Here is a 72,089-nt window from a genome sequence, read left to right on the forward strand (position 1 = left end):
TGAAAATAAACTCAAAGAGAGATCCAAACTTGACACTTAGAATGTGGACCCATAATGAACCTAAGTTACAGATCGCTATGATTTTGGCCAAAGTAATAAAAAAGGCCAAACCTAAAAAGGAGGTTTGAAGGGTTATAAGCTCCCCAACGAAGTCACCATTTTGTTTTACAGGCAATCCTTTCGGCAGACATAAATGATCCCTCTAGTCCTATGGGAGGAACTAGCAACAAATGAAGACAAACGTATGCAAACTTTCCTGGTTTACACCGGAAAACATGAAGGAGGATAGATGACCTACCTCACTCTAATGTTAACATTCCTTGGTGTCATACTTGATTATTTTGCTTCCAAGTTCAATCTCCTCTTTGTCATTATGGATGAATACTTGTAAGGAAGATCATATGGAGATATAAAATGCACACATAGAAAAAACCATTCCGATATAAACCATATAACATATCAACAAGTATTATACTAAATGAGCAATAATTGACACATTTATGAAAAGAAAACACATAATGTATTATTAATAGATGATAAAGGGAGCATTGCAATCACTTAAGCCTTGATGTTGGAAGTCTCCTTTAGGTGAGTTTCGAATTCCTAGCCTTAACCTTCAAGCACTCCTTTCTCCTTAGCAAAATGGGTAGCATTAGGGCATAGTTCAGCACTAGGAAGGAAACCAAGAAATAGCCAACCTATTGTGGATAGTAGGGATCTCATTTATATGGAAGGAGAGGGAGTTAACGATCCATAAAAGGAGGGAGAGGTTCCACATCACAAGGGAAATATCCATGAAAGTAGGATCGAGGATCAAGAATGGGAGGTCTCGCTCTAATCCTTATTCACCGGTAAGCAACTCGTTGTTTTCGAGACTTCTAGTAAGAAAATATTCTCATCCACTTTAGGAAAAATTGGTTGAAGAGGTTCGGTGTGGGTTTTCCTGGTAAAATCCATGTTGGTAGCACTAGGACAGCATAGTGCAACAAGGTACCAGCACGGGTCACTAGTGATGCAAAAATTGTTGATCCTGAAAACAAGATTTTTTGACAAGTTTCTTCATAATTCTTTCAAGGCAAGTTTTTATTCTTGTTTTTAGGGATGCTTCTAAACATGTTTCATGGTGAATACACTGAAAAATTTTGTCATTTGTCAGTTCAGGATATGAGGTGGGGAGTGTGACAAAACACTGTATAAAAAGATGTGACTTTGAATGAATAATTTGAACGAGAAAACTTAACTAATTTCATAAAGAAATATGATCCAGGTGGATATTGGTGGCCACCCTCCTATTCCACTTAGACCCCCACCATTTTTTTTAGCTTCCTTAATTGTACCATGGTTTACTATTTTTGGCAGTTTTTCAGGTCTTGAACTTCCAGAGCTGTTCTGAGGCCCTAAATGACATTTTTTTGGCAATGTTCCTCTAAGATATTTCATTAAAATCACATTTTGAGATGTAGTCCTCAGAGAATATTTCCAACAAGTTATCATGTGCATCAAACGGAGATAATATGGCCAAGTTACGAGCTCGGGAAGTTGGCTGCCCATCTAACCCCAACGGGGGCCCATAAACTCTTGGTGTTACACCTCCTCGGGTTAGGGTTTTCGTTGTTTAAGGTTTTCTCTTATTGTTCAATAATAAAAAGGCCCTTGATCCTCATTCTAATTCAGTTCATAGGCATGTCACCGCCACATCTCTTCTTAGAGATAAGATACCATCACCCGAGCTAGTCTCATTACCATTCTGTTTGTAAGCACATTTCATTATTTGATATTAATGAAAGGAAGTGTTATTTGTGCTGCATCTCTGTATTTATAGTTATATCTGTATTCTTTTGCATTCCTGTTTAAATTCGAATCAATGGTATCAGAGTGGTTTGCTACTTTTCTGTTTTCTTTGCATGTCCCCAACGAGGTTGGGATATAAGGAGTTAGGGATTGAACTGGTCGAATGTTTGCATAACCATCCTCGTAAATCATGATGGCCTCCAATGAGGGAAGAAAAGAAATATGAGGGAGCAGGAGATCGTATCAAAATATTTCTCAAGGAGGCCCGAGAAACAAAGGAACGCGATGATGGATAACTTTGCCCAGATCCTTTAACGGTTGCCCACCGATGGTGCATCCACATCCAATAGCCACTTTGGAGGTTCCACACCTTTTAAGGTACAAGTAAACTTTGACATTCCCATATTTGAGGGCCAAATAGATGCAGACGCCATAGATAAATGGTTGAATCTGCTATAAGGTTATTTTTCTGTTCACGATTTTTCCCGCCGAGAAAAGATTACTTTTTCTCTTCTCAAATTTTCCCCCCACATCAAGGATTGGTGGGAAACCTATTGTGTAGAAGGATGAAAGTACAACCTCATTTTTTTCAGCCGCTCCCACTTGGAGTTCATTTTGGGACACCATCAAGGAGTAGTACTACCCTGTCAGGAGCTATGAGGACAAATACATAAAGTGGACCACACTGCGGCAGGGAAGGGACCAAGATGTGCCAGAGTTTACCAATTTTTTTCTTACCCTTCACCCTTCACAAAAAGTTGGGTATCAAGGATTCTGAGAAAAATTTGGTACTTAAGTACTGTGACTGCCTACATAGATACATCCAAGACGAGATGGAGTTCCTGGACATCTCCTCCCTCAGCATGGCGCATAGATAGGCCGTTAAGATCGAGCAAAAGTTTAAACAGAAGAAGCGAGACTTTGTATCTATGAATATGAAGCAAGGGAAAGGTGCCCCCAAACCACAGAACAAAGGACAAAGCCAATGCGAGATCACCTAAGAAAACCCATCAAGGCCACAAGCAAAGGACAACACTACAAAGCTGAAGAAGGACATGGGAAAGTGGTGTGAGTTCGATAAGAGCTCCACCCACAACACAAGTGAGTGTCGGGCCAAGAAGTCATTGGTGGTCGAGCTGAAAGGCTCAAAATTAGATGCATGTTACGATTCTGAGTCAGAACCAAATAAGGGGAATGGTAAAGGGAAGCATATTATTGATGCGGAGCCCAACGCCACCATCACCACCACAAATATCTAGAAGGAGGAACCTGAAGATCCAGAGGAGGAGGAGCATCTCTTCCACTCCAAGATGTTGTTAAAGGGTTCCTCGTTACAGTTCATTGTCAACGGCGAGAGCCAAAAGAACCTCATTGCAGCAGAGGTCATGAAGCGGTTGGGATTACTGACCATAACACACCCACAACCGTACAACATCGGGTGGATTCACCAAGGATGGGATCTGCACATGAGCCAATAATGTCACCTTCCATATAGCATCAAGCCCTTCACGGATGAGGTATTACATGATGTTGCTCCCCTTGATGTTTGTGATGTATTATTAGGCAAGCCATACTTGTGGAAGTGACATGTTTTGTATGAGTCAAAGCCTTATGCTATTATTGTTACATTGGGAAATAAGTTGTACAGGATACAGAGGCAGCACAGCCTACCATCATCTCTCTAGTTACTACAAAACAATACAATAAGCTCATTTCAAATGTTGGGAAATTTGTTTTCCTGATGATACACCCTCAATGAAATAAGAAGACGGTGGCCACGACCTCCGAATAGGGCCCCTTTGAACAACAACAACAGACAGAAAATATCATGGAGGAGTACGAGGACATCTTCACCTCCCTCGCGGGGGTGCCTCTACACTATCAGGTCAAGCATTCCATTGATCTGACCCTAGGTGCGTCGTTACCTAATGGAACAATCTATTGGTGCTCCGTTCTGGAGAATGATGAAATCAAGAAGAAAATTCAGGAGCTACTGCAGAAAGGTCACAATTGGCTGAGTTCATCACCCTGTGGGAGCCTGATTGTGTTGGTACAGAAGAAGAATGGGACTTGGAGTCTCTGTATTGACTATCAGGCACTAAAAAAGATCACTGTCTGAAATAGGTACCCGATCCCACGGATTGATGACCTTCTGGACCAACTCAAGCAGGAAAAATATTTGAGCAAGATCAACTTGAAGTCTGGATATCACCAGGTACTAATCGAAATCTCTGATGTGTGGAATATTGCCTTCAAAGCCAAGGAGGGCCTTTTCGAATGGTTGGCTATGCCTTTTGAGTTGATGAATACTCCTGCAACCTTCATGAGGCTGATGGATGACATCTTGTGGCCATTCACCAACTCATTTGTACTGGTATACTTGGGTGACATCCTGATATTGAACCAAAGTTGGGAAGAGCACCTCCACCATATTCGATAGGTTCTCCAAACACTGCGGCAACACAGGTTGTGTGCCAATTTTGAGAAATTCACTTTTGGAATGACCCAGGTTCAGTATCTGGGATACCTTATTGATGAATGGGGGGTGCATGTGGATCCAGCCAAGATCCAAGTCATTCAAGAGTGGCCAACCCAAACCACTCTGATAGAGCTCCACATCTTTCTAGGTCTTGCTAAATTCTACCGCAAGTTCATGTTGGGTTTCTCTCATATCACTTGGCCCTTGAGTCAAGTCACCAAAGGAGGAACAAAAAAAAAAAATTGGTCTGAATCTCAAAGAAGGAATTCTCAGAGTTGAAACAACGCCTCTACTCTACACCAGTGCTCACATTACCAGACTTGCAACAACCATTTGAGATTGAGAAAGATGCCTCTGACTATGCTATTGGGGAAGTCCTTACTCAACAAGGGCATCAAGTGGCATATCACAGTGAGACAAATTCAGACACAGTCCAAAATTATCCCACTTATGAAAAATAGATGTATTCCATTGTGCAAGCCAGTCAACAATGGAAGCATTACATTTTGGGGAAGGAAACGGTCATCCACTCAGACCACTGACCCCTGCAATTAATATAGACGTAAGGGAAGTTACAAAATGATCACCATCATAAGTGGTCCACATACCTGCAACAATTCCATTTGAATATCAAGTACAAGAAGCACAACAAAAATAATGTTGAAGAATGCCTCAATCGACCACTGATCATGGAATTAACCACCGTGCTCAACTTCTTTAGGCACGAGACTTCTGATTGGCACTTCTCTACAAAAGCGACCCAGAATTCAGCCACACATACCATAATCTCTTGTAGGGTTAGAAAATTCCATATTTTAACCTCCAGGATGATATGATATGCCACCTGGGACACCTTTGTGTTCCTTCAAACGAGCGTGCAAAGATGATTTGGGAAGCACACTACAGTTAGGCCGTTGGACATTTCAGGGTCAAGAAAATGGTGGTAGTACTGCAAAAGTATTTCTATTGGTCGAATCTTCGATAGGATGTTGGGAAGTACATCAGATCCTGCACTGGTTGCGTCATTTCCAAACTAGCCATCAAGAATCAAGGTCTCTATACTCCACTGCCTACTCCTATTCAACCTTGGGAATTCATCTCCATGGAAGACATGATAGACCTTCCTTCCACTAAGCATGGAAATGACTTTTTTTTTGTGGTCATCGACAGATTCTTGAAGATGGCCATTATGGCAGCCTGCAAGAAGAGTATCATAGCAGAAGCCACTGCTAAAATCTTCTTTCAATGAGTGTGGGTACACTTTGGGATCCCACAGTCTATCATCTCATATTGGGACAACAGGTTCCTCAGTACATTTTGGTCTAGTCTCTGGTCGATACTAGACACCAAGCTCACTAGGTCCACAGCTTTCCATCCCAAAACTGATGGCTAGATAGAGATCGTCAACAGGATGATTGTACACATTTTGCGTATGTATAACTCAAAGAATCCACACACATGGGATTAGAGCCTCCCCTATGTACATCACAGCTACAACTGAGCTCTCCACAGCTCGAATGGCCACAACCCTTTTCAAGTGGGCTTGGGATTCCAACCACTATGTCCCATTGATGTGGCCATACCATTTGTAGCGACTCAGGCAGATTCGACTCATGTCCAGTCCAAAGCCAACAAGGAAAATAGATTCATTGAGCATATTCAACACATCAACCAACATGTCCATGACATATTGGACAAAGCCAATCCTAATTACAAGCAGTGGAATTATTGGCGTCAAGTGCCACACAAATTCTAGGTGGGTGAAAAAGTTTGGCTACATTTGTAGAAGGAGTGCCTCTTTGGGCCACACCACAAGATTCACCCGCTTCAATATGGTCCATACACCATTACCAATGTTGTGGGAGATAATGATTTTGAGCTCAACATTCCCCCATTCCTTGGCTTGCACCTAGTGTTCAATGTGGATCGCCTTTGGCCATACTTTCCACCATTACTGGACACATCTGACATTGTAGAACATATCAAACCAACAGAGTTAAATCCAAACTGCATGGAACAAGATGCAACTGATCGGATCATGGAAACACATAAAAGAACACTTGCTAGTAGAAGATCCAACTATATCGAGTTGTCAAAGTTGGCCAACTCCTCCACCAAGGAAAATGGCTCACTAGGGACCAAGTTCAACAGAATTTTCCTCATCTCATGGAGGAACTCAATGCAATGGAGACCATTTCTTCCTAAGGGGGAAGGAATTATCTGGGAGGATATTGGTTTCCACTCACCTATTCCACTTGGACCACCACCATTTTTTTTTAGTTTCCTTAATTGTGGCATAGTTAACTATTTTTGGCAGTTTTTTGGGTCCTGAACTTCTGGAGCTATTTGAGGCCCTAAACGACATTTTTTTGGCAATATTCCTCTAAGTGATTTCATTGAAATTGAATTTTCAATTGTATTCCTTGGAGAGATCTTTCCAACGAGGTATCACGCATGCCAAAGGGAGATAATATGGCCAAGTTACGACCCCGGGAAGTTGGCTGCCCAACTAACCCCAATGGGGCCCATAAAGTCTTGGTGTTACATCTCCTTGGGTTTGGGTTTTGTTTTTTTAGAGTTCTCTCTTATTGTTCAATAATAGAAAGGCCCTTGAGTCTCATTGGAACTCAATTAAAAGGCATGTAGTCATGACATCTCTTCTCAGAGATAACCTACGATTGCCCGAGCTAGTCTCATTTTAATTCTATTTGTAAGCATATTTCATTATTTGATATTAATTAAATCAAGTGTTATTTCTGCTACATCTCTATATTTATGGTTATATCTATAATTTTTTGCATTCCTGTTTAAATTTGGATCAAAATATATATTCAAGGAACAATTACATTCAAAACAATGAAAACATCTATAATGCACAACACCTGTGAATGGGATTCATTCAAGAATGCACAACACAACATATAAATTGGAATCAAACTACCTCCATATTCATTAATCTATAAGGGAGATACAACATTACACTTGTAGCAAAAAATTGAAAATCTCTAAACCCTTTTCATGTAGTTATATTGTAGTATAGCAGAAAGTGGGCATTGGTTTCTAGTAGAAAGGACACAATAACTCACATGAACATATGCAACATAAGAATAAAGGAAGAGACATAAATTAGCATAGAGCCAACAAAGCAATATATTATATTATGATCTCCTTAGAGGCCAATCAGAACCAATACATTGATACATCCATTATCATATATATACTCATTTGAGATGGTTACAATAGTTTAACTATCAAAACCGACTTAACCTATTCGACTTAGACTCTCGACTGACTAGAGAATTAATCAAATTTACAAGGTAGATTCCTAACTTGACAGGGATAGTCGACTGACTTTAAAATGTAGAGTCCTGACTCGACTGGGATAGCTGATTGGCTAGAGAATTAACCGAATTTACAATTCAGATTCCCGAATCAACTGGGATAGTCGACTAAGTTGACTGATACATCTCCCCCACCATAAATTCCTTTTTCATCCTGAAGAATGGGAAAATTTGGAGTCTTACAAATATTTATACAAAATAGAAGAAATAAATATTGAGAAATAAATTAAGCTCTTCAAGGTGGTTGGTTGGATGAACATCGGTCTATTCAAGATATCAACTGATGCTTATTTATACAAATTTGTTGTATCTGTTGTGTAAATTCCTCTTCTTTCCATTTATCTAGGTGACAAATTTTGACCTTGAATTTCAATTTCCTGGTTATCTGAATTTTGTTCTAAGGCCTAACAACATCTTAAAAAATTTGGCTCGAAATAACTAATTTTGGGCGATTGTGGAGATACTGGAGTAGACTGTGTTGCTGCAGGTGTTGGTGTTAAAGTTTCAGGGAATGTTGTTCAATAAATTATAGGTGCCACAATGAGAAGGTGTTGATGAAATATGTTCCATTACTATACAACTAGCATTTCTTGTGCATCCAATGCTTTTAGTTCTACTAAGTATTGTACATTATCGATTATGGAAGTCTAATTTGATAATCACTATTCAATTGATGTTTTTTATTCCAACTATTGCATTTGACTGAATATTCCATACAAATATTCATTGGAATTAGAGGCTTCTATTTGTTCTTTTTTTCCTTCTCTAAGCCAATGTCTCTCTTATTTCACCAACTGGGCATGAAATTTCTTCTCCTATGAGATCTGATTATCATGGGCCGACTTTGATCAAAGTTAAGTTACTTATGGGGAGCACAATTCTCTAATTAGCCCTTTCTGAGTCCTTATGCAACTACATATAAAAGCTAAGTATGTTGGCCAATTTCTAAGGATGGTGTTGAGTGTAGCCCCGTGATCCAAATTTCTTTCTCTCCCTTTTTTTGCTTGAACAAACTCTTGATGAATATTTTGAATCACACTATACAATTCTTACTTTCTTTGAGTTAATATATTGTTTTGTAATTCATCTACTCGAGCATTCATTTGCTTATTAGAATCCTTCAGTTGATGTAGAAGTTGTTGAACTACAACAAGTGGATCAGTAATTCCAGTAGGAGTGTCAATGCTGAGACTTTTTGTTGCCTGGCTCTTGCATTCCTCACAGATCTTCATTTCTTCTTGTTGTCTTTGTCGAATATTTTTATTATCCGGTTTCTTTATTTTGAATCTCTTCTTGACTTCTCTTACTGAATTTTCTAGGGAATTGAAGAATTATCTATCAGAATCCTGCCTCAAGTCAGTTATTTAAGAGGTTGGTTCTTGTTTTACCTCAGGAGAAGTATTGCCTAGTGTAGTCAGCTAGACTGATGGCTCTTGTTGATCAGTAGCTGGTGATGTTGAAGAATCCTGAGTTACTTGATTAGCTTCCTTTGCTATTTACTTTATTACATCATATGACCTTGTACGTTCTAACAAGACCTTTTATGTATCATCCTTGTTAGTTGGAGTATTATCTTGCTTCTCCCTTTCCTCCACGAATGTTGTCAGAGACACAAGAGGTGAATCCACGGTTAAGTCAATTTTGAGAATCTGATACTTTTGTTTGCTAGCCTCATCCTACTGACCTTACTCATGCATCAATGTTCAATTTCCATTTAAACTGTTTTTTCTTGAATCAATGGTCAAGTCAATGTTGGGATTCTTATCCTTTTGCTTACTAAATTCCACCGACTGACCTTGCTCTTGCATCAATACTGAATTTACATTTAAATTGATTTTGGTTGGGGTTAATTTTGGAAGCCCCTTTGTCTGTTGTTCTGGCATCATCTTCTTCTTAACAATTTCAATAAATATTTCTTTGGTATATCCCAAGGAATGAAAAATATTTGGTTCTATGGATGAAGCTTGGAATTGTTGCAAATTCCTAAGATTCTTGGATGACTTACCCTTTTCTTTTGTGCTCTTGAGAAATTGATTCTAGCTTATGTTGCTGATGGGGCCACCCAACCAAATGCCCACCAGAATGTCTTGCTAGTTTATAGAAGAATTTGATGTTTGAGTCGAAATAAGACTTTGTGTCTCTTTGAGTGGAGCCTTCTTAGAAGACTTTGTAACTGATACCAAGAGATCAATTTTAAATGGCCTAGTATATAGTTTTATTTCCATTTCCTCTTCATTCTCATACTCTAAGAGGGGCCAAAATATGTTCGATGGAGCTTCCCAAGCCCGAGGAAAAAATTTTAAAATTGTATTACCTTTTCAACTCAATTCTGTGAATATCTCTTTGACTGTGGGCTGATACAACTATTGGGGGTCTACATCCAAAGAATTGATATACCATACCTGGGAATTTTCAAGGTACAACTGAATGTGCGAAGAAGGAGGTAACATTCTTTGGATGTGTTGTAGTACCCTCCACCTATTAGACATTGTCCTACATTTCACAACCAATTTCAAAAAAAAAACTAGAGGGCTTAGTGACTTAAGTTTGATCAAATAACTATGAGAGAAAATTTTGAAATTGTCCATTAAAGGAACTGACCTATTGGTAAAGTATGTTTCCCCAACTTGTAACATTTATTTCATTTCTAACCAAATCAATAAGGAGGGAAATTGAATGGCCTTACCAGAATTATGGAATTCATAACAATTATTTTGTACCATGATAGAGATATTCTTTGCTTAGTTATATTAAAATTTACCCAACCTAATTGTTGGGTTGTGTTATATTCTTTCCATGGGTTAACTGGGGAGTTAGAAGGGTGGCGGAGCCCCCCCTTCATTGTGCCAATTATGTAGCAGGTGGGGCTCGCAGGGGATTTGAGGGGTTCAGGTAACTCCACTCTATGGGGTCCAGGGCAGTGCCCCAAAAAACTTTGTTTTTGGACCCTATATTAGGTTGGGCGGACCTACCTATGATTTTGTGCATGATTTTTCGCACATGGTTTTGGATGCGATGGTTTTCAGTCCATGGTATTGGATGCTTTGGCATGTATAAATATGTATTGTAACATTGAAAGGAACATAATGAAAAATCAATTTGGTAGTCCCGGTTTTGGGATCCAGGAGAAAATCTCTGTGTATATGTGTTTTATGTGTTATGCTCTTGCATTTTTTATTTTTTGTGTTTTAGAATTCGTATGCAGGTAATTTATGTACGGGGTTAAAGCCTACATTTGGTATCGGAGTTGTTTTGGCTTCAAGGGGACACCTTTGTTGCTGAGGGGTTTCGCTCAGGCCTGTGGTAGGCCTTGTTCAGTGGGAGATCTCCGAGATCGATTCTGGTGGTGAAAGAATATGGTGAGCAGTGGGAAGATAGAAATAGAGAAATTTAATGGTCAGAGTTTTGAGTTATGGAAACTCAAGATGGAGGATTTGTTGGTGGATAAAGATCAGTGCATTGCGGTAGATCTAGGTACTAAACCAACGAGAGTGTCCTATGAAGAATGGAATAAGTTGGATCAGAAGGCTAAGAGCATAATAAGATTATGTGTCTCAGATTCAGTATTGCTAAATGTATCAAGGGAAGCTATGGCGAAGGCTTGGTGGGACAAGTTAGGGACTTTGTACCAATTTAAGTCTTTGGTTAATAAACTATTCCCGCGGAAAAAGCTGTATAACCTGAGGATGAAAGAAGGAGACTCAGTGACAGAGCATCTGAATGCATTGAATACTGTGGTAATTCAGTTATTATCTGTTGATATTAAAATTTCAGATGAAGATAAGTGCATCAGTTTGTTGTGTTCTCTACCAGATTCGTGGGATAGTCTGGTTATTGCAATAGCTAGCAATGCAACTGCCTTGCAGTTTGATGAAATAGTCTCATCCTTGCTGATGGAGGAGATGAGATGGAAAAATATGGAGAGCCAAAATGGTGATGCATTTTCTGTACAAGGACGTCCCAGAACAGAAACAAAAATAAGTCATTGAGTGAGAGATCTAAATCTCCAGGAAAACCTATAAAGATGGTGTGACGGAAATGTGGAAAGGAAGGGAACTACAAAAGGGACTGTAAATCTAAAGCTCCTGACAAAAGAAAGGGATCTGATGATGCTCCTTCTGTAGAGGTGAAAGCCACCTCAGATGAATGTGGGGATGTGTACTTGGCTTATTCAAGTACACATGTAGATCATGAGGCATGGTTGATTGACTCAGGTGCATCCTTTCACTTCACTCCCCATAGAGAGTGGTTTTGTGAGTATGAGAGATATGATGGTGGTGATATCTTCTTGGGGGGATGATAGGAAGGCTATAATCATTGGTCGCGAAAAAATCAAGTTGAAGTTGCAAGGTGGAAAGGTTAGAACACTTCTGGGTGTTCTGCATATTCCTGCATTGACCAGAAATCTGATTTCCGTAAGCAAGTTGGATGATGCAGGTGTAAAAACAATGTTCGAGAAGGATACCTGCAAAATGGTTCAGGGAGAACTGGTATTGATGCGGGGAGTTCGGATTGGAACTCTATATAAGATGCAAGGTAGCACTATTATTGATGGGCGCAATAGTTCTGTGGTTCCTGAAAGTGGAGCAGAAAATCTAGTGGTGTCTGGAGAGAAGACCATTGTTGTGGCATCAAAGGCTTGGACATATTGGAGAGAAGGGCCTTCAAATACTTCATGGTAAAGGTATGGTAGAAGGTATGAGTAATAGCTCTCTGGATTTTGATTTTTGTGAAAATTGCGTATATGGGAAGTAGAATCGGGTGAGTTTCCCCTCTTGTGGTAAGAGGGCAAAACAGATATTAGAGCTTGTGCATAGTGATGTGTTTGGACCTATGAAGGTTCCATCACTGGGTAATTCTGTGTACTATTTATCATTTATGGATGACTTCTCAAGGAATATATGGATATATTTCCTTAAGAAGAAATCTAAAGTCTTTGACAGGCTTAAAGAATTTAAGGCTCTGGTGGAAAATCAGACAAAGAAGAAGATAAAGGTGCTGAGGATAGATAACGGTGGAGATTTTTGCAGTAAGGAATTTGAAGAATTCTGTAAGAAGTGTGTTATAGCACAGCAGAAGACTACTCCATATACATCTCAGCAAAATGGATTTGCAGAAAGAATGAACAAGATGTTGATGGAAAGGGCAAGAAGCATGCTCAGTGGTACCGGGTTAGGACAAGAATTCTAGGCAGAGGCATTGGAGACTACATGTTACCTAGTCAACAGATCACCTTCATCAGCATTGGAAGATAAGACTCCACAAGAGGTATCGACTGATAAGAAACCTTCTCTTTCACATCTGAGGGTATTTGGATGTGATGCATATGTACATGTTCCAAAGGAGAAAAGAACCAAGCTGGATAGTAAATCTGAAAAGTGCGTCTTTATTGGGTATAAGGATGGTTTAAAGGGTTATAAGATTTGGAACCCAGTAGCAAGGAAGGTTGTGTACAACCGAGATGTGGTGTTCAGAGACGTGAAAGATTTTATTGAGCATGAAGTCCAACCAAAGGAACCTGAGAAGATAGAGTTTGAGCTAAAGGAGGAAGAATCAGACTCTACAACAGAGGAGGAATCAGAATATGAAGAGCCACAAACATTGGGTGTGAGAAGATCAGTTCGAGAAAGAAGGCAGCCAGAAAGGTATGGTCCATCTGCTTTTTGTTCAAATGTTTCTTTATCTATTACTAATGATGATCCCAGAACTGTGAAGGAAGAAGTAGGTTGTGAGGATGGAAAACTCTAGAAAGAGGCCATGGTTGATGAAATGGCATCTTTGCACAAAAATGAGGCTTGGGATCTAGTGGAGTTACTGGCTGGAAGGAAGCCCATTGGAAGCAAATGGGTGTTCAAGAAGAAGATAAATGAAAAAGGAAAGGTGGAGAAATACAAAGCTCGGTTGGTAGCAAAAGGTTATTCCTAGGTGCTAGGAATTGATTTTGGTGATATTTTTTCTCCTGTTGCCAAGGTAGCTTCTATTAGATTACTTTTATCTGTTGCTGCTGCTTTTTATTTTGAGGTAGAACAAATGGATGTGAAGACAACATTTCTTCACGAGGATCTAGAAGAGGAGATCTACATGAAGCAACTTGAAGGTTTTGCGTTGAAGGGTAAGAAAGAACTGGTATGCAGGTTAAAGAAGTCTCTGTATGGGTTAAAATAGTCACCAAGGATGTGGTATCAGAAATTTGATACATTTATATGGGGACTTGGCTTCACCAGAAGCAAAGCAGATCACTGTGTGTATTTTAAATTAATTGGTGATCGTGTTATTTATCTGGCCTTGTATGTGGATGATATGTTGCTGGTTGGAAATGACAAAGAAATTATCTAGGATTTGAAGACCCATTTGTCCTCCGAATTCGACATGAAAGATCTTGGTGCTGCAAACTATATTTTGGGCATGGAAATTAAGAGAGATCAGACAAAGAGGAAGCTCTGGTTGAACCAGAGGAAGTATGTTAGGACCATATTGCAGAGGTTTAATACGTAGGATAGTAAACTGGTGAAGGTTCCTATTCCTGTAGGTGTAAAGTTATCTACTGAACAATGTCCCAAGGCATAAGAAGAGGAAGAGGACATGTTCCATGTTCCATATGAAAGTACAGTCGGTAGCCTAATGTATGCGATGTTTTGTACTAGACCAGACATTGCACATGCAGTGGGAGTATTGAGCATGTTTATGTCAAAACCAGGGAAGGAGCATTGGACAGTAGTGAAGCGGGTTTTCAGGTATTTGCGTGGCACTAGTGATTATGGTTTGTGCTACCAAGGAAGACCAGGATTGGACAGAGTGTTGGATATTCGTGGCTTTTTTGATGCAAACTGGGCTGGAGATCTGGATCAAAGAATATCTACAAGTGGGTATGTGTTTAATGTATTTGGAGGTGCAGTCTTTTTGATGAGTAAGAAATAATCTATAGTGGCACTATCAACTACAGAGACAGAAAACATGGAAGCCACTCATGCAAACAAGGAAGAATTTTGGTTGCAGATATTGTGTATCTATTAGGATGTCTTTCCAAACATTCAGCTTAGAATAAGTGTCCCATCAACCGTGGTTATTATTTTTCCTTTATTAACTTTTATTACATGGAATTTTGACGAGGGACGTTGTTACATATAATTGGTTTAATACATGATTTAATGGTTGTTTCATTATTACAGTGATTCAAATTTAGTTGTCAGTGGTTTGAGATCCGTACATAGATATGATACAGAGGAAGTGTGTATATACACAAGCCTTGTTTAGAGAAGTAATTGAAACTAGTCCAAATCGAATAGAGAACTGACTCAAGACATGACCAATATCTCAAATAAGTTTTGAAATAGTAAAGTTGCATCCAACATTGGTTTAAATTCTAGAAACAAAAATGATATTTTCCTCCAGGATATCCAAATCCAACGCAAATACCAAACACAATTGTTTCGCATCTTAAAACAAATCTGTAAAATAGGAAGCTTGAGGAAGTGTGGCCCATATCGGTAAAATGGTCATCACCCACATCGAGTGATTATAAAGCTCTTGAACAAAGTCTTAAAGGGAAAATCCTTAATTTTCTAATACATTTTGAGGTAAAAAGCATTCGAGAACTAAATAATAGCAACAATAACAATGGTCTCAACAATTCTCCTCGACAATGGGAAAATTCCATACATCATTCTTCTCACCTAAGTCACTGAGCCATAAAATATGTATTTTCCTCTTGATAGCTTCAAAATCTTTCATGAAAAGTGTCCTTGAGCCATTTTTATTGAGTGGTTTTATGACTGTAGAATTCATGGAGTTATAATTGATTTACTACATTATTGGTTGTTATGGATGTATTCTTAACTGATGTGATGCTTAGGGTGACTTGTGATAGGTTGTTGACTTATTCCAAGGTTTCCAATGATAGGTGGTAGATATTTGTCTTTTTATCCTGGTATGGATTTAGTTTTAGTTGGTGATCTGCCTAGGAAGACTTGCGATACGTGGTTTATTTGTTTTGAGAGATTCCAATGTTGAGAAGCTAATGTTTCTTACTTTTGATAGATGTAGGATCTTCTCCATATCATATATTTTCTAGGATGGATATGGTTTTTGTTGTTAGACAAAAGTAATACTAAGAGGTGGGGGGGTGAATCATTATTATTGAATTGTAAAAATTATTTGGAAATTTACTTTAGAAAGATATAACAAGATAATGCACATGAAAAAAACAAATAATCATCACATTTAGACACTTGGATTTTAAGCTGGAAAAAACGTTTTAAGCTGGAAAAAAAACCACCGAATTGTTTGTTGCTTCTTCTTATTATCTATTGCTTCAAAATATTCTCATTTATATTACATCATCTAGCCACCACTAGCATTGGAGCACCCACCCCTTGAATGAAATGAGAAACGTGGGCTACAACCAACTTGGAGCACCCACTCTTACAATAGACAATTAACATTCACTTAGCTTCAAGCCGCCACTCCAAGTACAAACAATTCTGCAATAAGAGAATGAAATTCAGAACTGAAAACATTGTTGAATAAACAAGACTAAATAAATAAGAACTATCATGCAACCACAAATCCACACTCTTAATGAGAGAACAAATCTCTATACACACTCTCTCAAAACTAATCTTCAATATTTGCACACAACTTTGAAACACTACTGAAGAATAATATCTGAATCACACTACAATTATGAAACTATGAACTCACTGCAAAACTCACTGGTTGTGCACTAGTAACTCATGCACACTCACTCACTCATACTGCTAGAGAACCAATGAAATGATGGGCTCAAATCCTATTCACATCCTTTAGATTTGATTGAGTTGGACTTTTTGACCAAATCAACCCACTCATTCCACTAGCCTTTTCATAATTTAAACTTTTATCACTTTCTGAAGGCCCCACAACTTGTCCTCACCTTTCTCTAGAAAATTCCGACAATAAGCTTCACTAAAAGAAATTTAATTCCAAATGAGTGCATGAAATCTAGATATTTTCTCGTGTTTTTCCTTGGTTGCTTACAAACACTGACCCAATCTGGTTGGTCACTCCCATAACACACCAAGCTAGTGACTGGACAATTTCAATTGCTCCTAGATGCCTTTATCCATGCGACCGGGGAAGAGCATAAGGTAAAACAAGATATATTTCCCTCAAAATTGCAACAAAGCATCAGGTGGTTGATTAGACCTGCAAACCATCTTTCCAATCCCAACTTTACATCAAGAAACTAGCTACATAACTCAACAAGACTCTACACGCATCATCAACTAGACCTATAGCACACATGTAGCTCAACATCAGATGAGACCTTAATACCTCATGACATCTCTTCTACAAACCTTATAAGACTTATGAAAGAATTTTACATTAGTATGATAGCCCTTAACAAGTGTACAACATAGTCACGATGATACATAGGGACTCATGAGTACATATATCAACATGTGACATCAATGGAAACACAAATAGGCCAAAAAACTCCCCCTTTGCCAATTATGTCAACATGTAGCTTCTGAAAAATAAAGTGGGTATGCACTTTAACCCACAACAGAATGGGGTGGCCAAGAGGAAGAAAAAAACTATTGTAGGGGCAGCACAGGCGATGCTTCATGACCAAGGCCTACCACTTCACTTGTGGGAAGAGGCATGAAACACATTGATATATTTTTAGAATAGGAGCTCGCATCGCATACTTGGGATGAAGACAATAGAGGAAGCTTTCTCTAGTAAGAGACCAGATGTGGGTCAATTTAGGATCTTTGGCTCATCGGTATATTGCCATGCGACAAAGGATGCACGGAAGAAGGTTGAGCCCACAACAGATTTTGGGATACTTGTGGGGTACACTGATACACCTCACAAATATCGAGTGTACTTGCCTACCAGTCGGAGGACAGTGGTTCGCAGAGATCTCAATTTTGATGAGTAGAAGGCCATGCGAGTTTCCCTTGAGAGGGAGCTCCAACTACAGGCTGTGGAGGAACTATTGGTTCCTAAGGAGGAGGAGCCTCAGACTGATGCAAAGCAGCTGCATGTAGAGGTTCCAGGAGTGGAGACATCCATTCAAGCAAAGTCTTCCAGAGATGGACGAAAGTGCACAAGAGCAGCTGATAGATTGTTGGAGGATGCGAGAGGGAATGTGGGAGCACCACTTTCTTAGCACAGATAGAGGAGGTCACCTGAGAGGTACACTAGATACATGGCATTTGCTGGGGAATGTCTTAAGACCGAGCCATCTTCCTTTGAGGAAGTAGTGCAGTAGCTGATTTGGGTTGATGCTATGGTGGAGGAGTATGACTCCATAATTCATAATAGTGTTTGGGATGTGGTTCTGAGACCGGAGAACAAGTCAGTTGTGAGTATAAGGCAAGATTTGTTGCCCGTGGCTTTTCACAGGTCGAGGGGATTGACTATGATGAGACTTTTGTTCTTGTCGTAAGGTACTCATCTATCATATCTATGTTGGCACTATCAGCATAGATAGGTTGGAAGATCCATGAAATGAATGTGCAGACTGCATTCCTTAATGGCCAGATTGAGGAAGAGGTGTACATATAGTAGCTGGAAGGTTTTGAGACCTTCGATCATGAGTCACATGTGTGTTGACTCAAGGTAGTGTTGTACGGGCTGAAGCAAGCACCTCATGCTTAGTACACCAGGATAGACAAGTACTTCACCGAGTTGGGCTTCACAAAGAGTGAAGCGGATGTGAACTTGTACCACATCATGGCGAAAGGTAAGTTGTTGATCATTGTACTTTATGTTGATGATCTCATATTGACAGGTGATGATCAGTTGATCATGTCTTGCAAGGAGGACCTTGCAAGAGAATTCGAGATGAAAGACATGGGTCTCATGCATTACTTCCTTAGCATGGAAGTGTGGCAAAAGGATGGGGAGTTGTTTGTGTGTTAGGGAAAGTATGCCAACGAGATACTCAGGAGATTCCACATGGAGAAGTGCAATCCCATGCAGACCCCTTTAGCAGGTAACTGGAGGAAGGAGGATGCTACTTCGGTGAAGTAGTGGAAGCTACTGTGTACAGGCAGCTTGTGGGTTCATTAATGTACTTAGTGAACACACAAGCAGATTTCTGCTATGCGGTGAACCAGCTGAGTCAAGCGATGGTTCAACCTACTAAGATGTTTGGAAGGCGACAAAGAATGTATTGAGATAACTCAGAGGCACATCTCAGTATGGATTATGGTATAGACAGATAGAGGGAGTGAAGCTATAGGGCTTCATTGATGCAGACTGGGCAGGGAGTCCATCAGATTGGAAGATCACATCAGGAGGGATTTTAAACCTTGGGTCAGTGGTAGTTTCTTGGTATAGTAGGAAACAGAGGTCAGTTGCACTCAGCTTGGTAGAGGAAAAATTTATGGCTGCAAGTCAGGAAACATGTGAGGCCATCTGGATGTGAAAAATCCTAGTTGATTTGCTTAATCAGAGGATGGATCCAACTGTGATCTATTGTGATAACCAGAGTTGTATCAAACTCTCTGAGAACCCAGTGTTTCATGATAGGTCCAAGCACATCGACATCCGGTATCATCATCTTAGAGACTGTGTAGTGAGGAGGATCATGTTGCTGCAATATATTTCAACAGAGGAACAAGATGCTGAAATTTTGACAAAGGCATTGTCAAAGTGTAAATTCGAGTTCCATAGAGACAGGATCGGGGTGGCAGATAAGCCCTTTCTTGTTGAGAGGGAGTGTTGAAATGTGGGAACAAGAATATTCCAATTTTAATTTGTCCTTGAATTAAAGTTGTGAACTAAAGTCGAATTTAGTCTCACCAGCTGCTTGGAAATAATTAAATAAATTCATTATGGATTAATTAGTTGGAGAAATTCAAGCCAGAAGTCTTTATGAAGTCATGCAAGAGTTATCCCTTAAATTAAGGAGATTATCGATTAATTAAGGAGATAAGGCTGAGTTATATTTGAGTTGTAATTAGTTAGCTCAATTTACTGAGTTAAGTCCAGTTAAATTAGTTCCAAACCATTTGAAGAACTAACCGTGAGTTATCAGTCAGTTGATGCATGCATGCATCCAACTAGTGTACTCCAGATAACTGAAGATTGCCTCATCAGAAACTCATGCATGTGTATTCTAATAAAGAGCCAGTTGAGATCAAAGTCAAGGACAATGTACTATCAGTTGCATGTTTTATCCTATAAAGAAAACTCACGCATGCAGAAGGACAGAGGTTCCTTGATGATTGCACAGTTTTGACAGTGTGTTAGAGTAGTGTGTGAGATCAGTGTTACACTTGGTAACAGGAGATCATCCACTAGGAACTGCACAAGGAAATAGGAGCTTTGAGGGCATAGGAAGGCTTGTGAGAAGCCAAGATTCACTGTGAGCATCTGTGAGGATTGTACTAAGAGCTAGCTAGCTGTCAGAGCTAAGGCTTTGTATAATTCTGATATATTTCCACCTTGTACGATAATACAGATAGTGGGGTTTTTAGCTAAGGCTTTCCCCAAAGTATTTTCATGTGTATTGTGCATTGATTCTTCTTCTTCTGGTTATATGTGTTCAGCTCAATCTTTAAGCTTTTGCAAAATTTGATAGTAGAAGTAGGTTATAGTATTCTGCTTTGATTTATATTTCATTATCGGGTTAACCTACAACAGATTTTCTATAGTGTAGTAGAGAGATAGATCTGCAGAGAAATTTCTACATGAACATAGATTTTACTGGTTGGTAATGATTATTCATGTCCCAGTCAAATCATTTTTTTTCACCATGTCATTTCTTATATGTATTTGCAAAGTTCCTTTGCTTGTTTGTTTGGAAATGTTTTTGTTATGAATATAAAATTGTATATATCTTTTTTAGTTCTCATATGATCCTACCTTCAATTGCAATAAATTTACCAACATTTACACTCTCCTATGAGCTCGAGCGAATATTAAATGTTTAGTAAAGAATAGTCCTCTGTACAAATATCAGCCTAGCTAGAGAGGGAGGGCGCATGCTGAGCACACACACTACCCTCCAGATCATCCATGATGACGATGATGTGATGCCAAGGGATATGAAGTCACCGTCCGTAGCATGATGGTCCTCGCATGGTTATAATCTTGAAGGGAAAAATTTCCCACGATTGAGAAATCAATTAAACATTCAATTATAATGAATTTCCCAACCTTATGACCCTCCTATGAGCTCGAATATTAAATTTTTAGCAAAGAACCATCCTTTGTACAAATATAAACTTGCCTAAAGAGGGAGTGTGCATGCAAAGCACACATACTGCCCTCCAGATTACCTTTGATGACAATGCTATGATGCCATGGGATATGAAGTCACCATTTGTAGCATGATTGGATGAGATTTCAAGCCATGAGGGTCCTTACATTGTCTATTTATTATGAACCATACTTAGCTGCTTGTATTTGATCACATATGATTTCAATTTTCAATAAGTTTGCAGGTCGATTATCATTTGGCCGGATTCAGAGGTTGCAGGTCTCCAAGTGCCAAAGGTATGACACTAAGAGAACCCATTTGGAAAAAATTTTGGTTTCAGTTTTTTTTTTTTTTTTAACTTTGCCTAAGTTGTTGTATCCAACAATTCAGGACTTTTGAAGCTATACAAACTCGTCATGATAACCATATTATTATATATCTCAATTGTGACTTAACTTGTTGAAGTGTGGAATGCATCTTTAAAAAAAGTTAGCTCGAGTCCAGGATTGAATGCAGAAAAATCGAGAGACTTATCAAGGTGAATAACATGCAAAGCACACTTGCCAGATTTGAGGAATATCGAGAAGCAATTAGGTGCAAGAGACTATTTATACATGGAGTGCAGGAAGCCACAGACCAAGGTTTATCCTTCTTCCAAATATTGGAGCAATTAATGACTCATATTAGTCAACGCCCAATAGTCATGCAAATCTATGGTATGCAGGACCCCTAGGCTTGTCGAAGTTTAATGTAGGGGGGGTTCTGCATTTATCTGGTTTGACAAATACTACAAGTACAAAAGATCAACAGTTGATATCAAAGGTGGAACCCCTCTGCCCCACATTTTCAAAACCACTACAAAGGGGTCACGCTTAGTTGTTTTTAGTTTTCATAAACCAATTTTGGTTTTTGTCGCTGCTGGACCCGCATGCCTTCCACCTATTTTCAAGCACATGTATTGTAAATTTTTGAAAGGGGGGTTTCACATTAAAAACACATGTATTGCAAATTTTTGAAAGGGGGTTTCACATTAAAAAAAAATATTATTATATATATGATATTAAATTGATTAAAATTTTGTAATTAAAAGAAAGTCATTATTGTTTTCAATTTCCTTTTTTTTTTAAAATTGGAAAATACGTTAGTCTTCTGATGTCGATTCCTATGGCACAGTTCATCACCACTACGATAATTTTTTCAAAATAAAAATAAGTTATCGGTGCTGTATTGACTTGAACTCTGGTTGGTCATTTGACAATACTATGTAGGTCTTGCAATGTTTTTTCTAGTCTCCCAAAAATGGTTAGGCCAACAAATAATGTAGAGTATGGAAAGATTGTTATATAAAAACACTTGATGTCTGTAAGCCGACTTGAATTTCCCTCGATCATCCAACGAAGATGTGTAAGTTCTTGTGATGATGGTCATTGGCCAGGTGTCATTAGACCAACACAATGTTTGTGGAATTTACGACAATTATGGAAATGGCTTTTGACAAAAATGTCTGGCTTCGATGACGAATGTTCCAATGATGGTTTACGTCGCAATTTTGATGAAAAGTTAGGATGTCCAAATTTTGATTGTGTCACTTGCGACGTTTATTGGAATCTAGAATTGTCGTAAGTTGCGATGACAAGGGGTCGAAAGAATGACCAAAAGCCATCAAAAATTGAGTGAATTTGTAGTAGTGCCCATATCTCCTCACCCATTTACAACCACACAACCTCTGTTGCATTAAGGGATCTTCCCTTAGCTCTGATACCAATTTTTATTTTTTTTAAAAAGGAGATAAATATTGAAATATAATAGGCACACATAATCATAAACCGTAACAAATACAAAGAAAACAAAATTTACATGGTTCACCCAATATGCACTACCTCCATTAAGAAATGGATAGGCATTACAACCTACATACTATTTTTTATCATCCTCACAATTGCCCAAAGGAAACCTACAATGGAGTCATCATGTGTTTAAATAGACTACATTATATCAAAATACCATGGGAAAAACCATGGGTCATAAAAAACTGAAGCCGTAAACTGCCAACAGTAAATTTGTGGCAATAAGTCTATTAATGATTATGTCAAAGTGAATCAATGAATAATTCAAGTTTACACTAACTACAATAAAAATTTATTGAGCATTGATTAGAATACATATTCTCTTTTGGATCAAATTTAATCAATACTAAAATAGAAACTTGTATATATTAATTTTCAATATAATACAAGCTTGTGTATAGATATTGTAAATATTAGAAATTATGTCTTTTGCACTTATGATCTTTGATGTCAACTGAAAATCTGATATTTGAAATAAATCGCTAGACAGTAGATGCAATTATTGCTCATATTATTATGGCATATGTGGGCTTGGAACACCACAGACAGTCTTTAGTGTTATGTAAGACTACATCAATAATGAAAATGTCCAAATCTTAAAAAAAATGAGAAACCTATAACCTTTATTTTTTTTTAATATATATATCGCTTTTTCTAGGGGTTATAATTTTTTTTTTTAATTAAGATTTGGACGTCTTGTAGTCCAACCAAGACTTTATATGGTGTTCCAAGCATATATAGCTTTATCATCTGCTTTTGCATTTCGTCAATGCACAAGCGTACCTCTAGCTGCTTTTCGTAATGCTTTACTGAAATTTGTCCATGATGGTTTTGAATTGAGAATAAAATTTCATTTTTCAATGCACATGACAAATCCTGCTCGTCAATATTGAAAAAGCCAAAATTCCGTTCAAATTTGATGGCTGACTCCTGCTTTATATACCATTAAAGAGACATCCACCGGGGAGGAATAGAAAGAAAATCATGAAGATGGAAATTGTAAGATAATTATGTTCAAATTTGATGGCTGACTCCTGCTTTATATACCACTAATTTTTTGTTTAAGACGGAGACATCCACCGGGGAGGAATAGAAAGAAATTCACGAAGAAGGAAAGTGTAAGATAATTATAGTGGGAATTTTATGGATGTGGTTTAATCTCCACAAATCTTGTGGTCCTGGGAGAACTATATACGGGAGAGTTGCTTCCAGACACTATCGAAATGATGGTTGACTTGACCTGAGTGGCAACTAATTTGTTCCAGCCTGCCTGCCTACGAGTGGATTGCTGTTATTTCCCGACGCTTTCCTTTCATCCCTGTGATCCTTATTTATATGAGAACCGCCCTCAACGCACAACTCACAGGCTCTGAAACACATTGCAGTGGAGGGCGAGAAATGGATATTCTTGCTGTGATAATGTTGCTTCTGTGCATGGCTGCCTCTCTGCCTGCAGCAATGTCTATCAATTCACATGCTCTTCATTATGAAGATCGCATGGCTGGTGGATTAACTTGGCCTCAACGTCAATATGACTCTGGTGAATTCATGTTATCATCAATGGACGCCCACGCCCACGCCCAGGAACAAAGGGACCTGGAAGCTCTCTTGTCGTTTAGAAAAGCCATAACATCAGATCTATCTGGAAAGTTCTCCAACTGGACGGCCGAGAACTCCGATAATGTATGTTCGTGGTATGGTGTTCGCTGTTGGAAACACACCAAACGAGTGGTGGGCATTGACCTTCATGGAGGCTACACCGGAATTTCCTGGTTGGAAGGTACCCTTTCAGAGTCTCTTGGCAATCTATCTTTATTGTCAACTCTCAATCTTTCTCATAATAGTTTCTATGGAAATATTCCACCCCAATTTGGGCAGCTTAAAGCGTTGCTAGTACTTGACCTCAGTTCTAATTTGCTAGTCGGTTCTATTCCAGTTCAGTTGGGGCTGCTGCAGAAACTAGAGTATCTGCTGTTAGACATTCTACAATTTTAACAATGATTCTGCATGCGGAATAAACTCAAAGAATCATTAAACCTTATTGCCCAGGGATACGAGTTACCTCCAGCCATCGGTGATGTATTGATGCAGGCCACAGTCCACAAGCTTCTCCTTCAGCACTCCAGCTTCTGTCTAAGCAAAAGAACACAAAATTCTGAAAGCACTTCCGAGCTCTGCTATCTCAGCTAGATGGTGTAGAACTGAAGGGGGTTGAGATAGGAGCTTGGGGGCCAAACAGATGAACCTATAGCTAAGCTTCCATCAAGCTTCTAAATGCTATGTGTTAGAAAAACCACAAATCAAGGTAGAGATGAGATCAAAGTAATGGACCACTTTAGTAGCTCCCAATTATTAATTTAGTAATTGCAGTTGATTTTCTTAACTTAAGGAAACTACTGCAGTTGGTTTCCATAAGTTAAGAAAAGTTGCAACTCCATAAATCAAGGTAGCTTTTGTGTTAAATTAATGGAGCTTAACATTCTCCCACTTGGTCTATACTTCCAAACTTAATGTCTCAAAAACCATTGACAATCTTTATTAAGTAATAGATACATGAATCATGGCGATAAGTCCTCTTATGACGAGTATTATCTTCCATGTATTACTATGCATTTATTCTTATTATAATTTATGTGGCAACAATTTCTTAATGAATAAACCTTATGTTTATTCTTGGTCCTTCTTAAATGAATTTTCTCAAATCAACTTAAAGTGCACATAAATATGAGAAAAAACATCACAATAATTAAGAATTTCATTAACATTGTCCATACAATGAAAATCTGCATAATGGAACCAAGTCCCATATTCAATACATGATCCTTGAAATTAACTGTGGCATGCCCTTAATCAAAGGATCATTGATCATTAACTCAGTGCTGACGTGCTCAATGACCACTTTATTTTCTTTAACACGTTCCCTTATAGCTAAAAACTTAATGTCGATGTGTTTATTTCGACTCCCACTTTTTTAGCCATAAAACCAGCAGCTGAATTATCACAATATATTCTCAATGGCTTAGATATAGAATCCATAATTCTAAGCCCAGAAATGAAATTCTTAAGCCATACACCATGTAAAGCAGCCTCAAACAGGATATACAAAAGCATGTAGTCTTTGGTCCCATGAAGGTACCTCATTACTTTCTTTGCAGCTCTCCAGTGGTCTAAACCTGGATCATTCTGACATCGTCCCAACATTCCCAATGGGAGCTACACTTCGTGAACAATCCTTCATCCTGAATCTCTCTAAAATTTTATTAATATAGGTTCCCTGTGACAGACCCAAGTTGCCTCGAAATCTGTCTCTATGGATCTTAATGCCAATGACATAAGATGCCTCACCCATATCATTCATATCAAAACTTTTAGAGAGGAATTGTCTCATCTCATGTAGCAAACCCTTATCATTGGTTGCTAGCAAAAGGTCATCCACATATAAAACAAGAAAACAAATTTTACTCCCACTAACCTTCAGGTATATACATTGATCCATAATGTTTTCTATAAAACCAAAAGAAAAAATTACACTATGGAATTTCAAATACCATTGGCGGGATGCTTGTTTTAAACCATACAATGACTTCTTGAGCTTGCAAACCAATTGCTCACCATGACTAGAGGGGAATCAATGAAGATGTGTTATTCATGAAGAAGTGTTATCAATCATTAATGAAGAAGTGTTATTAATCATCATCTTTTAGTGCCAATGTGAACATGCATTGAATCATATGTGACATTGTTTTGTAAATTAATGCAGTAAAGACCATTAGACAAAATACCATTCCCAACATAATCAGATTTATAGAATAGACTGAAAGATTCTTTACTGAAAAGTTTAAGGAATATCCAAAAGGTACAAGCCTTGAAACTGAAATCAAGTTTCTAGAAAAACTTGGAACATAAAAGGTCTTTTCTAACTCCAAAACAAAGTCACTACTTAAAGTTAAATAACATGTTCTTATAGCTTCCACATGCGAGCCCATCTTGTTTCCTGATAAGATGCTTTGCTCACCTCCCACTGGCTTCCTTAGGTTTTGCAAACCTTGCAAGGAATTCGAAATGTGAATTGTTGATCCAGAATCAATCCACCATGTGTTAATATTAACATTAACCATATCAGATTCGTAACAAACAAACAATATTACTTCCTCAAGTTCAGGAATGTCAGAACGAATTTCAGAGAAATTTGCAGGTTGTACTACTGCATCAAAATAAAGAATCACATGCTTATGTTGAGGCTTAATAAACTTTCATATTTTACCAATGTAAAACATGCTAAAAAGAATTGAATCAAATGACATGAAAATTGCCTGTGGGCTAAATTTTCAATTCAAGCAGATTCAATAAAACTTTATGAACTTTCATGTTTTACCAATGTAAAACATGCTAAAAAGAATTGAATCAAATGACATGAATTTTTTTTTTTTTTTTTTGTCATTAAAAGACTATCTAAGTTTCTATTATATGTACAAAATCAAATTACAGACAGTAATGCAGGAAATCCAAGGCCAGCAGATGCACCTTGGAAAGGATAGACTCTGAAACAAGAAGCTCCCTCGCAGGGGCAGCATCGACTGAACCAAAATTCTCCCTTAGGCAACTATTCAAGCTAACAGAGTATTTCCAAAAAACCATTGCTTCTGGAGGAACAGAAGCAGAGTAAAACAACAACCTACAACGTTTCATTGCTAAAAACACAACCATTTCTGCCCACGCAGGGGCTGTCGACCATGATTGACTGAACATAACAGTAATGAAAAGTAAAGCTGAACCCTTCATACATGGGCCAGATAGACAGACTCAAAAAATTCCAATTAGACCGACGCACAGATGATGCTGTGACCGACTTACCCGCAGGGGCCTTGGTCGTCGCTTCTGGTGGCGAGAGGAGGGACTGAGTGAATTTGGGGCTCGCTGCCGGGTTCCTCGCTAAGGCTTGGGTCCTCCTCCACGTAGCACCATCCCCTTCCTTCCGGGACACCTGCCCACATGGCCTTCCATCTTTCCTCGTCCATGCCTGGAGGTGCCGGCCCCAAGTTTGGTCCGGTGTTTTTGTCCTCCTCCTTTCCCAAACTTTCTTGCTCAACCGGCAGCAGCTCCTCCATGATACCCTTGCCCTTATCCTCTTTGCCCGAACTTTTTGGCAGGGTCTCCATTGCCTCCTTGCTCGCCCCCTCTGAAGATGTCTCCACCATGCCCTCTGGTGCGCCTGCCTCGCCACTTTCAGGAATTCTTGTAAACATAACAGAGATATGGACATTGACTCCTGTGGTATCCCGAGAGCCACCCAAGGTGAAAACCACAGAGCCAAACACAGGCAGCAGTGGCCCTCCCTCGCTCAAACTGCCCACTTCCAGAAATTGCCCATACGGGAGCTGCGTTGCTCTGGCTCTCCTGTGGCAGTAGCAACAGCAGCAATGATGATGTTCGTCTGCTGCAGGAGTTCGAGAGGAGGACCCCCTTCCTGGTCCTCGTCTACTTGGCTGCCTCTCCCGCAATTTAACCATGTTTGCTTCTTTGCCTCCCTCGTATGTGCATACCACTTTAATTGCCAAGCTTCCTCCCTCTGTGTGCAAATTACCCCTTCGAACCTCCCACTGAGCCAGAGAGCCTGAGAATTTCCACCACTGCAGTTTGCCACACCACCAGTTACAGCAGCATACCAAATTGTGCACAGCGGCGGAGTTTCTGGCTTGCCTCGGCTCCTTCTTCCTCGTCTCCCACATTCGCCTGGATTTATCTTGCCAAGGTTCCCACATTGTTCTCTGTAATCGAGTTCCGAGCTTCCCCTTCCCCAGAACATTAACTGCAATCCGTCTTGGCTCATTAACTGCCATGAATTCCGTCGCGTGTGTGCAGAATCACTATGGAATGACGGTCGAACCGTCTCCTTAAGAATAACCACGAGGCGGCACATGCAGGGCATGTGGCTCGTCCTCCCTCACCACGTCATCACCCGCATCCGGGGATTCAACATCCTTATGGAGTATGTTTTCACACTCCTTTTTCTGTTGCTTATTCAGGATGATGTCCAAATTTCCTTCTTGGAAGGCCTGGTTGCAATCTACGCCAATGTTTGCCAGGAGATCCGCGATCTTGTTACCTTCTCTTTTGGTGTGATTGAAGGAGAGGGCATTGTGTCTGCGCAATTCCTGGGCAAGGTTGCTCAACCTGGCTTCTAATCTCCAACTATCTGCCACCTTCCTGGCTTGGGAGCCATTCTGAATACGAGTAGCCATATTTATGAGGATTTGAGAATCTCCTTCCACGATAAGCGGTTGAAGGTTGAGTCGCTTTGCTGTCTGGATCCCCTGCCACATGCCTTCCAGCTCCGCCGAGTTGTTGGTGTCCCACCCCATGGTTCCGAAGTAGACCTGTATGAGTGAGCCTTCGTGATTTCTTATAATGCCTCCAAAACCTGCTGGCCCCGGGTTGCCTTTTGAGGCCCCGTCGAAATTAAGTTTATAAGTATTTATGGGAGGGGCCTTCCAACTCTGATTCTCCTTTCCTTTGCGTTTCACCGTTTGATGCATGGTTGACTCTTGTGGCAACTGCAGCATCCAGTTGTTTAGGATGTTTTGCTCTTTATCTGTTGTGGGAAGATCCTCTTTACTCCAAGTTTTCAGCAACATGGTTTCTTGTAGGTTGCTGTGTATGCTGTTCCAGATGCTGTCATTAGTTCTGCTTTGATTTTTGAATATGCGCCTGTTCCTCTCCTTCCATATATTCCATACTAGAATGCCTGGTATAAGATTCCACAAGTGGTTGAGAATCTCACACTCATAAGGTCTTTTGGGCCATTGGCGAATGGTGCTGATGATGCCTTCAGCTTCCCGTCCTTTCCTTTGGCATTTGAATTCTACTTTTTCCCAAAAGTGAGTGGCGGTTGAGCAGGTTTGGAGAAGATGCTGCAACGTTTCCTCATTTTGGGAGCAGTTATGGCATCTTGAAGGTCCATGAAAATTGCGTTTTCTTAACTTGTCCCAGGTAAGAATCTTCTTGTGCCCAACTAGCCAGAGGAAGTGAGAGATTTTTGGCCAGGTTCTGAAGCTCCATATTCTATCCCATAGGGGGTCTGGTTTTATGGGGGAGTTGCCCAACAGATTGTAGGCTTCTGAGGTGGTATATGTCCCTTTGGTTTGGTAACCCCATCTGAGGATGTCCTCATTGTTTTCCTGTCTGATTCTTCTTTTATTTAACTCGTTCTCTAATGCCAATATTTCCTGAGGATTTGTGCTATTGGTGATTCGATTGCCTGATTGCCATTTCCTGATCCCGTTTTCCACTTCCTGTGTCCAGAATTGGTGCACCGTGGCTTGCTGCTGCTCTTGGCTGTGAGGAATGATTGTAGCAGGGAGAACATTTGAAAGTTTAGGCATCTGGTTCCACGCATCATTCCAGAACCTAGCATTGTGTCCATTCCGTACTTCCCAGAAGCTGTGCTTTTGAATGAGCTGATGATGTTGTTTAGCTGCATTCCATATAAGAGACCCATTGATAGTAGGAGTGAATCTGATGAGCTCTGCTTGGGGCATGCTGTTGGTGTATTTGGCAGTCCATATTTTGGCCCATAATTTCTCTGGATTGGTCACCCACTGCCACCAAATTTTTGCTGTCATGATTGTGTTGCTGTGCTCAGGGTCCCGAAGCCCAATTCCTCCTTTGTTCTTGGGTTTGCAAGCAGTGTCCCATTTGACCAGTACCCATTTACGGTTGGTGGCAGTACTGCCCCACAGAAAGTCGCGCTGCATGTTTCTCAGTCGCTTAAGAACCCATTTGGGTGCGGCTAAAATAGAAAAAAGATAGAGCGGCATGGCCTGCAAAACCGCCTTGAGAAGCACTACCCGACTAGCCAGATTTAGGGATCGATTAGTCCAAAGACTGAGCTTGGCCTCAAGCTTTTCTAGAAGAGCTCTCCATGCCGGCTGCTTTATGGCCGAGGCTGTAAGGGGGGCTCCCAGATACGAGGAAGGAAGAGAGGCAGGCTGGAAACCCAGGATACGGGAGACGGCTCGTTTTACAGGCGGCGGGGTATGGAAGAAAAAGACTTGAGATTTGGAGTTATTGATCTGAGTTCCAGAGGCTTTAGAGAAGTCGTCGAGCAGGGACTTTAGATTAGAGGCTTCTTGAGCTGAGGGATAACCGTAGAGCATGGTGTCGTCTACGAATTGCTGATGAGAGGAGGCTGCGGTATTATGAATGGAGATGCCTTTAAGCTGATTGGAGAGCAGGGCTTGCTTGATGTGCCGGCCTAAACCTTCCGCCATTAAAACAAAGAGGAAAGGTGACAGGGGGTCTCCTTGCCTTATACCTCTAGAGGGTTTGAAGGGCCGGGAGGGTAACCCATTGACAAGGATAGAGAAATGGGAGGATGAGATGAGGCTCATGATCCATCTTATCCAAGAATCACAGAAACCAAAGGCTTTCAGCATATGCTTAATATAAGTCCAGCTGAGCTTGTCGAAAGCTTTGGACAGGTCAATTTTAAGAAGCATACCAGCTTGTTTGGATGACTGGAGAGAGTGAATGATTTCATGCGAGAGGATGATCCCATCCATGATCTGTCTACCTTCTACATATCCTGACTGCTCCGGGGATATGAGCATGGGTAGCAGAGGTTTGAGTCTGTTTGCTATGACTTTGGATATGACTTTGTAAAGGACATTGCAGAGGGCTATGGGTCGGAATTTATCAGGGGTTAAGGAGTTTTCCTCTTTGGGGATTAGAGCTATGAAGGTGGAGTTAAGGGAGGGGAGCATCCAGCGAAGGGCCCTGGACTCTTCAACTATTTGCCAGACCTCTATTTTAATTAAATCCCAGAAAGCATGAAAAAAAGTAGATGTAAAGCCATCAGGGCCAGGGGCTTTACCTTCTTTGAGCTGTGCCATTGCTTCATCCACTTCATGCATGAGAATTGGGCGCATCAGCAGTTCATTGTGCTCCTCTGTGACAAGCTTGGGAATGTTTTTTGTGATCTTTTCAATTGCCTGTTTCCTGTCCACCGTCGGCTCCTGATGTACCTGTTTGAAATGATTGATGAGGATTTCCTCAATCTTTTCATGTTCTTCTTCCTTGATCCCTTCTGGATTTTTGATGAAAGGTATTTTGTTGTGCATCCTTCTTTGCACCGTGGTGTTGTGAAAGAACTTAGTGTTGCGTTCCCCCTCTTTTAGCCATCTGATTCTTGATTTTTGTTTCCAATAAATTTCCTCTTGTTTCCTTCGTTCCTCGAGCTGATTGTAGATGTGTTGCTCCCTGCACATGGTTGCTTCCGTGTGCCCTGTGTTGATTATTGTCTGATGTAGATCCTTGAGCTCCTGATTTAGATCTTGTTGTGCTTCAAAAATATTCCCAAAGGTTTCCCGATTCCATCGTTTGAGGTGGCTTTTTAGGAAGCGCATTTTTTGCTGTAGCTGGTACATCCTTGAGCCCTCAGGTGGGACGAAGGAGGTCCATATGGTTCTGACAAAGTCCTGGAATGCTGGATGCGTCAACCAGAAGCCCTCAAAACGAAACGGTTTTTTGGTGCTATTCCCTGGTCTTTGCCATCGTAAAGCAATTGGCCAGTGATCCGATCCCGAGTGAGCAAGAATCTCCGCCGTGAAGTCACCACCTAAATGGATCGCATTGTCTGAGATCAGGAAGCGATCTAATTTAGACGCGATCTGATTCTTTCCACCTCGGTGATTACTCCATGTGTATGTCCCATTGCAATAAGGCATGTCGATGAGCGAGGCATTGCGGATGAAGTCCTTGAAGTGTTCTGCTTCGGGCTCCAATCTGGATCGTCCTCCTGTTTTGTCCTCTATTTTTGTAATCATATTGAAGTCGCCTGCAACTATCCAAAGTGGATATTGCCTGTTGGCATTCAGCGCTTCTATGGTATCAAGAAGGACTTTTTTGCTTCCTCCCTCCTGAGGAAAGTAGACATTGGAAAGGTTACCATGAACCTTGGTGCCTAAGATATGAAATGCAGCTTGAATAAGATGATGAGAGGCATGAAAGTCAGTGAGCTCGATTGCCTGAGTGTTCCAGGCAATCGCGAGCCCCCCCGAGGCTCCTGTTGCATCTACGGCTACTGAGCGGCAGCCGGGCCAGGCTTTTGAAAGTATTCGTCCCAGCGTTTGACTGTTGCATTTGGTTTCTTGGAAGAAACACATTTGCGGTTTTTCCATCTTGATCATGTTTTTTAACATTCTTGATTTATTCGGGCTATTGAGCCCGCGTAAATTCCAAGAGATCAGCTTCATGGGTAACTGGTTTGGGTAGGGCTGAAGTACTTCGTGAGCTTTGCATATCTCCCTGAGTCCACCAGGAGTTTGCCCACCTCCATTGTTCTCTGAAGATCTGTTTTTCTCCCTCTTTTTTTGGAGTCCGACGGACGCTGGTTGCTATCCCATTCACTTCCAGGTTGAATGCCCAATTGCTGTTGGTGGAAGGCTCTGGAGAGTACTTCTTCCAGCTTTTCTATCTCAGTGTCTGCAATAGAGTGATACGCCTCTTTTCTACAAGCTATCTCTAGCCCAATAATGTCCAGTCCATGGAGATCAATGCTTTCAGGCTCGACTTCCATAATATGAGGTTGATTCGTGTCTTCTTGAGTTCCTTCGGAGATTATAATGGTAGCCAATGTCTCATTCTTCTCCGTTTCCATCGGAGTTTTCTCTGGTTCTGTCTGGCGCTTGCTGAGGATGGTCGGGATTTGTATGGGAGTCTTTGAGTTGGGAGGGGAGGTGGAGGGGAAGGGGTGGGAGGAGGAAGATGGGCTGGTGGGGTTGATATTATCAGGTATGACTATGTTTTCAGGGAGATCTCTAAGGGATTCAAAGCTGTTCTTAGAACCAGGGTTATGGGATTTGGGCTGCTGCGGCTTAGAGGCATTTTGGGGCTTTTTCTGAGTGCGCTTTCTGTAGGAGACTTGGGTAAAGCCATCATGTGAAGGAGGGTCCGATGTTTCCTGCGGGCTTGCCTTAGCAATGAGGGGACAGTCCCTGAACAAGTGCCCTATTGCATGACATCTTCGACATCGGAACGGCACATGTTCATAGTCTAGGGCCTGCGTCCATTCCTCATCGCGGTGCGCTAGGGTTATAGAGTCAGGAAGAGCTTCATTAAGACGAATAAAGACACAGATTCTTGCATAGGATATATACTTACGGTTTTTTGTGTCCTCTGATGCTCTGATATATTGTCCTATTCCATCTCCTATGCGCTTCAGGTTGTCCTCTTCCCAGTATTCGTCGGGGAGCGAATATAACCTGATCCAGACCGGAGCCCATGTGAGATCCTCCTTATCAGGGTTGAATCGGGGTTTCCAGTTTGTGATATAGAGACCAGCTGAGTTGAAGAAATACGGACCCCCTCCCAAGATCCTGAACTTGTCTTCTAGACAGTAAAAGATAGCAGTGAAGAAGCCCTTCGGCCCCAACTGAAGGGAGACATCTCCCTTTGGCTTCCATTTAGCCGCGATCCAACCATTTAGGGCTCGTTCTGTTGGCCAGAACCCTATGAATTTGCCGATGACTGCATGATCTGTCATGAATTGGATCCGACTTTCAATCTTTTCGCCGGATAGTTCTATGCGCGGTCTGATCTTGGCCACCGGTCGGCAGGTGGAGGAGGTGACTGGCGGTTCAGTCGCCTGGGTCTCCTGTTCTTCAGGTTTGTCACTGTCACTCTGAGTTTGCTTCTTTCCTTTGCTCAGAATATTCGGATCCAGCGTTCCAAATGTCACTTCAGGTTCCTTGCTGTGTTGTGAGGGGGAGGGCTTTGTCGCCCCCCCGGGGGTTGAGCCATCGCTGTGCGCTGTACACCTGCAGCTCTGTCACTCTGCAGCTGCAGAAGTTGGACAGAGTCTGGGCCTGATCCTTCGTGCAGAGTACTCCGTTGCAGAGTATCGCTCTGCAAACCCTAGCCGACTCCGTTCCAAATGCACATCAATCTATCTCCCTTCTCGTGTTCCCAAATGACATGAAAATTGCCTGTGGGCTAAATTTTCAATTCAAACAGATTCAATAAAACTTTATGAACTTTCATGGTTTACCAATATAAAACATGCAAAAAAGAATTGAATCAAATGACATGAAAATTTCCTGTGGGCTAAATTTTCAATTCAAACAGATTCAATAAAACTTTATGAACTTTCATGTTTTACCAATGTAAAACATGCTAAAAAGAATTGAATCAAATGACATGAAAATTGCCTGTGGGCTAAATTTTCAATTCAAACAGATTCAATAAAACTTTATGATAAAACTTATTAATTCATAACTCCTGTGGGTAGGTTATGAAATTTTATCCTATTTAATCACATAAATATAATAAAAATTCCTGTGGGATAAAAGTTATTATATTCAGTGTAATTAATTACAATTTAATGTCTAAATAATCTTTATGTGATCTTGCCAATCAATATATAATTTTATTTAATTAAAGATGCTGTGGCTATTCTCTAATTAATTAAAATCATATGGATCACTAGACATTATTTTGTTGCATAAACAAAACTTAACCAGAGAGAAAAATAATGTTTACTGAAAGGAGTAAGACATTTTAATAAACTCCATATAACTGTAATAATTCTCCAGCAAAATCAAAAGCAGTCAGCATTACCGAAAATGACTACAAATTGATTGTTCAATTTATAAACTTAACCCGGAGATTGACTGAATCAGCTTTGATCTACTTTGCATTTGCATAGCAAATGCAGTTCGAAGACTAGCTGGCTTGACTTGAGGCTCCGTCCTTAAGTTCAGCGTAAATTTTACAATGAATATGTAATCAATTATAAAATTTACAGAGTGCCATTATTCGATAATGATGGGATCAGGAGACGCAGCTAACGAATTCAAGAACCATCATATAAACATATATTGAATAGCATGGCACACGCTAACACACAAATTGTGCAAGTCTTTAAGGCTGCTAACTGCACGAAGCCTTGCTACATAAAGACATCCATTTGAAAATACTCTTCCATAAAAATAATTATCAAATAATAAAAATGCTCTATCACCTTAAAAAGTTAAGGAGCACTGGCTCTTACCACTTCATATAATTAAAAAAAACTTCATATAGCACTTTTAAAGATCTCGTGTTTATTTTTATCAAAAGGAAACCTCTTAGGCTATAATCCCAATAAGCGTCCACAATTATAGCTGTACCATAAATCTTACATGAAAGAGCACGTATGCCAAAGCCTCCACGCTCATTGCGTATGGGCTTGCAAAGTTTTGCATTGAACAAAAAAATTCATATAAATTCTTGATCCAGTAAAAAATAACTGGGATGTTATCTCCCCTTATGAAATGCTCGCGTTAACCTATCAACAAAATTTAATTCTAATGATCCTATATATGCAATAATTTATTAAGAATTGGAATTATAGCAAATGATTTTGGACGGCAACATCAATATCAACACATGGATGAAAGAGCGGAGCAGTATATAACCCAATAGTTTACTCTCGTCCAGTGGTTCTCAACATATTTTGACCGGGTTTTTCTTTAACATCTCACAAATTGAGTGTGTCAACATAGGTTGGTCTAGGCTCTACTTCACTATCCAGGTCTCAGTGGCATTGCTGGTAAGACCAATTTGAAATATCAAAGCCAATGTTCCCCGTGTCAAGCAATCATGTTAACTTCGGAACTTGGAATCAAAGGCAAATAATTCCCCACGTAGATTACCCGTCAAACCGAGATTAGCGGTCCTTCCGGCAATCCATTAACACGGGTATCCAGATCAAATGATCCTACATATAATAGCGGTATAAACTTCTTTCATATATTCTTTATACCCCACATTCTATGTTAATTGTTTCGGTACAAATAATCCCGCATATAGATTAGCGGTCCAGGGTATGCTAGCAGAGTTATGTTAACTCGGAAACTCGATCATTTACCTTAAGACCCTGGGTATTAATGTAATACCAAAAAATTAATAAGCCAAGCTATACCCATGTATAGCTCATACAAGAAATTACCATAAAGGGACTTCTGTAGGCTAGACCATAATTCCTTATTGTATTAGGCAACAAAACAATAATGGATTATTTGTAAACTCTCTTTCAGGTATTCTGCTAATCACATTGCAGGACATTTTCAATATTTAATAAAACCAAGTTCCATAAATCGAATCAAGCAAGAAATCACCCTCAAATTTTCTATTTGTTATCAATTTATTTATTTTTAAACTTTAAATTGCTTTATATCAAAACCCTCGAGCACATTTCAATCACCACAATTCATGTTGAAAGTTTGACAAAATTCCTATTAAAAAATTTGCGAGAAAGTAAGCGATTTATATAAAACCAATGATTCGAATATAAATAGCATGCAACTGATCTGGAACAAAATAGAAGAAGAGTAATTTTGTGATTATAAAAAACGATCGCCTTGCAAACCTCAGAAAACCCCAGAGGGTTCGAATGAAAACTAGCCCAGCATGGAGACGACCATGTGATATTGGCTGGAAACCAATAGAAGCGGAGATAAATCTAGATTACTAACCAAATCGGTGGCAGGAACGGGAAACTGCAGTAAGGCGAGCAAGATCCATAGGCTCATCCAGGTAACTGAATATTTGGCCTGCCAAGCCCGAGTCCAGACGGTCTAACAGACATGGGGTATCTTCTTCTGTGGATGAAGCATAATTCTCTACAATCTCCATGGCCACGAACAAACAGACTCGGAAAACAACCCTTATAACCCCATGGACAATAACGATACGAAAACCACCAATAAATTCCGACATTGATTATCCAGAGAAGGGGACAAAACCAAAATTATATGAAAAACCCATCCATATAATACACTAATGGCCACCGCCAATAAAATCGAGAAAATGAAAATATAGCAAGCCCTGTCGAAATTTCGATCTAGAAACGAAATTACGAACCGAAAAATGTGAAGCAAAACAGGGTACTCTTGAAGCCATTATTTATAAGTAAATCTCACACCAAGACAGAGGTAAAACTTTGCTCTGATACCAACTGTTAGACATTCTACAATTTTAACAATGATTCTGCATGCGGAATAAACTCAAAGAATCATTAAACCTTATTGCCCAGGGATACGAGTTACCTCCAGCCATCGGTGATGTATTGATGCAGGCCACAGTCCACAAGCTTCTCCTTCAGCACTCCAGCTTCTGTCCAAGCAAAAGAACACAAAATTCTGAAGGCACTTCCGAGCTCTGCTATCTCAGCTAGATGGTGTAGAACTGAAGGGGGTTGAGATAGGAGCTTGGGGACCAAACAGATGAACATATAGCTAAGCTTCCATCAAGCTTCTAAATGCTATGTGTTAGAAAAACCACAAATCAAGGTAGAGATGAGATCAAAGTAATGGACCACTTTAGTAGCTCCCAATTATTAATTTAGTAATTGCAGTTGATTTTCTTAACTTAAGGAAACTACTGCAGTTGGTTTCCATAAGTTAAGAAAAGCTACAACTCCATAAATCAAGGTAGCTTTTGTGTTAAATTAATGGAGCTTAACATCTGCATCTAGACAGCAATGGATTCTCAGGTATTATACCACGTCAGTTGGGTAATTTGACCCAACTAACACAGCTCTCCATTTCTGGCCTTAATATTAGGGGTTCTATTCCTTCTGAAATTTTTCGTCTCCCCCTTACCTACCTATCTCTTAGCCTTAATCTCACAGGCACCATACCTAAAGCCATTGGCAATTTGACTAGGCTAACTTACTTGAGTTTTTATGGAATGGGAGTGAATAAAATACCTGAAGAAATTGCCAATTTGAACAAATTGAAATATTTAGATTTGTCTAAGAATAAACTCACCAACAACGTATTTAAAGTAATTTCTAATTTGAGAAATTTGACTACACTATATCTTCCTATAAATAGATTAACTGGTAGCATCCCTGCAATTCTTTTCAATATGATTCAACTTACTGCATTATCTCTGGCTTCAAATGAATTTACCGGTAATATTCCTATAAATTTTTCCAATTTAAGTCAATTGACTACTTTATATCTGGATAACAATACCTTCACAGGTAACATACCTGAAGTCATAGGAAAACTTCATTCATTGAAGTATTTGGATTTGCATTCAAACAAATTATCGGGACTAATCCCACAAAGCATAAGTCAATTAAGCTCTCTCATTGCACTAAATATATATAATAATAGTTTTGTTGGGAGTATTCCTAATAGCATTAATAAGTTGGTTTCACTTCAATTGTTAGATCTATCAAAGAACCACTTTGAGGGACTAATTCCTGATGCCATAGGCCATTGCATTTCCATGAGATTTTTCTCTCTACATTCCAATAAATTATATGGGGCACTACCTGCATCTTTGGCTAATTGGACACAACTTCAACTATTGGATCTAAGTAAAAATGGATTCACAGGCACACTTCCTCAGTACTTTACATCATTTCGTCACTTGAGAGCTTTAAACGTTGGTCATAATAAGCTACATGGTTGCATTCCTCAAGGTATCACAAATCTCACCATGTTGCACTTGTTGGATTTATCCAACAATAAATTTAGTGGAATGGTACCAACACATCTTGAGAGACTCTTAGGATTTGCAGATGTCTCTACTGATACTATAAGATTACTTTTTGAAATGGAAATTGTAATGAACGGAAGTGATTATATTCTACCATATCTATGGTGTACAAACACTATATTTGATCTGTCCTTCAATAGCCTTACAGGAAAAATCCCTTCAAGTATAGGAAGCATGAGTAGCTTGCGGCTGTTGAATTTATCTGGAAATCAATTGGAAGAAAAAATACCAACATCTCTTGGTGAGATATCTACTTTAGAGCAGTTGGACTTGGCGAAAAATGATTTGGAGGGACAAATCCCTAAAGAGCTCTCTAAGTTACATGGATTGGCATTTTTGAATGTTTCATCAAACCATCTTTGTGGGCAAATTCCAAGAGGGACTCAATTGTCTACTTTCAATGTATCTTCATTTGAAAATAATAAGTGTTTATGGGGTTGTCCTTTATATCCATGCAATGAAAATGAAAGGCAAGCTGAGAAAAGTGATAATATCAGTAACAACAGTGATGTAAGAGTGGGATGGCTACATCATGTAGAAAAATATATTTCATTGATAGCATTAGGGATAGGAATAGGTATTGGATTTGGGGGAGTGGTTGTTATATTTATGTTATGGGAGAAAGCTAAACATTGGATGTTATGCCCAAACATACCACAACCCTATTATGGGCAATACAAATTTCCTGCATGATCAAGAATTTTCTATTACTATCAATTATAACAAAAAAAATGCATAATTACATAGTGATAATAAATGTTGATATATTTACTATTATTTTTTTATCATAAAATTTATAATACATTTATGAAGTGGTATTGGTCTCATTATTCTAAATCTATTTATTTTTTGTATATATATATATATATATAATATTTGGTATAAATATAATACTATATAAATTCATCACCCATGTATTTGGCCAAATAATCCTTAAATTCTTAAAACAATTATTATAAATCTATGTATATTGTTTTTATAAATCTATAGATATTTTTTTTACATATAACATTTATCTAAGTATACAGGTTACCTTAAATTCAATATATTCTATATATATACTAATTTTTCTTTCCCTAAAAAGGTAAAAATTTATTTTAATTGTTTTTAAATAAATAAATGATATGCATTGTTACCAAGTTGTGCTTATTAACATTTTTAATATATTTTAAAATATGGATCTACTTTATGCAACTTATTTCTTCACATTTAAGGTTATTGAAATCTTGGTCATATTTTGATTAAGTAACATGTGGATGAACAAATAGAATTTCCTAAGTTTTATTAAACTAATATATTTAACAAATTCACACATTAAAAAGAAATCCATGACAAAAATTTGTAACTAGTGTATGGTAAAATTGTGTTATTGTATAGTGGGAGGTGTTAACACTTTGTAAATCACTTTAGGTTGAGAAAAGGGCTACAGAGGAAACCACAAACCTCTTTGGGCTAAAAATTGGTCCTTTCTAACCGGAGGGGGTTCCTTCACTAAAAGTCTAGAGATAGAGAAATGTTGAAGCTCACTGATTTGCAGAGACTAGGTCTAAAAAATGATACTTGAAAGTTAATGAAAATTGCTGGGAAATTCTAGGAAAAAGAAAAGCCATTGGGGTATGAAACCATAAACATAGTTAAAATTGTTAACTCAACACATCAGTGCATATAATAGCTAGCTATAGAATCAGAGATGTGATAGGTACACCTTTGAAGTTGATATTGATTTTAGTATGGTGAAAAGAAAAATGAAAAAATACATAACTAAATTCAGTTGAATGCAACAGAGCACATTAGAATTTTGTTACAGAATTTCCTAACTGAATATGTAGAAGAAGTGATGATAGAGCAATAAAGAGTTCCATCATACATGAAAAAAAATCCACAATCATCTGGAGCATCTAGGATGAATTCTAGAAAATTATTTCAGTATACATTTAAAACAAGGCCGAAGTAAGATATTTAAGATAATTGCACAGGAGAAAAACAATAGCTTGAAAGAAAATGCCACAAGAATTTCTAAAACTGATGACAAAACCTTTCATTGAGTTTTTTATTATTCCAAAAAAATCACATACACTGGGTCTAGTTCGATTCCCAACCAACTTTTTCTTCATGGTTTCTGATGCAGGAGCATCCAGCTAAGGGCACCATGACCAGGTGTTGGTCTCTGCCAAAGTGGAAAGTTTTATCAGTGATTGGTTTATTTATGTTTAAATAGTCAAAGTAGAATGTAGGAATTTGTTTCTTTTAATTTCAGTATCAGTTAAGGAGCAATCTAGTTAGTTAGGGTCACTGTCATGTTTGTCTTTAGTAAACAATAGTTTTATAATAGTTTCGTTCATTTTAGAAAAAAAAAAGACAAACATGTCAAATGTAAAATCTTGCAATGCAAGAAGAACCGAATGCATAAACAATTGTATAACTAATAGAATAGAAACTGAAAAGTAACTACGCACAATTCAGATAACTGTGGACAAAAAGTACAAATGGAAGATTGTAAATCATTTTGAAGGTTCAGCGTACAAGCATAAGTAATAAAAAGCAAAGCAAACAATTTTTATTCATTCGAATCTATCTGTAACAGCCATTATAATATTTCTTTATTGTTTTTCCTAATCATTGAACAACCAGAATAGCAGACACAGTGCATGCAGACTATTTCATTTATTTTCTTTTCTAAAAGAACAACACGCAGACAACAAAGATTGCACGCGAGTTTCCAGAACGAAGGTTGGTAGTCCACGAAGAGAGACCACGACCGAAATAGACAAGTGAAATTCCAAATAGTTCGAGCAAAGGTGAGAATGTGAACACTGGTAATAAAACCCCTGGACAGGGGTAACAGACATAAACCAAAACATTGTGATTTATTTTCATTCCAGAACAATATATATATATATATATATATATATATATATATATATATATATATATATATATATATATATATATATATATATATATATATATATATATATATATATATATATATATATCTGACATAAGGTTTAGAGATAGCCAACGAATAGCTGAAGAGCCGAGTTAGCCATTAGAACCCTATACAAGGGTTTTGGTTCCAGAAAGACATACATAAACATATATAATTGTATGCAAAAAACAACTATCAATCCAAACTAACCATTGGAACCCTAGAAGAGAGTTGCAAACAGCCTTCAGGCAGTCTTCCAAAATCATTGTAACTTTACAAAATTTTGCAGAGTCAAACGAGGGTTTGTGCCAACAACCCAGGATGCATAGCGATGACAGAGGCATATTAACAAAGAAATACCGAGACTCAATCCCATTAAACTGACACAAACTAAGTACCAGAAAATAAGTCGAGATAGTGGCAGAGCCTACCGGAACAAGGACCGTGGTGTTCATACCAAGCACGCCTGAGGACCAAACCCCGACCTGCACAATCGAAACAGGGCAAGACTGTTAGCCAATTGTCAACTGGAAGAAATAAATGAAGGGCAAAGAATTGTTAGTACATTGCGGAAAGAAATTACCTGGAGTTTTGGCCGCGCAAGAAGAAAGCAAAACCAGAAGTCACAAGCCACAGTGACAACCTGAGATGGAGGAGCCAAGATCGTTAGAACCAGCGTAAGACGAGGAGAAAAAAAAATCATGGAGAGTTAAGTTACCTGAGTGAAATCGTGAACAGGAGGAGGCCACTGTAGACGTTACCTATAGCATGCACAACATGAATCAACTCTAATTAGCAACTCTAATCAGTCGGATAACCATTAAAGAACAATAACAGTGGAGCGAGAACAAGCCAAGCAACTAAATAGGACATACTGTGACTATTTCTCTCTGTAAATGAGCAGAGTCATCAACCTATGCTCAAGGAGCCGAGCCCACAAGTCACCCAGATAAACGCAGGTGCCACACTCACAGGCAAAGTAGTCCATGACTGGTGTGCAGAGAGTTGCAGCTTAATATCATACATTTGCGGCATAAAAAAAAAAAAACTTCCAGACCAAACCCTCAGCACAGTAGAAACACAGAACAAAAATGACGGATGAACAATAGGAGGAAGGATTTTGGTAAAGACCGAGGAGTGGGAAACACAAACCAAGGTAAGTACCACCAGCACAATGATATTAAAGACTGTCATAAATTCCACCTTAACAAAATCCAGAATCATCCGAAGATTAAACGTTAACCATAGCTGTTAAGTCCACAAGAAAATCATTATTTAATCAGTGATTAATGTAATATTGTATTATTTAAAATCTTTGTTGTGCGGAACCGTGCAGAACTTTGGGGTGGTCCCATCATAGTGGTATTAGAGCAGGATTTAGAATTGGCTTGAGAAATGGAGGTAGGAAGACGAGGTCATTGAAGAGGTGCTCGGAGGATAGTAGAGGAAGGATTGAGAGAGGAGATCAGTATTCTTACTTCTCGTTTGGAGGCAGTTGAAGCAGGGAGAATAAGGGATCCAGTGGTAGGTGATGACAACAAAGAGGAAGCTATAGTGGCAACAGATGGATCGGATGAAGAAGGGCCGAAAATGAGATTATTGAGGTCAGTCCTATTGGCGAGTAGTAAGCCTAAACCAAAAATCCCAAATTATGACGACAACTTGTCCACAGAAGTTTTGTTGGACTGGATCAGTGACCTGGACAAGTATTTTGAGTGTGAAGAGGTCAGTGAAGACTAAAGGGTCAAGTTCACTGCGACAAAGTTGAAGGGACACGCAACCCTGTGGTGGGACAGTGTCCACACAGAGAGAAGGAGGTTGAACAAGTTGCCGATCAAGAAATGGTCAAGGATGGTGGCCAAGTTGAAGGGCAGATTTTGCCTAAGGATTACCAGATTGCACTACATCGGCAAGTGCAGAATCTGAAGCAGAAAGGGATGACAGTAAGGGAGTACACTGAAGAATTTTAACGAGTGAATTTAAGGGCCTGTATTACAGAGGACACCCCAGAGAAAACAACTAGATATGTAAATGGTTTAAGGTTGGAAATATTAGATGAAATTAGCATTCTTTCCCCAAAAAACATTGAAGAAGAATATCAGAGTGCTATGAAAGCAGAGGAGAAGATCGCTAGAAAAAAAAATGCCAGGAGAGGATGGGGAACCGACAGAGGAAGATGATAGTCTTATGGAAGAGGGTGAACTACTAGCCGTAATGAAGAAGTCTGCAGTTCCAAAGCTTCCAGAACAGCAGAAAAAGTTGACAGCACGAGAGGTGGTAGGCCATATCAGCAAGGCAAGGGAAATGGTCAAGGCAGAGGAGCTGGTTATCAATTTTACAGGTGTCACAAGTGGGGACACAAATCTTTTGAGTGTCCCGAGGTGGAACAAGCTGGATAGAGGGGTGCGTATGTTACACATCCAGAAGAAGTAGAGGCACTTCCCCAAGAAGTAGAAAATGTGCCAGAAATAGGGGAATCCCTAGTTTTGAACAAGGTGTTGCTGAAACAAGACAAGGAAACAGCTGAACAAACTCAACAGAAAGCTTTGTTTCGGACAATTTGTAAGTCAAACAGTAAGTGCTGTAAGCTGATTATTGATAGTGGGAGTACATATAATTTGGTTGCCATGGAGATGGTGGAAAAGTTGGGTTTGAAGCATTTGAAACACCCCACTCCTTACAAGGTATCATGGCTACAAAAAGGCCATCAGTTTCTGGTAGATGAGCAATGCGAAGTGGAGTTTCATATCGACATATATAAGGATAAAGTCATTTGTGACATAATGCCGACGGATGTATGTCACATACTGCTAAGCAAGCCATGGCAGTATGATAGGAAGGTGGTTCATGACGGGAAGACAAATTGTTACAAGTTTGTCAAAGATGGGATCAAGCACACTCTTGTGCCCATCAAGGAGGAAGAGACAACGGGAACAAGTGAGACGAGAGTGTTGTTAATGGGCAGAAAGCAGTTTTTGAAACAAGTTGAAGATAGAGCAATAAAGAGTTCCATCATACATGAAAAAAAATCCACAATCATCTGGAGCATCTAGGATGAATTCTAGAAAATTATTTCAGTATACATTTAAAAGAAGGCCGAAGTAAGATATTTAAGATAATTGCACAGGAGAAAAACAATAGCTTGAAAGAAAATGCCACAAGAATCTCTAAAACTGATGACAAAACCTTTCATTGAGTTTTTTATTATTCCAAAAAAATCACATACACTGGGTCTAGTTCGATTCCCAACCAACTTTTTCTTCATGGTTTCTGATGCAGGAGCATCCAGCTAAGGGCACCATGACCAGGTGTTGGTCTCTGCCAAGGTGGAAAGTTTTATCAGTGATTGGTTTATTTATGTTTAAATAGTCAAAGTAGAATGTAGGAATTTGTTTCTTTTAATTTCAGTATCAGTTAAGGAACAGTCTAGTTAGTTAGGGTCACTGTCATGTTTGTCTTTAGTAAACAATAGTTTTATAATAGTTTCGTTCATTTTAGAAAAAAAAAAGACAAACATGTCAAATGTAAAATCTTGCAATGCAAGAAGAACCGAATGCATAAACAGTTGTATAACTAATAGAATAGAAACTGAAAAGTAACTACGCACAGTTCAGATAACTGTGGACAAAAAGTACAAATGGAAGATTGTAAATCATTTTGAAGGTTCAGCGTACGAGCATAAGTAATAAAAAGCAGAGCAAACAATTTTTATTCATTCGAATCCATCTGTAACAGCCATTATAATATTTCTTTATTGTTTTTCCTAATCATTGAACAACCAGAATAGCAGACATGGTGCATGCAGACTATTTCATTTATTTTCTTTTCTAAAAGAACAACACGCAGACAACAAGGATTGCACGCGAGTTTCCAGAACGAAGGTTGGTAGTCCACGAAGAGAGACCACGACCGAAATAGACAAGTGAAATTCCAAATAGTTCGAGCAAAGGCGAGCATGTGAACACTGGTAATAAAACCCCAGGACAGAGGTAACAGACATAAACCAAAACATTGTGATTTCTTTTCGTTCCAGAACAATATATATATATATATATATATATATATATATATATATATATATATATATATATATATATATATATATATATATATATATATATATATATATATATCTGACATAAGGTTTAGAGATAGCCAACGAATAGCTGAAGAGCCGAGTTAGCCATTAGAACCCTATACAAGGGTTTTGGTTCCAGAAAGACATACATAAACATATATAATTGTATGCAAAAAACAACTATCAATCCAAACTAACCATTGGAACCCTAGAAGAGAGTTGCAAACAATCTTCAGGCAGTCTTCCAAAATCATTATAACTTTACAAAATTTTGCAGAGTCAAACGAGGGTTTGTGCCAACAACCCAGGACGCATAGCGATGACAGAGGCATATTAACAAAGAAATACCGAGACTCAATCCCATTAAACTGACACAAACTAAGTACCAGAAAATAAGTCGAGATAGTGGCAGAGCCTAGCGGAACAAGGACCGTGGTGTTCATACCAAGCACGCCTGAGGACCAAACCCCGACCTGCACAATCGAAACAGGGCAAGACTGTTAGCCAATTGTCAACTGGAAGAAATAAATGAAGGGAAAAGAATTGTTAGTACATTGAGGAAAGAAATTACCTGGAGTTTTGGTCGCGTAAGAAGAAAGCAAAACCAGAAGTCACAAGCCACAGTGACGACCTGAGATGGAGGAGCCAAGATCGTTATAACCAGCGTAAGACGAGGAGAAAAAAAAAATCATGGAGAGTTAAGTTACCTGAGTGAAATCGTGAACAGGAGGAGGCCACTGTAGACGTGACCTATAGCATGCACAACATGAATCAACTCTAATCAGTCGGATAACCATTAAAGAACAATAACAGTGGAGCGAGAACAAGCCAAGAAACTAAATAGGACATATTGTGACTATTTCTCTCTATAAATGAGCAGAGTCATCACCCTATGCTCAAGGAGCCGAGCCCACAAGTCACCCAGATAAACGCAGGTGCCACACTCACAAGCAGAGTAGTCCATGAGTGGCGCGCAGAGAGTTGCAGCTTAATATCATACATTTGCGGCATAAAAAAAAACTTCTAGACCAAACCCTCAGCACAGTAGAAACACAGAACAAAAATGACGGATGAACAATAGGAGGAAGGATTTTGGTAAAGACCGAGGAGTGGGAAACGCAAACCAAGGTAAGTACCACCAGCACAATGATATTAAAGACTGTCATAAATTCCACCTTAACAAAGTCCAGAATCATCCGAAGATTAAACGTTAACCATAGCTGTTAAGTCCACAAGAAAATCATTATTTAATCATTTAATCAGTGATTAATGTAATATTGTATTATTTAAAATCTTTGTTGTGCGGAACCGCGCAGAACTTTGGGCTGGTCCCATCATAGTGGTATTAGAGCAGGATTTAGAATTGGCTTGAGAAATGGAGGTAGGAAGACGAGGTCATTGAAGAGGTGCTCGGAGGATAGTAGAGGAAGGATTGAGAGAGGAGATCAGGATTCTTACTTCTCGTTTGGAGGCAGTTGAAGCAGGGAGAATAAGGGATCCAGTGGTAGGTGATGACAACAAAGAGGAAGCTATAGTGGCAACAGATGGATCGGATGAACAAGGGCCGAAAATGAGATTATTGAGGTCAGTCCTATTGGCGAGCAGTAAGCCTAAACCAAAAATCCCAAATTATGACGACAACTTGTCCACAGAAGTTTTGTTGGGCTGGATCAGTGACCTGGACAAGTATTTTGAGTGTGAAGAGGTCAGTGAAGACCAAAGGGTCAAGTTCGCTGCGACAAAGTTGAAGGGACACGCAACCCTGTGGTGAGACAGTGTCCACACAGAGAGAAGGAGGTTGAACAAGTTGCCGATCAAGAAATGGTCAAGGATGGTGGCCAAGTTGAAGGACAGATTTTGCCTAAGGATTACCAGATTGCACTACATCGGCAAGTGCAGAATCTGAAGCAGAAAGAGATGACAGTAAGGGAGTACACTGAAGAATTTTAACGAGTGAATTTAAGGGCCTGTATTACAGAGGACACCCCAGAGAAAACAACTAGATATGTAAATGGTTTAAGGTTGGAAATATTAGATGAAATTAGCATTCTTTCCCCAAAAAACATTGAAGAAGAATATCAGAGTGCTATGAAAGCAGAGGAGAAGATCGCTAGAAAAAAAAATGCCAGGAGAGGATGGGGAACCGACAGAGGAAGATGATAGTCTTATGGAAGAGGGTGAACTACTAGCCGTAATGAAGAAGTCTGCAGTTCCAAAGCTTCCAGAACAGCAGAAAACGTTGACAGCACGAGAGGTGGTAGGCCATATCAGCGAGGCAAGGGAAATGGTCAAGGCAGAGGAGTTGGTTATCAATTTTACAGGTGTCACAAGTGGGGACACAAATATTTTGAGTGTCCCGAGGTGGAACAAGCTGGATAGAGGGGTGCGTATGTTTCACATCCAGAAGAAGTAGAGGCACTTCCCCAAGAAGTAGAAAATGTGTCAGAAATAGGGGAATCCCTAGTTTTGAACAAGGTGTTGCTGAAACAAGCCAAGGAAACAGCTGAACAAACTCAACAGAAAGCTTTGTTTCGGACAATTTGTAAGTCACACAGTAAGTGCTGTAAGATGATTATTGATAGTGGGAGTACATATAATTTGGTTGCCACGGAGATGGTGGAAAAGTTGGGGTTGAAGCATTTGAAACACCCCACTCCTTACAAGGTATCATGGCTGCAAAAAGGCCATCAGTTTCTGGTAGATGAGCAATGCGAAGTGGAGTTTCATATTGACATATATAAGGATAAAGTCATTTGTGACATAATGCCGACGGATGTATGTCACATACTGCTAAGCAAGCCATGGCAGTATGATAGGAAGGTGGTTCATGACGGGAAGACAAATTGTTACAAGTTTGTCAAAGATGGGATCAAGCACACTCTTGTGCCCATCAAGGAGGAAGAGACAATGGGAACAAGTGAGACGAGAGTGTTGTTAATGGGCAGAAAGCAGTTTTTGAAACAAGTTGAAGATAGCGAAGTGAGCTATGCTGTTTTTAGAAGAGAAAAGACGGTGTTGCTACACACAGAGTGTCAGATTTTCCCACAGAAATCCAGCAGATGTTGCAAGAGTTTAGTGATATAGTGGTGGATGACTTGCTAGATAAATTTCCCCTTAAAAGAAGCATAAGTCATCATAGTGACTTTATACCTGGAGCAAGTTTGCCGAATAAGGCAACATTTCAGATGAGCCCCAAAGACAATGAGGAGATTAGAAAATAGGTGTAGGAATTATTAGATAAAGGGCTGATAAGGGAGAGTTTGAGCCCTTGTGCAGTTCCAACAGTTCTCACTCCCAAGAAAGGAGGAGAATGGTGGATATTCATAGACTCGAGGGGCATCAACAAGATCACCATCCTGTACAGATTTCCACTGCCATGGATGGACGACATGATGGATTACCTGAGCCGGGTAGCATATTTTTCGAAGATTGATTTAAAGAGTGGGTATCATAAGATTCGAATTCGGGAGGGGGATGAGTGGAAGACAACCTTCAAGACTAACGAGTGACTTGATGAGTGGCTGGTAATGCTATTCAGACTGAGCAATGCACCTAGTACCTTTATGCGGTTAATGAATGAAATGTTGAAAGAATACATTGGGAAGTTTGTAATAGTGTACCTGGACGACATATTAATTTTTAGCAAGACGAGGGAGGAACACTTTCGACATGTTCGAAAAGTGCTGGAAAAATTGCAGCAGAATAAGCTGCTGATAAATCTGAAAAAGTGTACTTTTTTGCAAAAAGAATTAGTTTATTTGGGCTTCATCATAGCAGAAAATGAGCTGGAGATGGATCCAGAGAAGATTGTAGCGATAGTCAATTGGCCATCCCCAAAAAGCTTATTTGAGGTACGTAGTTTTCATGGGCTGGCAAGTTTTTACCGAAAATTTATAAGAAATTTTAGTGAAATCTGCGCACCTATGTTGGACACTATCAAAAAGGCAAGTCAACCTTTTCATTGGACCGAGACAGCAGAGAGGAGTTTTCAGCTATTAAAGAAGAAGATCACAGAAAAACCGATCCTGATATTTCCATATTTTAAAAAGCTTTTTCAAGTTCACTGTGATGCAAGTATTACGGCTATTGGAACTGTACTTAGCGAGGAGGATAAACCTGTTGCATTTTTCAGCGATAAGTTGAATGAAAGCAGGTAGAAGTACTCATCCTACAACAGGGAATTCTATGCTGTCGTCCAAGCGCTAAAGCATTGGAGACATTATTTTATAGGGATTCTCGGATAATTCTGCACTGCAATATGTGATGCAACAACACAAGCTGAATCACAAACATGCTAAATGGGTTGAATATTTGCCGAGCTTCACCTTTGTGTTGAAACACATCAGCGGGCAGGTCAACAAGGTGGCAGATGCGTTGAGTAGGAGGGCCTTACTCTTGCAGGAGAGTACTATACAAGTGCTGGGCTTTGAGCACTTGAAAGATTTGTATCAGACTGACATAGATTTTAAGGAGGCTTACGAAGCATGTCAGAATCCTTTGGTGAGGGACAATAGTCCATGGTTCGACTATAATTTGTAGGAGAAGTTGTTGTTTAAGGGAGGACATTTATGCATTCCTCACTGCTTGATGAGAGAGAATATCATTCGGGAGAAGCAGAGTGGAGGTCTAGCCGGACATTTCGGCATAGACAAGAGATTAGAGTAGCTAAGCCATTTTTACTTTTGGCCAAAAAAATGAAGGGATGTAGAAAGATTTGTGACTAGATGTAAAGTGTGTCAGTTGGCAAAAGGGCACAGTCAAAACATAGGACTTTACACACCATTGCTCATTCCAAGTAGACCGTGGGACTCAGTCAGCTTGCACTTCGTCTTGGGTCTACCAAGGACACAACGGGGTTATGATTCGGTGATGGTAGTAGTGGACCGATTTTTGAAGATGGCGCATTTCATCCCTTGCAGAAAAGCCAGTGATGCCACTCACGTGGCCCACTTGTTCTTTACAGAGATTGTCAGGCTACATGGTTCGCCTAAGTCTATTCTTTTTGATAGGGACGTGAAGTTTATAGGCCACTTTTGGTGCACCCTGTGGAAGAAGATGGAAACGCAGTTGAGTTACAACTCTGCTTATCACCCGCAGACCAACGGGAAAATCGAGGTAGTAAACAAGAGTCTAGGGAACCTGCTACGAAGCTTGATTGGTGAAAATTTGCAGATGTGGGATCGAGTACTTTCCCAGGCAGAGTTCTCTTATAATGACTTGCCCAATCGCAGCACGAGTTGCAGTCCTTTTCAGATCTTGTATGGAATGTATCCTCGCGGAGCGCATGAGTTGCGAGATCTAGGACAGCAGGAAAGGTGAAGTTCTAATGGGGAAGATTTTTCTAACACGATGAAAGATTTACATGAGCAGGTGAAGATTAAATTGCAAGACAATAGTCAAAAATACAAGCAGCAAGTAGATTTGAAATGGAGAGAAGTGCAGTTAAGTGTAGGGGATGAATTCCTCACGCATCTGCACAAGGAACGTCTCCCTAGAGGTGCATACAATAAGCTGAAGTACAAGAAGATAGGTCCCTGCAAAATTGTCTAGAAATTTTCAGCGAATGCCTACGAAATACAACTGCCACTAGGAATAGGCATTTCACCCATCTTTAATGTGGCAGACCTGTTTCCCTACACTGTTGATCCAGAAGAAGAAGACAGAACCACACGGCCTACACGGGACACCCAATATGGAAGTGAAACTTGGATGAGACAAATGCCTTACATTCAGCCTCCCAAGATTGAGAGAATCCTTGACACTCAGGTGGCCAAATGAACTTAGCGGAAGGAGTATCTGCAATATATGGTCAAGTGGAAAAACCATCCTATCGAGGACAGTTCGTGGCTTGATGCCAGACAGATAGAGCAGGTGGGTTCTTTAGTTGAGAAGCTCATGGACCGGAGTCATGATTTCTTTTTACCCTGAGAGCCTAATGCAGGAGCATCCAGCTAAGGGCACCATGACCGGGTGTTGGTCTCCGCCAATGTGGAAAGTTTTATCAGTGATTGGTTCTTTATGTTTAAAGAGTCAAAGTAGAATGTAGGAATTTGTTTCTTTTTAATTTTAGTACCAGTTAGGGAACAATCTAGTCAGTTAGGGTCACTATCTTGTTTGTCTTTAACAAACAATAGTTTTATAACTATTTCGTTCATTTTAGAAAAAAAAGACAAACATGTCAAATGTAAAATCTTGCAATGCAAGCAGAACCGAATGCATAAACAGTTGTATAACTAATAGAATAGAAACTGAAAAGTAATTACGCACAATTCAGATAACTGTGGTCAAAAAGTACAAATGGAAGATTGTAAATCATTCTGAAGGTTCAGTGTATGAGCATAAGTAATAAAAAGTAGAGTAAACAATTTTTATTCATTCGAATCCATTTGTAATAGCCACTTTAATATTTCTTTATTGTTTTTCCTAATCATTGAACAACCAGAATAACAGACATGATGCATGCAGACTATTTCATTTATTTTCTTTTCTAAAAGAACAACACACAGACAACAAGGATTGCACGCGAGTTTCTAGAACGAAGGTTGATAGTCCATGAAGAGAGACCATGACCGAAACAGACAAGTGAAATTCCAAATAGTTCGAGCAAAGGCGAGCATGTGAACGTTGATAATAAAACCCCAGGAAAGAGGTAACAGACATAAACCAAAACATTGTGATTTCTTTTCATTTCAGAAACATATATATATATATATATATATATATATATATATATATATATATATATATATATATATATATATATATATATATATATATATATATATATATATTCGCATACATATGACAGAAGGTCCAAAGATAGTTAACGAACAACTAAAGAGCCGAGTTAGCCGTTAGAACCCTAGACGAGGGTTTCGGTTCCAGAAAGACATACATAAACATATATAATTGTATGCAACGAACATATCAATCCAAACTAACCAGTGGAACCCTAGAAGAGAGTTGCGAACAACCTTTAGGCAGTCTTCCAAAATCATTGTAACTTTACAAAATTTCGTAGAGTCAAACAAGGGTTTGTGCCAACAACCCAGGATGCATAGTGACGACAGAGGCATATTAACAAATAAATATCGGGACTCAATCCCATTAAACCAACACAAACTAAGCACTGGAAAATAAGTTAAGGCAGTGGTAGAGCCTATCGGAACAAGGACCGTGGCGTTCATACCAAGCACACTCGAGGACCAAACCCTAACCTGTACAACCGAAACAGGGCAAGACTGTTAGCCAATTGTCAACTTGAAGAAATAAATGAAGGGCAGAGAATTGTTAATACATTGCGGAAAGAAATTACCTGGAGTTTGGTCGTGCAAGAAGAAAACAAAACCAAAAATCAAAAGCCACAGTGACAACCTGAGACAGAGGAGCCAAGATGGTTAGAACTAGAATAAGATGAGGAGAAAAAAAATCATGGAGAGTTAAGTTACCTGAGTGAAATCGTGAACGGGAGGAGGCCACTATAGATGTGACCTATAGCATGCAAAACATGAATCAACTCTAATCAGTCAGATAACCATTAAAGAACAATAACAGTGAAGCGAGAACAAGCCAAGCAACTGAATAGGACATACTATGACTATTTCTCTATGCAAACAAGCAGAGTCATCACCTTGTGCTCAAGGAGTCGAGCCCACAAGTCACCCAGATAAACGTAGGTGACACACTCATAGGCAGAGTAGTCCATGACTGGTGCGCACAGAGTCGCAGCTTAATATCATACATTTGCAGCATAAAAAAAAACTTCCAGACCAAACCCTTAGCACAGTAGAAACGCAGAACAAAAATGACGGATGAACAATAGGAGGAAGGATTTTGGAAAAGACTGAGGAGCGGGAAACACAAACCAAGGTAAGTACCGCCAGCATAGTGATAATAAATACTGTCATAAATGCCACCTTAACAAATTCTAGAATCATCCGAAGATTAAACGTTAACCACAACTGTTAAGTCCACAAGAAAATCATTATTTAATCATTTAATCAGTGATTAATGTAATATTGTATTATTTAAAATCTTTGTTGTGCGGAACCGTGCGAAACTTTGGGCTGGTCCCATCAATTTCTCATGTACTTAAATACATTTACAACATAATAATATCACATGACCAGATACAATGTATGATTCATCCATTCAACGGATCGAAAAAACCAAGATCATCAACATACTATTTTTGAAACAAAAGTAAATAAAGCTAGGCATAAAAAATTGCAACAATTTTCCTTTTAGAAAAAGTATAAGGCACTATATTCTATCCAAATGAATCTATATAGATAATGACCCTATCTAGATAATATCCTTATCCACTAAGATCCTTCTAGATTTTAGATGAATTAGAAATAACAAAGAGCTTGTGTTGTGTAGTAGTTGTGCAACATAATTTTGAATCTGTGGTTGCACCATGTCTTCCCACCCCAAACCAAACAAAATAGTGAGATTCCAATAATATAGGTTTCTGTGATATACCAGCAACATCCAAAACTGCAAGAATGTATGCATAATTCTCCTCATTCACAAACCGAATTCCAAAAATTGTAGAATTCTGTCAGCAGAAATTGCGAAAAAAGGTCTCCAGTCGACACTTATATCTCCCAAATGGTAACATCTGTGTAAACACTAAGATAGGTTTTTGTATGTGAACTTGTCTTGGAGTGAAACCTCTCTCAATTTCTTCAAATTATTCCTCATATCTTCGGAAACAGTTCCCCAAAATCATGACTAAAACAGGAAATTACACAATCCAAAAAATATGCCTTAAAGATGCATTTTTATATCCCGATATATGACACCTGTAAAAAAACTTAATGAGGCTATTGTTCATTGTTTGGTTCTTGAGAAAAACCTCTTTCCATTTTTTGAAACTTAGCTCCATGTGGTTGGAAACAACATTTCAAAATGATGACTAAAACAAGGTATTTTGCACAATGATTAAGCAGCGAGTTCAAGTAGCCCTCCATGCTCTGTATGGTTGCACACCTCCTCTAGAAAAATGGATCAAATGGGTAGGATTTGAAATTTCTATGTGATGGTGTAGAAATATTTAAGTAGGTTCTCTAAAATTTCAAACCTCCTAAATGGTTGATACCCACTTGCACAACTATTGCGTAGCAACCAGGTTGGGTAGTACTTGTGTGCAACATATTTTCCACAATGAGGACGAACTCAATTTATCATCAACTGCCAACTAGTAATCTATCTGTGGTCTCCTATAGGGATTCTATGTGCTTAGATTAGGCATAGTTTACATGAGTGTACAGTGGCATGAGAATAAGGTGACATAAAAATTTGAATTACCCCTTGTCCTTTGTCTTGTAGCAGAACATTTGAATTGATTACTTCTAGCGCTCTTGACTTGATATGAGTATAAAGGTATGGGGAATCATTAAAGTTTTAGGGGTATGATGTTTCTTAGGTATGGGGGTTATGTATTATGTATGAGGGTTGTACATGTGATGAGTATAGGGAAGTGGTAGTGGTGTTATGGGGATAGGTTTAGAGTGAAGGGGGGGCAAGGAAACGTGATGTGAATAAGATGTAAATGATATGTGAAAATGGGATAGGATGTAGATGATATATGAAGGTATGTATAAAGGGAAATGACGAAATAATGTAGGAAATAGGGAAACATGGGGTAGATAAGAATAAGGGATAAGAATTTAAAACATATGTAATGACTAGAACTCATGACCATCAGAACTTTAGACTGACACAACTTTATTTCAGATGGTTCTGATCGACAAATGGCTAACACATAATCCCTTTTAACTTTATTGTATAAACATGTGTGACCTCATGAATCCCACTGACTTGAAACTCTTTTGTGCTTTGGATGAAATCTATATGGAATAACTTCAAGGATGTCGGACTATGATTTTGAGACTATGACAACAATAGTAGTCATAGCCTCAACTACTTCAAAAACTAAAAATCAATGGACAAGGAAAACACATTTCACGTCAAAAAACCTAAGACCCTAACATTGGTTCCAATGGGGATGATAGCCTCCTAGCGAGGTACCAAGAATAGAAACCGCAGACTAGTAGCCTATTATTACCATTGGGAAATGTAGTCAAACATAAAAAGGCTAAAAATTGACTCACTAACTGATTACAAAGCCCAAAACTTTAAAATAAATCAGAAATTTGAAAATACATCACCAAAGTCTTAGGGCCTTCTCCTCGGGCTTCGAACATTGATAATGGTTGTCTACACCTACTGAAAACATATATACACTCATGTGAAATGATCCCTCCAGTGTAGACAATCAATCAAATGACTGTCTTACTTATGCTTGTATTTAGGTTCACCAAACATAAATAAAAGTCCAGAAAATGGCGGCTCAAACTTTCCACTGAACCTCTGCTCATTATCCATAAATTCTTCAACTTGTTTTTTCTCAATGACCATGATAGACTAGCCATTGGTAATTCAAAAACATGAGAAGTCCCCTCTTTTGATGACTGCAGCAAATCAACAAACTAGCCTTCAATAATCTGAATCATTACCCCATCTTGAAAGCCAACAAAAAGACAAGTCCTCCCTTTGTTTTCAGCCGATAGCTGTTCTACATTGTCTAATGCAAGGTATTTGTTAGAATGAAAGAAAACAATATGTTCATCAAGCTTATCATTTGCATTAGGAAAAAGAATAACGTGTTCTTGAAAATCTGCAATCGAGGTAGCCACCTTATCAAAAGCAAAAATGTCCACATCCACAGGGTCTAAAACAACCTGCTCTTCTTCATTAGTTTCTTGCAATGCTAGGTAGCTATCACCGTGAATGTTTTTGCTGCCTAAAATATTTATGCGTGTAGTTTCATGGATCTATTTTTCATGATTTTCTTCATTGGTTGTAAACTGAGACAAGGAAGGGCATGAAGAATAAATTTCTTCCTCCACCTAAACATTATATCAACTATCCTCTACCATTTCCTCCTACTATTAGAAAGGATTATCATTCCCTTGATCATGAAAAGACAGACAATACTGCTACAAATTATCATCAAACTCAGAGGTTGGAACATGACTATCATTGTCAAAATCCTGTTGGGTTTTATTTTCATCCAAGAGAGAGCTACCATTTCTTCTTGGCGATGAAAAGGGTTCTCGTACAAAGCCTCCAAGATCTCTTCATGCATGAACTGTTCATCGCCATAATAATTTTCCATATTTTGAATGAAATCCTCAAAATGATTACAACAATTCTCAACCAAATACAAAGAAGGATGAGACTCTTTGTATTCTTCAAAAAATGTTGAGTGAAAATATTTAAGAGAATAAATACTAGTGGATGGAAAACCTTCATACCAAGATCTTTCTTTTCCTTCCAGAGTAGCCATGAACATCTTCATGAGCCAATCTTCAGGAAATTGAACCCTCAACTTTCATGCATGCATGTGAAATTTGATAAGATTCAAATAAAGATCATCACCATTCTCATATTTGAACTTTGGCAAATATGATTACCAATCTATAGAAGGAATACAATTTGGAAAGTCAGATATATGATCTCGACTCATAGGGGCATACCTGGTAGATCTAAGGTCCATCTCGAGCAAATAGAGTTAATAGTAAACCCGAATTTCTGAATCTTGGTTTCAATGGAGTCTTTTGATTGGATTTAAATATGATATGGAGTTGCCAGGTGAATGGTTTAGCCTTCCTATGTCTGACTGCTATCGACCATCAGCAGCCAAATCTGAAACTTTGAAGATATTTCCCAGAGAAGTTAAAGCATTTCGTTCCCTGGAAATGACACCACTATGTTAGCACTCCATAAATCCCTTTAGGCTAAGAAAAGGGATATAGAGGTAAACACAAAACATCTTTGGACTAGAAAGTCATCCTTTGTAACTGTAGGGGGATCCCTCACTAAAATTCTAGAGATAAAGAAACATTGAAGATCACTCACTTGCAGAAACCAGGTCTGAAAAAGGATACTTGAAATTTAATGAAAATTTCTAGGAAATTCTAGGAAAAGGAAAAACCATTAGCTAGATATATAATCAGAGGCATGAAAGGTACACATTTCAAGTCGATATTGATTTTAGTATAGTGAAAAGAAATTGAATAAACACATAAATAAATTCAGTTGAATGCAACAAAGAACATTAGAATTATGTTACAGAATTTCCTAATGGAGTATTTAGAAGAAGTGGTGACAAAGCAATAAAGAGTTCCATCATACATGAAAACAAATCCACAATCATCTAGAGCATCCAGGATGAATGATAGAAAATTGTTTCAATACACATTCAAAACAACTTGGATGAAGTAAGATATTTAAGCTAATTGCACAGGAGAAAAACAATATCTTCAAAGAAAATACCACAAGAATCTCTAAAACTGATGACAAAACCTTGCACTAAGTTTTTTATTATTCCAAAAAAATTGCATACACCAGGCCTAGTTCGATTCACAACCAACATTCTCTTCATGGTTTCTCATGTACTTAGATACATTTACAACATAATAATATCCTGTGACCAGATACAATGTATGATTCATCCATTCAGTGGATCAAAAAAACCAAGATCATGAACATATTGTTTTTGAAACAAAAGTAAATAAATCTAGGCATAAAAAACTACAACATTTTTCCTTTTAGAAAAAGTATAAAGCACTATATTCTATACAAATGACTCTATATAGATAATATCCATATCTAGATAATATCTTTATCCACTAAGATCCTTCTCGATCATGATAATGTAGTTCCAAATTCCAGATAAAAGTAGAAACAACAAAGAGCTTGTGTTGTGCAATGGTTGTGCAACAAACTTTTGAATCTATGGTTGCACCATGTCTTCCTGTCCCAAACCAAACAAAATAGTGTTATCCAATCATATAAGGTTTTGTGATATACCAACAACATCGAAAAATGCAAGAATGTATGCATAATTCTCTTCATTCACAAACCAAATTCAAAAAATTGCAGAACTTTGTCAGCAGAAATTGCGAAAAAAAGGTCTCCAAGAAACACCTATAGTTCCCAAAATATAACACCTGTGTAAAAACAGAGATAGGTTTCCGTATATGAAATTGGATTGGAGATAAACCTCTCTCATTTTCTTCAAATTCTTGCTTAGATCCTCGGAAACAGTTCCCCAAAACCATGTCTAAAACAAGAAATCACAGAGTCTGAAAAATAGGCCTTAAATATGGATTCGAATATCTCGATATATGACACCTATTCAAAAACGGAAGGAGGGTAGTTTTCATTGGTCTATTCTTAAGAAAATAATCTTTTATTTTATTTTTTAAATTCGGCTCCATGTGGTCGAAAACAACATTTAAAAATTATGGCTAAAATAGGGTATTTTGCGTAGCAGTTGCGCAACGAGTCCATGTAGCCCTCCATGCTCGTTATGTTTTCACACCTCCTCTAGAAAAATGGATCAAATGGGTAGGCTTGAAATTTCTATGTGATATTGTAGAAATATTTAAGTAGGATCTCCAAGTCTTGCAAACCTCCTAAATGGTTGATACCCACTTGCGCAGCTGTTGCGCAATGACCTGTTTAGGTAGCACTTGTGCGCAACATATTTTCCACTATGAGCACGAACTCAATTTCTCATCAACTACCAGCTAGGAATCGATGTTTGGTCTCCTGTAGGGATTATATTTGATCGTATTAGGCATATTTTGGATGAGTGTATAGTGGAATGAGAATAAGGTGGCATACAAATTTGAATTGCCCCTTGTATTTTGTCTTGTAGCACAGTATTTGAATTGATTACTTTTAGTGCTCTTGACTTGATATGAGTATAAAGGTATGGGGAATCATTAAATTTTTAGGGGTATGATGTTTCTTAGGTATGTGGGTTGTGTATTATGTACGAGAGTTGTACATGTGATGAGTACAAGGAAGTGGTAGTGATGTTATGGGGATAGGTTTAGAACGAGGGGGGGGTGCGGAGAGGAAATGTAATGTGAATAAGATGTAAATGATATGTGAAAAGGGGATAGGATCTAGATGATATATGAGGGTATGTATAAAGGGAAATGGGGAAATAGGGAAACATGGGGTAGATATGATAGGGGATAAGAATTTAAAATATATTTAATGCCCAGTTCTCATGACCATTAAAAATTTAGACGGACACAACTTCATTTAGGATGGTTCTGATCGACGAACTACTGACACATAACCCATTTTGACTTGACTGTATAAACATGTGTGACCTCATGAATCCCACCGACTTGACACTCTTTCGTGCTTTGGATGAACTCTCTATGGAAAAAATTCAAGGATATCAGACAATGATTTGAATACTATGACAACAGTAGTATTCATAGGCTCAACTGCTTCAAAAAATGAAAATCAATGGACAAGGAAAATACATTTGACATCAAAAAACCTAAGACCCTAACATGAGGAAGAATTTTATAAAATAAATTATATAAAAATATTTAATGTTTCAAACTAACCTTTAAGTTTTATGTATTTCTCTTAAAAATATGAAGATGAGAGTAAGGTCTTATCTTCACCATGAAATGTTAAAGCATCCATCTTGTTTTATTGTAAAGTCGTACAAAGATGTTGAATTCATAATGTTTTTGCTATTTTATATAGTTTGTAGTTAAAATCCTCTTTTTCAATCCAAAAATGGTATGATTCTATCTTGCTTCGTCATCCATACCTAATATTGAAATAATCTCATTATGGATACACTTTAGGATTCATCATTTCCCAAATCTTAAATTCATTCGTTTTGAGTGATCAATAAGCTAGCAAGGTGAGAGTGGAGTTAAAATTTGCAATGAAGCCATAGGTTTCACCTTCATCTTTAACATGTACTAAATTTTTTCGTAAAATATAGGGTATGGATATTCTATAGGTGTGTTACAATCAACACATATTTCAATAAATTTGTAAAAAATCTAGTACAATGGTCATTTGTAAACTATCATGCATACTCCATTGCAATAATTCATTACAACAAATCTTGTAATATTATGAAAAAAATTAGATTATGCAAGCATATTTCCTTATATCTTAGATTTGTTATCTCTAGGTTATGGTTTGAAGTTAAGAAATACTTGAAATATATAAATGAAATAACAAGCATAAAATATACACCATCCACACAAATGAACAAAATATTTATTATAGGAACCCAATACAAGAGAAAACCAAAAAATAAGGTGAGGCCTATGCTATCATTACTTCAACTATAGAATGCATATACAAAGGAATGAGAACTCACTATGGAGTTACCTTTTAACATTGTGGCCTGAACAATTGCTATAGAATCCTCCTCTGTTATTCTCACAAAATACCACTTAGATGTTTTGCTCAATGATGGAATAAGATACAATGCTCAAGAATGGAACATCATTTCCTCCTAGTGACCTACTATTCAACATATCCAAATATCCATTTAGGGGTAGGATTTCAGCATCCTCAACCATCAATTGTGAAAATATTTTGGGCATTCAAGAAACTCAGAAGACCAACAAGAGGCCAATGTTGGCGTAGTGTGTTGCCATTGATGTCACCTATTGATGTATGTACTCATGAGTCCCTATGTTTCATCTTGAGTTTGTTGTACACTTGTTGAGGGCTATCATGCTAATTTAATATGTTGTCATAAGTCTTAGAGGGTTTGTAGAAGAGATGTCATGAGGTATTAAGGCCTCATATGAAGTCGAGCTACATGTGTGTTAGAGGTATAGTTGATGATGTGTGTAGAGTATTGTTGAGTTATGTAATTGGTTACCTGGTGTCAAGTTGGGATTGGAAGGATGGTTTATAGGTCTTATTAACCCCCTAAAGCTTTGTTGCAAGTTTGAGGGCAAGATATCTTGTTTTACCTTATGCTTTTCCCCTGTCGTATGGATAAAGGCTTGTGGGAGCAACTAAAATTGTCCAGTTGTTGGATTGTTTTTTTATGGGAGAGATTAGCTAGATTAGTTCATTGTTGTGCGAGCGATGGAGGAAAAACACGAGAAAATATATGAATTTCATGTGCTCATTTGGAATTAAATTTCTTTTGGCGAAGCTTATTGTCAGAATTTTCTAGAAAAAAGGTCAGGACAAGTTGTGGGGCCTCTAGAAAGTGATCAAAGTTGGAACTATCACAAGGCTAGTGAAATGAGTTGCTTGATTTGGTAAAAAAGTCTAGCTCAATCAAATATAAAGGATGTGAATAGGATTTCGGCAAGTCCATCACTTGAAGAATTAATTGATCAAAGGAATTAAAAATATGTGAATGCAGGAAGTTAATTTGGTTGATTCTCTAGAAGCATGAGTGAGTGAGTGTGCATGAGTTACTAGTGCACAATTGGTGAGTTTTGTAGTGAGTTTAGAGTTTCAGAATCGCAGTATGCTTCAAATATTTTCTTCAGTAGTGTTTAAGAGTTGTGTGCATAGATTAAATATTAGTTTGGAGAGTGTGTGTAGAGAGATTTTTTTTCTAATTTGGAGTGTGGACTTGTGGTTGCATGGTTGTGCTTATTTGTTTCTAGTCTTGTTTATGCAACAATGTTTTTAGTTTTGAATATCATTATTTTATTGCAAAATTGTTCATACTTGGAGTGGGGGCTTCAAGCTAAGTGCATGTTGATTGTCTATTATAGCAATGGGTGCTCCAAGTTGGTTTTAGCCAACATTTCTCAATTGATTCAAGGGGTGGGTTCTCCATTTCTAGTGGTGGCTAGTTGATGTAATGTAAATGGCAATAATTTGAAGCAATAGATAATAAGAAGAAGCAGCAAACAATTCGGTGGTTTTTTTCCCTGGTGGGGGGTTTGTCCACCCAAAATCCAAGTGTATACAAGTGATGATTGTTTGTGTTTTTCATGTGCATGATCTTGTTATATCTTTCTGAAGTAAATTTCTGAATAAGTTTTAATTGCACAAATAATTTTTATAATTCAGTAATACTAATTCACCCCCCACCCCCTCTCGGCATTACTTTTTTCTAAAAATTGGTATTAGAGCCAGCTCCTTTACTGCAGCTTGACCGTTGAAAGGAGAAGTAGAGAAGGGACGATGGTTGACCATGATGTGAAAGTTCTAATTTTTTATGGTGAAAAATACTTATGGAAGATGAGAGTGGAGGGGCACCTCATGATTTTAGGTGTTGATTTCTTCTCTACTATGGTGTTTGGATATGTTGTTCCTGATGTTCTTCCTTTAGAAACTGATGAAAATAGGAGGTATAAAAACAATGCCAAAGCCAGAAATGTCATCATGTAGCGCTTAGTGAGAATGAGCTGATAAAAGTCATGCATTGTAAATCAGCTAAAGAAGTTTGGGGCAAACTTGAGAATAACTACGAAGGTGATCAAAACTTGAGAGAAACTCCAAACTCATAGGATGAGGTTTGAGAGATTGAAAATTAAGAAGATGAAACTGTTGTAGAATATTTCAAAAGAGTTGAAACGGTGACCAATTTGATCAGGAGCATAGATTTCAAATTTGAAGATGAAGTCATTCTTTAGAAAATCTTGAGGTCTTTACGAGCAAGATTTAACCCCAAGGTTTCTACTATTGAGAAAATATCTAATTTGAGCACTCTTACTATGGAGAAATTGCTTGGAATTCTTACAACTTATGAGATGCGCATTTTTGAAGAGAAATTTGAATCTAGTGAAGTTGCATTCAAGGCCTCCAAGAAGGTCAAGGTTGTTACCAAACAACTCAAGAAACTTCCAAAGAAAATAAAGGAAGAACAAGAATCCTCTAGTAGTGAATCTAATGAAGAATTTTCTATGTTTGCCAATAATTTAAACAAAGGTATTGGAAAGTATAAAGGTGTCCTTCCTTTCAAGTGTTTCAAATGTGGAGAAGTTGGGAATTTTGCTGCAAAATATCCACACAAAAGAATTAAATAGGAGGAAAATAAGAAGGATATGAAGAGCAAGGATAAAACTCAAAAATTTCGAAAAGCTAAAGCTCAAAAGAGGAGTTATTGCTCCAAAGAAGAAAGTGATATTTCATATGAAAGCAGCGAGAAATCTTCGTGAGAAGAAGAAAAGCACAATGAAGTTGTTCTTATGGCCTTTGAGTCCAAAGATGAATCATATCTTGAGGATGGATAAATTAATCATGAGGGTGAGCTCATTACTACACTTGATGAGCCAAACAAATATAGAAATAAAAACAAGTCGTTGAAGGAGGAAATAGACAAACTAAAGGGGAATAAAGGTTGATAATTATTTGAAGATCCACTTAGATGAGCTTGAGAAATTCAAAAGAAATTTGCTACAACAAATTGTGGTTCAACAAAATAACCTGGCCGAGTTGGAGAAAGAAAATGAATATTTCAAGCAAGATATTGGAGGAGCTCCCATTGCATGAACTCATGAAGAAGACATCATTTTCATAGAGAGAGAATTGGAAGAAGCGAAAATGAAAGAGAATGTGCTCACCAATTAGCTAGAATAATCTAAAGAGAATTGTCAAAAACTTGAGGAAGCAATTGTTGCATTAAGAGCCAATCTATCAAAAGAATAAACTAAAGCATGCCTAAATCAGAAATTTGTCAAGGGATTTGAAAGTGTACAAAATATCCTCAACTTGCAAAGGTCACCGGAGGAAAAAACTAGTTTGGGGTTTAAGCCTCCTCTTCAAAATGCCAAGTACTAGTTATGAAGATGCTTTGAAAGGAAAAGAAAATAAAACAAATTTTGTTGCAACTAGCAAGAGTGATCAGCAAAATAATGAAGCTGAAATCAAATAAGAAAAGCAGCAAGTGAAGCAAGCAATATCCTCAAATTTCACTCCTCCATCATGGCAACAAAAAGTTAGGGATTCTACACTATTTTATGGTTATTGTTTTGCATGTAATAATTTTGGACACAAATCCATAAATTGTAGGCTAAATATGTTTCCTAGAACAAATTTTGATCTATCAAGAGTTGCTCAAGGTCCAAATATTTTGCATGCAAATGGAAATAATTCTTTTTATCCACTAATGAATGAGATTGAGTGTTTCAAATGCAATAATTTTGGTCACAAAGCTAGTGAATGTAGATCTAGTCTTCCAAATTCCTTCATGCAACACACTCAAGTTAAATATAATCAGCAGAAAGTTGAGAAAAGATGGAAGGAATACAAAGAAAATTGTGAGATTGATTTGATATCTCAAGGTCAACATGAGCAATGGTTGACTGATAGTGGTTTCTCAAGTGACAAGAGAAAATTTTTGCAACTAAAAGAATATGAAAGGGTAATGTCAATTTTGGAAATGATGCAGCAGTTTCCATCAGAGGTAAAGGAACAATTAGATTGGACAAGAAGACCAAAGCTCAAAATGTGCTTTATGTTGATGGTTTGAAGCACAATCTCCTTAGTGTGAGTCAGATGTGTGATAATGGGATGATATGACTTTCATATCTAAAGAGTGTAAGATCAGAAATACTAAATCAAGAAAGATAGTGGCAAAGGCCATTAGAAGTGACAACAACATATATAATTTTTATGACACTAGATATAGTTGTTGCATGAGAAAAATAGAAGAATCTTGGCTATGACATAGAATATTGGGTCATGCTAATTTTGATAATTTAGTCAAAATTAGAAAGAATGGAGCAATTATTACCAAGGTTGGCTAAACTGGATAGCACAACATGCAATTCATGCCAATTTGGGAAACAAACAAGAGTGCATTTCAAATCCAAGGAGTTCACTATAAGCAGACCATTAAAGCTAGCGCATGCAGATGTATGTGGCCCTACAAGGAAGCAAAGTCAAAGAGGTGAGATATATTTCATATTGTTTATTGATAACTTCACTAGAGCCACATGGATTGTGCTCATGAAAGAAAAATCAGAAGCATTCAACAAGTTTAAGTATTTTAAGGCACTTGTTGAAAATGAGATTGATTTGAAGATAAAGTGTCTTAGATCTGATAGAGCAGGTTATTTCATGTCTAAATAATTTGATGATTTTTGTGAGGAACATGGGATTAAGAGGGAATAATCCATAGCTAGAACACCACAAAAAAATGTTGTAGTGGAGAGGAAAAAAAGGCTAGTCCAAGATATGGCACGACCTATGTTGGATGAAGCTAGTGTATCAAACACTTTTTGGGGAGAAGCAACTCAAACAACAAGATATTTGGCCAATAGAGTTCTTCTTATCCCTAACAGTGACGAAACTCCAAATGAGTTGTGTAAAGGAAGACCAACAAAATTTGACCACTTTAAAATATTTTGGATCAAGGTGGACTCATCTTAATGTTGTTAAGAGGATCTTCAAGCACCTTCAAGGTACTCTTGATTATGGATTATGGTATCCTAAAGGTAAAAATTTCAATTTGATTATTTTTACTGATGTTGGTTGGGTTGGTAGTATTGATGACAGGAAAATTACTTCATCAGCAACTCACTTTTTGGGAGATTGTTTGGTCTCTTGGGCAAGCAAGAAACAAAGTTCTATCTCTTTGTCCACAACTGAAGATGAATATATATCAGAAACCACTTATTGTACACACATATTATGGATGAAGAAAACTCTTCAAGAAATGCATGTTGAGTATGAAGAGCCTCTTCCCATCATGGTAGACAACACAATTGCAATTAGCATCTCCAAAAATCTGGTTCTTCATTTCAAGACCAATCACATACCAATCAAATATCACTTTCAAAGAGAACAAGTGGTCAACAAGGTTGTGAAGTTGGAATATATTACTTCAAATGAAAAAATTGCAGATATCTTCACCAAGCCACTTCTAAGGGAGAAATTTGAATATCTTAGAGAGCAGATGGGTGTTGTTCCTTTTCGAAGGCATTGAAGAGCTTTTCATGGAGTTAGCTACTGTCATATGGCTACCACCAAGAGCACTTGCAGCTGCAAAATTTGGAGAATGGGTGGTGATTAGTTGTTTTAATGCTTTTCAAGGCATTATGAGTTGTTTTCTTGCTTCTTCTTGCTTATTCAAGATGGTGTGGTCTCACATATATTCAAGGGGGAAATATTCAGTAACTCAAGGGGAATATTTGTTGCACCTCTTTAGGGGGAGTACTTCATTTTTGGCCATGTATCACATTGTTGTTATGTATTTTATCTTGCCATGTAAAAACCCTTGCCATTAATGTCAAAGGGGAAGAGAGCGTGAGTTATGTATGTGCTTAGCTTCATATTGTTGTATCTAAATGTCATATTTATTTTTCAGAAGCTACATGTTGACATAATTGGCAAAGGGGGAGTTTTTTGGCCTATTTGTGTTTCCATTGATGTCACATGTTGATATATGTACTCATGAGTCCCTATGTATCATCGTGACTATGTTGTACACTTGTTAAGGGCTATCATACTAATGTAAAATTCTTTCATAAGTCTTATAAGGTTTGTAGAAGAGATGACATGAGGTATTAAGGTCTCATTTGATGCTGAGCTACATGTGTGCTATAGGTCTAGTTGATGATGCGTGTAGAGTCTTGTTGAGTTATGTAGCTAGTTTCTTGATGTAAAGTTGGGATTGGAAAGATGGTTTGCAGGTCTAATCAACCACCTGATGCTTTGTTGCAATTTTGAGGGAAATATATCTTGTTTTACCTTATGCTCTTCCCCGGTCGCATGGATAAAGGCATCTGGGAGCAATTGAAATTGTCCAATCACTAGCTTGGTGTGTTATGGGAGTGACCAACTAGATTGGGTCAGTGTTTGTAAGCAACCAAGGAAAAACACGAGAAAATATCTAGATTTCATGCACTCATTTGGAATTAAATTTCTTTTAGTGAAGCTTATTGTCGGAATTTTCTAGAGAAAGGTGAGGACAAGTTGTGGGGCCTTCAGAAAGTGATAAAAGTTTAAATTATGAAAAGGTTAGTGGAATGAGTGGGTTGATTTGGTCAAAAAGTCCAGCTCAATCAAATCTAAAGGATGTGAATAGGATTTGAGCCCATCACTTGAAGAATTATTTGATCTCAGGAATTACAAATATGTGAAGGCATGAAGTTCATTTCGTTGGTTCTCTAGCAGTATGAGTGAGTGAGTGTGGATGAGTTACTAGTACACAACTAGTGAGTTTTGCAGTGAGTTCATAGTTTCATAATTGTAGTGTGATTCAGATATTATTCTTCAGTAGTGTTTCAAAGCTGTGTGCAAAGATTGAATATTAGTTTTGAGAGAGTGTGTATAGAGATTTGTTCTCTCATTCGGAGTGTGGATTTGTGGTTGCATGATAGTGCTTATTTATTTATAGTCTTGTTTATTCAACAATGTTTTCAGTTCTGAATTTCATTCTCTTATTGCAGAATTGTTTGTACTTGGAGTGGCGGCTTGAAGCTAAGTGAATGTTGATTGTCTATTGTAAGAGTGGGTGCTCCAAGTTGGTTGTAGCCAACGTTTCTCATTTCATTCAAGGGGTGGGTGCTCCAATGCTAGTGGTGGCTAGATGATGTAATATAAATGAGAATATTTTGAAGCAATAGATAATAAGAAGAAGCAACAAACAATTCGGTGGTTTTTTTTCCAGCTTAAAAAGTTTTTTCCAGCTTAAAATCCAAGTGTCTAAATGTGATGATTATTTGTTTTTTTCATGTGCATTATCTTGTTATATCTTTCTAAAGTAAATTTCCAAATAATTTTTACAATTCAATAATAATGATTCACCCCCCCACCTCTTAGTATTACTTTTTTCTAACAACCAAAACCATATCCATCCTAGAAAATATATGATATGAAGAAGATCCTACATCTATCAAAAGTAAAAAACATTAGCTTCTCAACATTGGAATCTCTCAAAACAAATAAACCACGTATCGCAAGTCTTCCTAGGCAGATCACCAACTAAAACTAAAGCCATACCAGGATAAAAACACAAAGATCTACCACCTATCATTGGAAACCTTGGAATAAGTCAACAACTTATCACAAGTCACCCTAAGCATCACATCAGTTAAGAATACATCCATAACAACTAATAATGTAGTAAATCAATTATAACTCCATGAATTCTACAGTCATAAAACCACTCAATAAAAATGGCTCAAGGACACTTTTCATGAAAGATTTTGAAGCTATCAAGAGGAAAATACATATTTTATGGCTCAATGACTTAGGTGAGAAGAATGATGTATGGAATTTGCGCATTGTCGAGGAGAATTGTTGAGACCATTGTTATTGTTGCTATTATTTAGTTCTCGAATGCTTTTTACCTCAAAATGTATTAGAAAATTAAGGATTTTCCCTTTAAGACTTTGTTCAAGAGCTTTATAATCACTCGATGGGGGTGATGACCATTTTACCGATATGGGCCACACTTCCTCAAGCTTCCTATTTTACAGATTTGTTTTAAGATGCGAAACAATTGTGTTTGGTATTTGCGTTGGATTTGGATATCCTGGAGGAAAATATCATTTTTGTTTCTAGAATTTAAACCAATGTTGGATGCAACTTTACTATTTCAAAACTTATTTGAGATATTGGTCATGTCTTGAGTCAGTTCTCTATTCGATTTGGACTAGTTTCAACTACTTCTCTAAACAAGGCCTGTGTATATACACACTTCCTTTGTATCATATCTATGTACGGATCTCAAACCACTGAGAACTAAATTTGAATCACTGTAATAATGAAACAACCACTAAATCATGTATTAAACCAATTATATGTAACAACGTCCCTCGTCAAAATTCCATGTAATAAAAGTTAATAAAGGAAAAATAATAACCACGGTTGATGGGACACTTATTCCAAGCTGAATGTTTGGAAAGACATCCTAGTGTGGGTGTTCATTGGTTTATTATGGCTAAGGAAATTGGCAAAGGCAATGACAAGGGATTTGGAAAAGAAAAATGGAATTTTGGTGCATTTATTTATGAAAATAATGGAAATTATGAGAAAAGGAAGGTGAAAGGTCACAGGTTGCATGTGAGGAGGAAAATGAAGGAAAATAATGGAAAATGAAGAAAATAGAGGCCTAATTGATAAAAAGGCTTCTGAGGATCAATTTGTGACCTTTTCTCGATTCAGTTTTGGAGCTCTTTCATTATTCTCTCTCTCTCCCTCTCTCACTCTTGGACACTTATAGTTTCTTGGAGAACTTTGACATTGGATCAAGAAAGGAAAAGAAGGAAAGAGGAAGGAAGGAGCAAGAAAGGAAGAGCATGATCAAGCAGCTATAGCAATATTATTTTCATGTATCGATTTGCATCCGTGTTTTCCTTTCTAGAATTGACATGCATGGTATTTCGTGTGGTTCTTTGTTGTTATGGCACGAGTCTTACCAAGCGCGACAATGTTTTTATCCTATCCTTGACATTTCTAGATAGCCATGGTGTGATGGGGTTCTCATGTTTTGGTTGAGTTGGATTACTGGATGGATTCGAAGCTAAGTGAGGTGGATCTCTAAATAATAGAACACATGGTCTAGTAACCCTTGAATCAGACTGTGGGTTGTGGTAAAGCCAGATTTTGTGTTACCTCGATGGGCCTAGGAATCCTCGACCGATGAATGGTGGGATATACGGTGAAGCCTAGAGGTGGTTGCCCTTGATTATGCCTAGGAATCCTTTCCAATGAATGGTGGGATATATGGTAAATCTTAGAGGGTGGAGTCTCATTTTAGGGCCTAGTGATCCCTGGATCACACTCTGGATTGCGGTAAAGTCTAAGAGACTAAGAGACATGAAAATTCCTCAAGGTGTAGGTGGAGAAATCTGGTGGCATCCATTCTTGTTTTGGCCTAGAGATCTAGTGGAGATCATGGTAAATCCAGTTATTACATGTTTATTGTGTTGGTCTAGTGATCTGGTGTGGATTGTGGTAAATCTTGGTTTGTGTTGATGAGGGTGAGGTGGTTTAGCCTCGGGATGCCTTGGTTGGTTCTTTTGGTTTGAGTCCCACATTCATGCTTTGAATATGGCATGAGGGTGAATGACTAAAGAGAGAATTGGCTCAGCCATTCTATGTTCAGATGGAACTTGGTAGTCCCATCCCAGGTTGTCTTTTGCATTCATTAATAAGAAGTTCTTTCCTTGATATCTTATGTGTAAATGTACTGGTTTATATGTGAATTTTATGGTCGATGTATCCTTGGTGTTTCTATTGTTAATATGTTGGTTATAAGCATGTTTTATGACAGTCATGATGTGTGGCTTTCCTCATGTTTTATTTTCCAATGAATGAATAATGTATCTATGACCTAATAGATGATAATGCAGCTAATGATATAAGGGAACAATGCTTCTTAGTGATTATTATATAAGTATGAGACTCATACAATCATATATGTTGTTTACACCTATAGATTACATATTTGTGACATGTTTGATGAAATGTCTGTCATGACTAGTAGGGGTCTAGTCTACACCTTGTCCTTGTTTTTGTAAATGCATAATTGTTATGTTGTGTAAATTCATTTCCAACAGTTTCATTGAGTTCTGGGTAGTGACCTGGGATCTCGACCTAAAAAATTAGTTCAAATCTTGGAGGTGCAGGCACAACACTGGGCATAAAAGTCCCTGGACACATGCATACCCATATTGTGGGAGAGTCCAAAGCCTCCTGGATGCATGCATGCACATATCAAGGGAGCATCTAGGGGTTTAGTGGTCTAAAAATTTAGTTGGTCTCAGGGGATGGGTACCTAATTGGTTATATGGTTATATGGTTATGTGGTTATGTGGTTATGCATTATATGTATATATGTTGTCATGATTATGTTTGTACATGTATTACATTGATTTGGATGATTTTGCAAATGAGATATCCTCCCCAAATTTTGCTAAGGTATGTTGGTTTATTGTGATTTGGTTTAGCTTACATAGTATGCCTTGTAGGAAAGAGACCAAAAATGACTAACAAGATGGTAGGCTACAAAGATTCTCCCTATGAATAAGATGAGAAGCATGGTGTTGGACACTGTTCTGATTTGACATACACATTGAGAAGCTTGAAGGA

The 72,089-nt window shown here is 38.3% G+C and overlaps 1 protein-coding gene across 1 annotated transcript; it reads left to right on the forward strand.

The window, feature by feature from the left end:
• Window positions 1–23,732: 23,732 nt before the first annotated feature.
• On the forward strand, window positions 23,733–39,900 carry LOC149164603 (uncharacterized). The gene is made up of 2 exons (XM_089432117.1): window positions 23,733–24,622; window positions 38,159–39,900. The coding sequence occupies exons 1-2, from the start codon at window positions 23,992–23,994 to the stop codon at window positions 39,898–39,900; spliced, it is 2,373 nt and encodes a 790-aa protein (XP_089288243.1). The 5' UTR covers window positions 23,733–23,991.
• Window positions 39,901–72,089: the final 32,189 nt, after the last annotated feature.

Source organism: Pinus tabuliformis, chromosome 5_1 (genome assembly GCF_031772625.1).
Source record: "Pinus tabuliformis cultivar Carrire ecotype Pingquan chromosome 5_1, CPIR1, whole genome shotgun sequence".
In the NCBI taxonomy this organism is placed as follows: Eukaryota; Viridiplantae; Streptophyta; class Pinopsida; order Pinales; family Pinaceae; genus Pinus; species Pinus tabuliformis.

Bases quoted from the DNA above. Each gene is read 5' to 3' on its own strand.
- LOC149164603 (XM_089432117.1), top strand. From the start codon at position 23,992: ATGAGAACCGCCCTCAACGCACAACTCACAGGCTCTGAAACACATTGC. The intron at 24,623-38,158 runs ATCTGCTGTTAG...ATGGAGCTTAAC, and splicing joins GCTGCTGCAGAAACTAGAGT to ATCTGCATCTAGACAGCAAT.